We start from the raw sequence: 60,948 nt of genomic DNA on the forward strand, positions 1-60,948 counted from the left end.
GACATTTTTGCTATTTGGTTTAGTTATTCAATACTTTCAGGAAGTTATTTAAATCATGCTCATTCCCTCTCCTTTTTTTAATGATATCATATATATATATACAGTTTATACAGTAAAACCTTGGATTGAGAGCATAATTAGTTCTGGAAATATGTTTTAAATCCAAAGCACTCGTATATCAAAGCAAATTCCCGCATAAGAAATAATGGAAACTCAGGTGATTCCTTCCACAACCATTTATACATTTAAAAAATGATTACAGTTAGAGATGAGCGAATCGAAGTATCCGAAGTGGAATTCGAGTCGAATATCGGAAAAATTTCGATTCGTGCCGAATCCGAAAAACAGCCTAATTCGGACGCGCGAATCGAAATTTTTCCGAAAATGGCGGCTGACATGTGCGGCGACGGAGCGGGGATGTCGGGGAAGGCGCGCAGACAAGGCGCGCTGCCCCATAATGCATTCCTCAACGACATGTGATCGCATCAGCCAATCAGCAGCCAGCCAGCCAGCACTGTGTAATGGTCGAGGTATATATAGCGGCCATTTTGGAAATCTTCATTTGCCTGCAGTCATTGAACAGAGGCAGACCGCTCTGTACTAGGGACAGGGACAGAGTTAGGGCCACAGAAACGAGAATTGGGGACAGAGAGAAGTTACTTAGGGACAGAGAACCATTACTCAGGGACACAGACTTGTTAATGAGGGCCACAGAATCGTTATTTAGGGACAAAGAAACGCTAGTTAGGGCCACAGAATTCATACTCAGGGACAGACAGAATTGTTACTCAGTGCCAGAGAATTGTTACTTAGGGCCACAGAAACGTTATTAGGGCCACAGAATTTTTACTCAGGGACAGACAGAATTGTTACTGAGTGCCAGAGAATTGTTACTCAGGGACAGACAGAATTGTTACTGAGTGCCAGAGAATTCTTACTCAGGGCCACAGAATTCATTCTCAGGGACAGACAGAATTGTTACTCAGGGACAGACAGAATTGTTACTGAGTGCCAGAGAATTGTTACTCAGGGACAGACAGAATTGTTACTGAGTGCCAGAGAATTGTTACTCAGGGACAGACAGAATTGTTACTGAGTGCCAGAGAATTGTTACTCAGGGACAGACAGAATTGTTACTGAGTGCCAGAGAATTGTTACTCGCACAGACACAAAATTGTTACTTGCACAGACACAGAATTGTTACTCGCACAGACACAGAATTGTTACTCAGGGCCACAGAATTCATACTCAGGGACAGACAGAATTGTTACTGAGTGCCAGAGAATTGTTACTCAGTGACAGACAGAATTGTTACTGAGTGCCAGAGAATTGTTACTCAGGGACAGACAGAATTGTTACTGAGTGCCAGAGAATTGTTACTCGCACAGACACAAAATTGTTACTTGCACAGACACAGAATTGTTACTCGCACAGACACAGAATTGTTACTCAGGGCCACAGAATTCATACTCAGGGACAGACAGAATTGTTACTGAGTGCCAGAGAATTGTTACTCAGGGACAGACAGAATTGTTACTGAGTGCCAGAGAATTGTTACTCAGGGACAGACAGAATTGTTACTGAGTGCCAGAGAATTGTTACTCGCACAGACACAAAATTGTTACTTGCACAGACACAGAATTGTTACTCGCACAGACACAGAATTGTTACTCGCACAGACACAGAATTGTTACTCAGGGCCACAGAATTCATACTCAGGGACAGACAGAATTGTTACTGAGTGCCAGAGAATTGTTACTCAGGGACAGACAGAATTGTTACTGAGTGCCAGAGAATTGTTACTCAGGGACAGACAGAATTGTTACTGAGTGCCAGAGAATTGTTACTCAGGGACAGACAGAATTGTTACTGAGTGCCAGAGAATTGTTACTCAGGGACAGACAGAATTGTTACTGAGTGCCAGAGAATTGTTACTCGCACAGACACAAAATTGTTACTTGCACAGACACAGAATTGTTACTCGCACAGACACAGAATTGTTACTCAGGGCCACAGAATTCATACTCAGGGATAGACAGAATTGTTACTGAGTGCCAGAGAATTGTTACTCAGGGACAGACAGAATTGTTACTGAGTGCCAGAGAATTGTTACTCAGGGACAGACAGAATTGTTACTGAGTGCCAGAGAATTGTTACTCGCACAGACACAAAATTGTTACTTGCACAGACACAGAATTGTTACTCGCACAGACACAGAATTGTTACTCAGGGCCACAGAATTCATACTCAGGGACAGACAGAATTGTTACTGAGTGCCAGAGAATTGTTACTCAGGGACAGACAGAATTGTTACTGAGTGCCAGAGAATTGTTACTCAGGGACAGACAGAATTGTTACTGAGTGCCAGAGAATTGTTACTCGCACAGACACAAAATTGTTACTTGCACAGACACAGAATTGTTACTCGCACAGACACAGAATTGTTACTCAGGGCCACAGAATTCATACTCAGGGACAGACAGAATTGTTACTGAGTGCCAGAGAATTGTTACTCAGGGACAGACAGAATTGTTACTGAGTGCCAGAGAATTGTTACTCAGGGACAGACAGAATTGTTACTGAGTGCCAGAGAATTGTTACTCAGGGACAGACAGAATTGTTACTGAGTGCCAGAGAATTGTTACTCGCACAGACACAAAATTGTTACTTGCACAGACACAGAATTGTTACTCGCACAGACACAGAATTGTTACTCAGGGCCACAGAATTCATACTCAGGGACAGACAGAATTGTTACTGAGTGCCAGAGAATTGTTACTCAGGGACAGACAGAATTGTTACTGAGTGCCAGAGAATTGTTACTCAGGGACAGACAGAATTGTTACTGAGTGCCAGAGAATTGTTACTCAGGGACAGACAGAATTGTTACTGAGTGCCAGAGAATTGTTACTCAGGGACAGACAGAATTGTTACTGAGTGCCAGAGAATTGTTACTCGCACAGACACAAAATTGTTACTTGCACAGACACAGAATTGTTACTCGCACAGACACAGAATTGTTACTCAGGGCCACAGAATTCATACTCAGGGATAGACAGAATTGTTACTGAGTGCCAGAGAATTGTTACTCAGGGACAGACAGAATTGTTACTGAGTGCCAGAGAATTGTTACTCAGGGACAGACAGAATTGTTACTGAGTGCCAGAGAATTGTTACTCGCACAGACACAAAATTGTTACTTGCACAGACACAGAATTGTTACTCGCACAGACACAGAATTGTTACTCAGGGCCACAGAATTCATACTCAGGGACAGACAGAATTGTTACTGAGTGCCAGAGAATTGTTACTCAGGGACAGACAGAATTGTTACTGAGTGCCAGAGAATTGTTACTCAGGGACAGACAGAATTGTTACTGAGTGCCAGAGAATTGTTACTCAGGGACAGACAGAATTGTTACTGAGTGCCAGAGAATTGTTACTCAGGGACAGACAGAATTGTTACTGAGTGCCAGAGAATTGTTACTCGCACAGACACAAAATTGTTACTTGCACAGACACAGAATTGTTACTCGCACAGACACAGAATTGTTACTCAGGGCCACAGAATTCATACTCAGGGATAGACAGAATTGTTACTGAGTGCCAGAGAATTGTTACTCAGGGACAGACAGAATTGTTACTGAGTGCCAGAGAATTGTTACTCAGGGACAGACAGAATTGTTACTGAGTGCCAGAGAATTGTTACTCGCACAGACACAAAATTGTTACTTGCACAGACACAGAATTGTTACTCGCACAGACACAGAATTGTTACTCAGGGCCACAGAATTCATACTCAGGGACAGACAGAATTGTTACTGAGTGCCAGAGAATTGTTACTCAGGGACAGACAGAATTGTTACTGAGTGCCAGAGAATTGTTACTCGCACAGACACAAAATTGTTACTTGCACAGACACAGAATTGTTACTCGCACAGACACAGAATTGTTACTCAGGGCCACAGAATTCATACTCAGGGACAGACAGAATTGTTACTGAGTGCCAGAGAATTGTTACTCAGGGACAGACAGAATTGTTACTGAGTGCCAGAGAATTGTTACTCGCACAGACACAAAATTGTTACTTGCACAGACACAGAATTGTTACTCGCACAGACACAGAATTGTTACTCGCACAGACACATAATTGTTACTCAGGGCCACAGAATTCATACTCAGGGACAGACAGAATTGTTACTGAGTGCCAGAGAATTGTTACTCAGGGACACCTAATCGTTGAATTAAATAGTATGTCAGACAACATGCAGAGGAGTGGCAGAGGAGGCAATGTTTTAGGAGCGAGCAGACGTGGCAGCAGAGGAAGGGGTCGAGGCAGCAGTATTCGCAGCCAGAGGCCAGTGCTCCCGGTGTCATCCAGCGGTCGTGTCTCCACCGACAACCCTGCCGTCATTGATTGGTTGGCTCGGTCGTCTTCCTCTTCCCAGGTCACCTCTGACACCTACAGCCAACGGTCGGTGGGTACGTCAGACACAACCGTTAGTTGGCATGGCCCGGGACCAAGCCCACTGAAATCACGTGTCCTCTACCTGCCCCTGTCCTTTGCTGTTCCCTCACCAAGCGAAGTATCGCATGCTGTGGGCTCAGCCCCACTGTACAGTGAGGAAGAGCTAACAGAGGGCGGTCAGGAACGGGGGGAGACATCGGCCTTTTCAGCAGCCAAGCGAACAAGTACTGGCGAGGAGAGTGGCTCGGTAGCCGGTCTAGAGACAGGTCTGTCTCCTGACCCAGACGCAGCCGAGGGGGCTAGTAGTGAGGCGGAGACCCTACTTGATGATGAGGAGGTTGATCGCACTTGGCAGCCTCGTCGTCATCAGGCAATTTCTTCCGCATCATCAGGAGAAGAGGGTGGCAGCTTGGCAGCGAGCAAAACAGTCGGTGGGTTGCCCAGGAGACAGCAGCAGGGTCGCATCAGTGTCAGTGGAGCCAAACGTCCACGGAGTAGAGCACCAGCTCCACTGCAGCCTACCACCACGGCCAGTAGTGGTGCCGGTGCGCACGGAGGAAGTAGCAGTCAGCCAGTGAAGAGTAGCGGGGGCAAAGTTTCCTACTCGGTGGTGTGGCAATTTTTCCTCAAGCCGCCCGAGGAAGTAAACGTAGCCGTATGTCGACTATGTGGCCAGAAATGCAAGCGTGGCCAGGGGGCCCATGTTGGGACTACAGCGTTGCGTCAGCATATGCAGCGTCACCATTCGGTGGCCTGGGAAAACCGTGATAAACATACGGCGGTTCTGCCTGCCCCAGCCCCCGCTCCATCACCCGCTCCGTTACTTGCTCCGTCACCCGACGTCGTCAATCGCCCTCTATCAGCCAGTCAAGGCTCCAACACCTCTGCTGAGGGGAGTTGTCGCTCATTGGCATCTTCCGCTCGTTCAGATGCTCCTTCTCCTGCTACTCCTCTTCTCGGATTCCGTCAACAGTCTTTCTTGGAATCCGTATCCAAGAGACAACAGTTTGCGAGCACGCACCCGACGGTGCAAAAGCTGAACGTCCTCCTGTCCAAGTTGCTGGTGCTGCAGTCCCTCCCTTTCCAACTGGTGGACTCAGCACCTTTCCGAGAAATGATGGCTTGTGCCGCGCCGCGGTGGAGAGTGCCAAGCCGTCATTTCTTTGCCCAAAAGGCAGTGCCAGCCCTGCATTCACATGTAGAAGAGATGGTGGGCCAGTCTTTGAGCATGTCGGTCTCTGCCAAAGTGCACGGCAGCGCCGACGTGTGGAGCTGTAACTACGGTCAGGGACAGTACATGTCATTTACGGCCCACTGGGTGAACGTGGTGCCGGCACAGCCGCACCAGCAACTTGGACAGGTCACGACGCTTTTGCCTCCACGTTTGCACGTCCTTGGTCCAGCAAGCATGTCCGCCTCTACCACCTCTTTTTCCGCCGTGTCCTCAGCCGCCACCCCCGTGCCAAGTCCCATTACCCGACCGGCATATCACATGTGCAGGGCGCAACGGTGTCACGCTGTGCTGCACCTGGTATGCCTTGGCGAACGTAGTCACACAGGGGAGGAACTGCTGAGTGTAATGAACAGAGAAATCGACAGATGGCTGTCTCCGCGCAAACTAAAAATCGGAACCATGTTGACTGACAACGGAAAGAACATGGTGTCTGCTCTGCGTCAAGGAAGGTTGTGCCATGCGCCATGCATGGCTCACGTGTTCAATCTGGTTGTCAAGCGGTTCCTAAAATCCACCATCCCACTGCAAGACATCCTTAAAATGTCACGTAAACTGTGCATGCATTTCAGCCATTCCTACACCGCAAAGAACACCCTCATTGAGCTGCAGCGGCAGAACGGAATTCCACAGCATCGCCTGATCTGCGACGTTGCAACAAGGTGGAATTCAACCCTACACATGTTAGACCGCCTTTACGAGCAGCGAAAGGCCATCACCGATTTCCTGATGTTACAAGCGGATAAAGGTACTCCCCTGTGTAACTTAGATGTCAGCCATTGGCAGCTCATGCGTGACACCTGCCGCTTGCTCAGGCCCTTTGAGGAGGCCACGCTATTCGTGAGTCGGCAGGACTATGGGATGAACGACGTCATTCCTCTGTTGCACGTCCTGGAACAAATGCTGTTAACAATGGCTGGTCAGGGTGCGGTAGACGTGGCGCACAGATCTCAACGCCACATGACCCCTGTGGGGGCAGGACAGGAAGAAGAGGAGGAGGTAGAGGAGGACATTTGTGCTCAGGAATTATTGAGTGAAATGGGTGGTTTTTCCACTCAGCGGACAGGAGTGGAGGAGCAGGAGCATCTGGTAGAGGAGGAGGAGGAGGAGACAGAGGACCCAGACGCACCGTGGCAGTATGCTGTGGAGATGGAGGCAGGGAGTCCCTCGCATTCCTTGGCACAAATGGCCCATAGCATGCTCGGTTGCTTGCGTAGCGACAGCCGAATAATAACCATCAGACAGAGGGATGACTTTTGGCTGTCCACCTTGTTGGACCCTCGCTACCGGTCCAAAATGGTGGCCTTTTTCACACCTGCTGAGAGGGAGGCCAAAATTACGTACTATAAAAACCACCTATGTAGTCAGTTGGTCTCTGCCTTTGTGCGCCAACGTCCATCCTCAGACACTGTGGGCCCTGTGCGCTCGCGTTCCGCTGGCATGGCAGCAGGGGAGGGGTGGGGTGGTAGGAGCAGTGGCAGCTCCACCAGCAGTGGCTGCCTCAGTCTGCAGTCGATGATGAGTAGCTTTCTTCACCAGCGCAGTGAGGAAACTACTAACCAGCCGCAGCAGCAGCAGCATCAGGTGGACCTGGAGCAGGACCTCAAACAACAGGCTTGGGCCTACTTGGACAGCACCCTGCCAACCGAGGTAGACAATCCCCTTGACTACTGGGCAACGAAACTTGACCTTTGGCCCCAACTAGCTGAATTTGCCCTTGAAAGGCTGTCATGCCCGGCCAGTAGCGTGGCATCGGAGCGCGTGTTTAGTGCGGCAGGAGGTATTGTAACTCCGCGGAGGACACGACTGTCCACCCAAAGTGTGGAGAGACTCACGTTTGTGAAAATGAATCAGGCGTGGATTAGTCTGGATTTCAAACCACCAGTTCCTGACACAACTGACTAAATCCGCCATGAATCATGCCTCAAACATGTGCCACTTTCAGGTCTCCTCACACTGCTGGTGTGTTTAATTTTTTGACATAGGGTGCTGGCAGATTACGGGCCTCCTATAGCTGCTGCCAGGCCCCTAATCTGCCATGGGCCCCTATATACCGCCTCCTCATGCTGCTGCCAAGTCTAGAGTCTCTCATGGGTCCCTGTACGGCCTCCCATTGCTGCTGTCTCCATCGCCACACTCTGCTGCCATGTGCCACTTTCAGGTCTCTTCACACTGCTGGTGTGTTAAATTTTTTGACATAGGGTGCAGGCAGATTACGGGCCTCACATAGCTGCTGCCAGGCCCCTAATCTGCCATGGGCCCCTATATACCGCCTCCTCATGCTGCTGCCAAGTCTAGAGTCTCTCATGGGTCCCTGTACGGCCTCCCATTGCTGCTGTCTCCATCGCCACACTCTGCTGCCATGTGCCACTTTCAGGTCTCTTCACACTGCTGGTGTGTTAAATTTTTTGACATAGGGTGCAGGCAGATTACGGGCCTCACATAGCTGCTGCCAGGCCCCTAATCTGCCATGGGCCCCTATATACCGCCTCCTCATGCTGCTGCCAAGTCCAGAGTCTGTCATGGGTCCCTGTACGGCCTCCCATTGCTGCTGTCTCCATCGCCACACTCTGCTGCCATGTGCCACTTTCAGGTCTCTTCACACTGCTGGTGTGTTAAATTTTTTGACATAGGGTGCAGGCAGATTACGGGCCTCACATAGCTGCTGCCAGGCCCCTAATCTGCCATGGGCCCCTATATACCGCCTCCTCATGCTGCTGCCAAGTCTAGAGTCTCTCATGGGTCCCTGTACGGCCTCCCATTGCTGCTGTCTCCATCGCCACACTCTGCTGCCATGTGCCACTTTCAGGTCTCTTCACACTGCTGGTGTGTTAAATTTTTTGACATAGGGTGCAGGCAGATTACGGGCCTCACATAGCTGCTGCCAGGCCCCTAATCTGCCATGGGCCCCTATATACCGCCTCCTCATGCTGCTGCCAAGTCTAGAGTCTCTCATGGGTCCCTGTACGGCCTCCCATTGCTGCTGTCTCCATCGCCACACTCTGCCATGTGCCACTTTCAGGTCTCTTCACACTGCTGGTGTGTTAAATTTTTTGACATAGGGTGCAGGCAGATTACGGGCCTCACATAGCTGCTGCCAGGCCCCTAATCTGCCATGGGCCCCTATATACCGCCTCCTCATGCTGCTGCCAAGTCCAGAGTCTGTCATGGGTCCCTGTACGGCCTCCCATTGCTGCTTTCTCCATCGCCACACTCTGCTGCCATGTGCCACTTTCAGGTCTCTTCACACTGCTGGTGTGTTTAATTTTTTGACATAGGGTGCAGGCAGATTACGGGCCTCACATAGCTGCTGCCAGGCCCCTAATCTGCCATGGGCCCCTATATACCGCCTCCTCATGCTGCTGCCAAGTCCAGAGTCTGTCATGGGTCCCTGTACGGCCTCCCATTGCTGCTGTCTCCATCGCCACACTCTGCTGCCATGTGCCACTTTCAGGTCTCTTCACACTGCTGGTGTGTTTAATTTTTTGACATAGGGTGCAGGCAGATTACGGGCCTCACATAGCTGCTGCCAGGCCCCTAATCTGCCATGGGCCCCTATATACCGCCTCCTCATGCTGCTGCCAAGTCTAGAGTCTCTCATGGGTCCCTGTACGGCCTCCCATTGCTGCTGTCTCCATCGCCACACTCTGCTGCCATGTGCCACTTTCAGGTCTCTTCACACTGCTGGTGTGTTAAATTTTTTGACATAGGGTGCAGGCAGATTACGGGCCTCACATAGCTGCTGCCAGGCCCCTAATCTGCCATGGGCCCCTATATACCGCCTCCTCATGCTGCTGCCAAGTCCAGAGTCTGTCATGGGTCCCTGTATGGCCTCCCATTGCTGCTGTCTCCATCGCCACACTCTGCTGCCATGTGCCACTTTCAGGTCTCTTCACACTGCTGGTGTGTTTAATTTTTTGACATAGGGTGCAGGCAGATTACGGGCCTCACATAGCTGCTGCCAGGCCCCTAATCTGCCATGGGCCCCTATATACCGCCTCCTCATGCTGCTGCCAAGTCCAGAGTCTGTCATGGGTCCCTGTACGGCCTCCCATTGCTGCTGTCTCCATCGCCACACTCTGCTGCCATGTGCCACTTTCAGGTCTCTTCACACTGCTGGTGTGTTAAATTTTTTGACATAGGGTGCAGGCAGATTACGGGCCTCACATAGCTGCTGCCAGGCCCCTAATCTGCCATGGGCCCCTATATACCGCCTCCTCATGCTGCTGCCAAGTCCAGAGTCTGTCATGGGTCCCTGTATGGCCTCCCATTGCTGCTGTCTCCATCGCCACACTCTGCTGCCATGTGCCACTTTCAGGTCTCTTCACACTACTGGTGTGTTAAATTTTTTGACATAGGGTGCAGGCAGATTACGGGCCTCACATAGCTGCTGCCAGGCCCCTAATCTGCCATGGGCCCCTATATACCGCCTCCTCATGCTGCTGCCAAGTCCAGAGTCTCTCATGGGTCCCTGTACGGCCTCCCATTGCTGCTGTCTCCATCGCCACACTCTGCTGCCATGTGCCACTTTCAGGTCTCTTCACACTGCTGGTGTGTTAAATTTTTTGACATAGGGTGCTGGCAGATTACGGGCCTCCCATTGCTGCTGCCAGACATGTAATCTGCCATGGGCCCCTATATACCGCCTCCTCATGCTGTGACGTTGCAACAAGGTGTAATTCAACCCTACATATGTTAGACCGCCTTTACGAACAGCTAAAGGCCATCACAGATTTCCTGATGTTAAAAGCGGATAAAGGTACTCCCTGTGTAACTTAGATGTCAGCCATTGTCAGCTCATGTGTGACACCTGCGCTTGCTCAGGCCCTTTGAGGAGGCCACGCTATTCGTGAGTCGGCAGGACTATGGGATGAATGAGGTCAAATCGGCCATGGGCCCCCGTACCGCCTGTTCACGCTGATGCTGGTCCCACAGTGTGACCTGGGTCCCTGTACGGCCTCCCATTGCTTCCACTCTGCCATGTGCCACTTTGAAATCTCCTCACACTCCTGCGGTTGTCCATTTTGTCATAGGTTGCTGGCAGATTACAGGCCTTCCATAGGTGCCACCAAGCCCCATATCGGCCATGGGCCCCCGTACCGCCTGGTCACGCTGCTGCTGGGCCCATAGTGTGACCTGGGTCCCTGTACCGCCTCCCATTGCTCCCACTCTGCCATGTGCCACTTTCAGGTCTCCTCACGCTCCTGCTGGTTTCCATTTTGTCATAGGGTGCTGTATGGCCTCCCATTGCTGCTGCCTCCACCGCCACACTGTGGCTCCAAACACTGGTTTTGGCCCCGTGACTGGCCAAAGGAGTGAAGTGTGCAGTGATTCTAAGATCGACGGCACTCATCTGCATGTCATACTGACAGACAGTATTATTTCTCTTCCCCAGCAGACTCCAAGGGCATTTAAATTAAAGGTACAGTGTTCTGCACTAATATTAAGTCTCTCTGAAGCCTAGAAACACCCTTTTTTAAGTTAAATTCACAGCGAATTTATTTGACTCGAATCGAATATTGTCCACGAATTCGCCGAATCAGTCGAATCGAATTTTTCATTTCTTCGCTCATCTCTAATTACAGTAATACAAAATACTGTACAGTATATAGTAAAAAAAACAAACAAATTAACACTTCACCCTTGAAAAGGTATGTGGCTGGTGTGAGGGAAACAAGAGAGGAGAGGAGGAGGGTTATTGTGTAAGACGTCTATCACTAACGGGATCACTGCTATCTGTTGGCTCACTGGAATCCTTTTCTTTTTGTTCGACTTTAACAAGGAACCTATCCAATGACACTTGCTTTTGCCTCCTTTTGTGGATTTAGTGGAAATGTGACATTGCATTGGCGATAACAGATTTATCGTTCGCACTGCTACAGCCTCATTCGGGTGGTGCTTTTCTACAAAATTTTCCATTGTTTCCCACATTTTGCACATCTCCCTAATCTCATTTGAAGCAAGGGATTACTTTACCTTTTTATCCTGCTCTTCAGACGAGATCTCCTCCATAACCTCTCGCTGTTGCTCGCGATGCAGATCCATCTCATTTATCAAGTTAAAATTTATAAAAAAAGTTTTGTTCGTCTTGCATAACATTTCCAGACCAAGTTACTTGCAATCCACGGTTTTACTGTATATATTCTAGACTTTAGAACTTTCATACTGACTAAATAATGTACACTAATTTGAGTTATTTTCACCAAAGAAATGTAGCATTTTAGCCAAAATTTATGAACAAAATATTTATTAGCAAAATGCTATAGCAGAAACTAAGAAAAATATAAAAAAAAACCCTCAGTGGTGGTTAAATACCACCAAAAGAAAGCTCTGCCTGTCTCAAATAAATGATTACAATTTTGTATGGGTACAGTGTTTCATGGCTGTGTAATTGTGTCAGTCAAAGTGTGAAAACGTGGGCTGAGCAGGAAGGGGGTAAGGTGTTGGTGGTTAAAGTCTAAGTTCACCTTTTCGGACAGAATTTCACTTTTTAGAATAAACTGAGGTGTTTTCTAATGTCATTTCTTGCCCAGCCATCCCAATGTGTTTATCTCTCACTTACCTCATCTATAGCAACTTTGAACTTTCACCTTAAAAATGCTTTTAGATTTCATCACTTCCTGTAGATTGTATCCCACCATGCACTGGCTTAATGTATGACAGAAGAGGGTGTGATAGGACATGTTCACCTGTCTGGACCACCCGTATTACTATACCACCTTCCACCCACTTTCTGGACAATCTGATTGTACAATATCCTTTAGATCTCCCATCAGCTATGTAGGGTGAGAGCCTGTATGCAAACTGAATAGATTGTTCAGATGGGCCCTCCTATACCACAGTTTTGGTAATCTAAAGGAAATTGTACAGAAATTCCAGCCATTGTTGGCAATCTCTTCTGTACACAGAAGCCACCGCTGGAGTCTCCATGTGAATGGACCAGAGGTAAATCTACAGATCTTTTCTTTAAAAGGTTAGATAAAATAGCCTTAGAACCAAGTAAATTTAGATTTAGTTTTTAGGTTTTGCCTGAACTTCCAATTTAACCACATAAACATAATATTTATTAGAATCAAGAGTACAATCATATACTGTATATATCAACAATATCCTCAGCAGCCATGTGGTCTCTATGCCAGTAAGATGGGGGGCTCTGATCAATAAAACCACTATCATATTTAATATTTGATCTGACTAGGAGCATCATCCAGATCACATCCCAATTGGCACATCAACAGCGAAAACTACGCAGCATCACTACTGCTAGGCGACCGGCAAATGGAGTAAGGTTCCATGTACACGAGCAGCTCCTAAACTCAAGTTTAGGAGCTTTTGGCATTTTTTTGCCAAAGCTCCTAAACTCAACTCCATAAAAGCCATATTTGTCCATGTACACATAGGCTTTTAAGCAGAGTTTCGGAGCTTCCGTGTTTAGGTGAGGTTAAATCTCCCTCTCCTGAATGCAGAAAAATCCTGTTCAGGATAGAAACCGCTGACTGCGGGAAAAACGCAAAACATGGCAAAACCATAATATTCATTTTACAGCAGCCGGCGGTCATTGTAGGCTCATGTACATGGAGCCTAAACCTGTCTACAACCAATAGGAGGAGGTTGGGAATCCCCACGGTGGCAGAATACCAAGGCCAAGACAAAAATATGACCTTTGCGACCCTGGTAGTTCTGCCACTGCAATGGACCCTTATATGGAGTTCCCTGGTGTGCTGGTGGCATATCTCTTGCTTTCCACCACCATGGGGGGCTCCAAGACAGCAAGAAGTATACAGTTTCTGGAAAAATGTTGTCTGATAAGCATAAGCATAGGCAACATGGTGAACTGACTGAAAGAGGCAAAAGAACATTGTGACCCGGAATAAGAAAACAACTGCTGCAAAAGTGAGTGCAGAGCTCAATCTCAGTCCTCCAAAGCCTGTGTCCACAAAGACTGTGTAGAGCTTATGACCAGGTCTGTTTTGTGCCAACGGTAAAGCATGATGGCGCAATCATTGTTTGGGCAGCCGTATCTTGATATTCTGCAGGCCCCATCATCACTTTGAAAGGTAGAATCACTGCCAGCAACTATATACAAATTTTGGCTGACCCTGTGCACCCCATGGTGCAAGGCAATTTACATAGACAGTAATACTCCAATTCACACAGCTTGTGTTGTCAAATCGTGGTTTGACAAGCATACAGACAAAGTCTTGCATGTTCCCTGGGTGCTGCAGTCACCAGACCTCATTGTCATGGAGCCACTATGGTCAATTTTGGAGAACACAATTTGGGCTTGATTTCTGCCTCTGGCATCTCTGCGAGAACTGGAACGGTTTTTGCATGAAGAGTGGTATCAGATTCCACTATCCACCATCCATGACTTATATTTGTCAGTTTCTAGAAGAATTCAGGCTATCTTGGATGCCAAAGGTGGTTCAAGAGCATATTAGGTAACAATTTTATTATTTTATTTGGTGTTTCCATATCTTCTGTATTTCACTTGGTCATGGTGTGGTCCCCTAGAACTGCATTAGTCATGTTTTGGGCCAACACTTCCCACCAAAAACGACATGCTGTTTTGGCACGCCTATGGCTTATGAACAGCCGTGTATGCTAGTGTGCGGGCAGATGGTCAGAGGAGGTAAGACCATTGGCTCAACAACCTTGATTTAGTGTCGCTCAGCCACATGTGTGAAGGAAGCCTAAAGTGGAAGGTAATAAGTCTCTGTCTACATACTACTACATACAACTAGATACATGAGCTGATGCTACAGAAAAAAGCATGAATATGATTAAGATTTAGAGCACATTACCTGAACTGTTTCTGCAGGTGACAATGTACAGATTGTTTATCATGCGCACCTTGGACTTTGAACATCTTGTAAAAAACACAGATTTCCACAGAAATAATATAACCTGATTAGATCTGATAATCCCTCTATATAAATAATCCATACATGCTACAGTTGAGACTTAGGTGAGAGAAGACTCAGAAATCAGTAGAGTGGGATCTTTAGATGACATTGGAAGCACCATGAATCGGCTCTTCGTGGTTTCTCTGCTCCTGTCCTGCTCATCAATACCTGGCTTTGCAACATATGAAAGCCCGGGCTTTGTTGGTAAGTACAACATTTAGAGGAATCAGTACGGCATCTAAAAGAGATTTGACATTCTCCAATATATGTTGGTCAGTTAAAGCTAAACTCAAGCGAGATAGCCGGACATACAAATGAGATACATATGAGGGTTGTACTGAAAGATATGCAAAAGTGGGTACAATTTTTTTTAATGAACTTACTAAGGTAGTTCAAACTTCCCATGCTGGTAGAGTAACTCATCCTCTATAGTATTACTCTCCAAACTGTGGCCCTGGGGCCAGATTCAGCCCTTTGTTTCCTTGAGGCATTATTCCTGCCACTAACACCAACAAGGGGGCATAATTCCTGCACTGACACCAATAATAGAGCCCTATTCCTTCCTCTGACCTCAACTGTGGGACATAATTCCTTCCATTAACAGCAAGAATGGGGCACTCTTCTCCCAATGACATCAACTATTCCACCCCCTAATGCCAAAGATCAGCATTGTTTACCGATCTTTGGCATTGTTTAGGTGTCTTACATTCTATGCGCAGTGCCCCCACCCAATACTTACCTGAACCCCCTCCAATCCATTAATGTTCTCAATAGGCTTGGCTGTATGGGTTCTCTCCCTCCTCATTGGCTCCCACTGCTGTCAATCACAGCCAGTGAGCCAATGAGGAGAGAGTTGGGAGCAGGGTCAAGCCATGGCTTTATGTGTCATATGGAAGCATAGAGCAGTAGCTCAGGAGTGGGCACACAGCGGCGCCCCCAGGGCAAGCAGCTTCCTATGAGGGCACTGCTCAAGGGGGAGGGGCCAGAGCTCTAGTGGGTGACCCGAAAAGAAGAGGATCGGGGCAGCTGTGTGCAAAACTACTGCACAGAGCAGGTAAGTATGACATGTTTGTTTTTTTATTAAAAAAACAAAAAAAAACAAAGCTTTACCTGCAATGAAAAAGAACAAGAAGGAGAGTTGAGGCCCTTTCACATGTGTGAACTCTGCCAAGGAGATCCGCTTGCTCAGTGGGGGATCTGTCCACTGATCCCCCCTGAAGAGGCAGATGACAGATCTGTGTCTGTTGTGCTTGTGCAGAGCAGACACAGACAGACATCTCCTTTTGGTTGTCCATTTATATCCAACTGTCATCCGGTAGGATCCACTAGATGAATGGAGAAAGGATCCCCATCCATCTGTTTTTAGCTGATTGGATCAGATGTTGGTGGGTGTAAATGGACACATGGCAGTTTACATCCGACCACCCATAAAGAACAATGGGTGGTCCTTTCTGGTCCACCTGAAAAATGGAAGGACGGATCTGATTGGTCCGCTGTTTAAAATAGGACTTGCTGTAGAACAGGAGTCTCCACACTTTCTAAAGAAAGGGCCAGTTTACTGTCTTCAGACTTTAGGGGGGCCGAACTGTGCAGAGTGGGAGTAAAGAATGCCGATTGTTTACAACATTTGTATCTCTGGCCATTCAGTTCTACCATATACACAGCTCTGCCACACAGCACAGCCTTGTCCAGCAGGACAGGAGACCTGATTTTTCTCTGCTGCAGTTCACTAACACTTACAAGTCCTGTCCCTCCCCCAGCCCGTGGATAGTGAAAGGAGAAGCAGCACACTGATGAGCTCATCTATCTGACACTCTGCTCTCTCCTCCTATCAGCATGTCCATTGTTAGCACATACATTTTGAACCCCAACTGACTGGCTCCTTATGCTGCCCCTCCTTTATCTAGTCCAGTGGACAACAAAGGCTGACACAAAGTCAAATTCAGGCTCTTACACTTTTGGCATTTACAAATACATGCATGGATGTACCAATGATTACAGAGATGTATTAATTTCTGTCATGGTGTAACATGTTACTAATGCAGCAGCCCTGCACCTTCCCTCCTCCAACCTCCACTGTGATAACGGGCGAAGATCCTCTCCACTGGGGAGGGGATCTGGGGGCGGGGCGTCTGATTTTTGTGTTGCCTAGGGCAGCACAAAACCTAAATACACTACTAAGCACGGGGGGGGGGGGGGGCACTTTAATTTTTAAAAATGTATTTTATTTACATTTTTTTTAATTACTCTTATTTTTGTATCTACTTTATTGCTATCACAAGAAATGAACAACATATCTTGTGATAGCATGGGCCTTTGACAAGTCCTCTTTACTGGAGACATCTGGGGTCTATTAGACCCATATCTCTCCTCTGGCCTCCAAAGCAGCCGATCAGGCATAGTTCGGTTTGATTGGCTGCTTCACTGGTTGGTATCCAGCTAGTAAACACAAAACCGAAACCCGAAGTGACAAAATACTGGTTGCTTCTGGTTTCTTAGAACATAGAGATGATTGGGGATGTTCTGGTCCTCAATCATCTCTATGGTAAGCCACCAGAAATGCTGCCTTTAGTCCTGGGCTCTTCCATCCCACCAGGAAGATGGTGGAAGCAGAGGCGTATTCACAACAAGACAAACAAGACGTTTGCCTGGGACAGCAATTTTCATGGGAACAGCGCCATGCCCCGGGAGATGTGCCACAAGTAGCAGGGATGAGGACCTAGTGATGCACTGCCTGAGCCCCACCATGTTCCACCAGGAGGCTGCGTGCTGCTGGAGGGTGCCCAGCTGTTTCTTTAATTCTGGTTAAGGTTAGTTCTTGAATCGGGTGGTGGTGGTGGAAGCTGGTTGTGGCAGCGAGGGTGGGGAGGGGGCACCCGATTTTAATGTTGCCTAAGGCATCACAAGGAATACATGCACTACTGGGCAGAAGGGGGAGGGGGGACCACTACTCCTGCATGAAAAGCAATCCAGCCACTCGGATTGCTTTTACAATTTTCAGCATCTTTGGCAGAAAACATTGACACAGAGTTCAAGGCTGCAGCTGCCATTGTCCTGGTATTTCCACTTCAACCAGAGGACTTATGGGTATGTCCTATGTGTTGAAGTGGTTAAAAATAGTGATCTTCGAATGAATACTACAAGTCAAGTCCCTTCGGCTTTTAGTGCTTGATGAAATACCAGGGAACTCATCAGTAGTTGATCTCTACCTGCAGCTGAGTATTTCTCTGCCTGTATGGGAAGTATAGGCAGACAGCTGTCAGGAGTCTATGCAGGAGCCTGACATTGTACCTACAGATCTACTGATTGTGGGTGAAATGCTTTGCAAGCTCCATTGTGAAAAAAATAATAATAATAAAAGCACTTTTTAACAAGTGTGATAATGTGCATTTATTATCTTTTTTTACAAAAGGTGAACTTAGCCTTTAAGATATTGGCTCTTTAATGGTCATTGCAAGCTCAGGTCTCATGTTTATTAACTGTTGATGGGGAATTGCATTGCTTGCATCTTCTTTGGTGGCTCCAGTTTGATAGTTTTGTAGAAGCCGACTGATCCTCAGATGTTAGCCCCCTTTCACACAGGCAATCTGGTAATGTCCACCTGTCATTTTTTCAGGTGGACTGGATTGAACAGTCCATGTATTCCTATGGACCAGCGGGTGTAAATAGACTTTACACCCGCCTACCTCCAATACGAAAAAACAGAAGGGGATCTGTTCCCCTCCGTCTAGGTGGATCAGTTTGGAAGGAAGTTGCATCCAGAGATGCACAGTGGCTTAGTGGTTAGCATGTTTGCCTTGCAGTAAATGGGTCATGGGTTTGATTCCTGACCATGGTGCCTCCTGCATGGAGTTTGCATGTTCTCCCTGTGCTTGCGTGGGTTTCCTCTGGGTACTCTGGTTTCCTCCCACCCTCCAAAGACATGCTGGGAGGTTAATTGGCTCCTGTCTACATTGGCCCTAATATGTGTATGTATGAATGTAAATTAGGGACTTTAGATTGTATGCCCCTTGAGGGTTAGGGACTGATGTGAATGTACAAGATATACAGTATGTAAATTGATGGTGCTATATAAGTACCTGAAATAAATAAATGGACAACTGGTTTGCTTACATCCAACTATCCATAGAGCTGAGCAGGTTGTACCCATGTCTGCTCTGCATTAGTGAAGCAGACACAGACCTGTCATCTGCCTGCTCTGCTCAGTGGGGGGATCAGTGGAAAGTTCTCCTGCTAAGCAAAGTGGATCTGCCCTGTGTGAAAGGGGCCTTACAAGGTGAAAATCACATCACTTGCTATCCTTTATTTTGTTAAAGAATAAGTTTACCTAAAGCAAAAAAAGTCAAAAATCAGCACAAGGGACATTCTTTGCCTTCAGTAGGATGTGTCCCTTGTGCTGCTGTGTTGTTTCACAGAAATCATCCTCTGGCAATGCCTCCCTCTCCTCTGCCCCCATAATCTTGCAGTATGACAGGAGTTAATAGAATTAAGGGGTTCTAATCAAGAGAGCCCAACTATACCCATCCTTTCCACCTACCTCCTCCATTCATAGAAGCTACAGCTTCTATGATGGGAGGATGGGCGTGTGCTTGATAGGTCTATCCCCTCCATTCATAGATCATGCTGTTCATTCTGCAGTAAGATCACACAGCATCATTGTACCATAGGATTGTGGTGGGCTATCTAACAAGGCCAGAAACACCACAACCTGATTATATGAAGATGTCAAAACAGTACTACTTGAAGATGGACTTTTAAGGTCCCCAAAAACTCTACATACATTAACATAGAATAAATACAATTGTATTCACAATTTTAAAGATCAATATCCAAAGTATTTAAAAAAGCTCTTAGAGGTGCATAACTCCCTCCTGCACGGGGAATCCCTAGACATAACTTTTCACAAATGATCTTGCAACATGCATGTATTGTCAGGTCTAAGCATCCCTCGCCCACATGTACTGTATATCAATGTTGATCTTGTTGAAGATGTCATAGGGATTATACTTTCTCTACGTGTGTCACAGGATGTGGCCTGCTTCCTCAGGAGGATGGGGAGAACAATAATTCGGTAAGATTGATGATAGATATTGCATAATATTCCATCGTCTTCAAAAATCACAATTTTACTTAGCAATTGATAGTACAGCACTCATTTTTGGAATCCGGCATAGATCAAAGCTATGGGGAGAGTGTAGGGGCACTTTCAAAGGATTGCTGAAGAAGGGGAGAGGATTATTACATTTTTAAAGGGGTAAGATAACCTACACTAAAATAAAGTGTATTCTAGCTATGAACACATATACTTGCAGGAATATGGGGATAACAGGTAAGTACTCCCACCCACCTGGTTGCAAGAGGAAGCCTCATACTTATGATGTCAATTCAAAGGTGCAAAGTCAGGCACTGATAATATTTTGTGGAAAATGATGTTTAGGAATTCCCTGTGCAGGAGGAAGTTAATACTCCTCCAAAGGAACTTTTTAATTTTTTTTAGTATGAGAATGCATATAACCAGAACAATGGCTGCAACATTTGGCCAAAAAAATTAAATCCAAAAAGACAATATACAGCATGTTAGCATAGGCTGGGAGAGATGTAACAGTGCTGGGTCAGGTCTAATGGTGTATATTAGGACATTTGAATGGATGGTGGTCGGACTAGTAGGAAGCAAGCTATAGGAAGAGGGTAAGGCCCCAGTTTTTTGATTACGAAGTCCAAATAAATTTAAGAGGGAAGTGGAATGTCAATTGGAGGATCATTGGTTTGGAGTCTTAAGTGGATACCATTGAGTATCTAAGGACACACTTTAACCATTTCAATACCGTGCAATTTTACACCTTCCTGCCCAGGCCATTTTTCAGGTTTCAGCGCTCTCACACTTTGAATGACAATTGCGCGGTCATACAACATTGTACCCAAACTAAAATTTTATCATTTTCTTCACACAACTAGAGCTTTCTTTTGGTGGTATTTAATCACGGCTGGGGTTTTTATTTTTTGCTAAATTAACAAAAAAAGACCAAAAATTTTGAAAAAAACCCACATTTTTCTTTGTTTCTGTTATAAAAGTTTACAAATAAATAATTGTTCTTCATAAATTTAGGCCGAGATGTATTCTGCTACATATCTTTGGTGAAAATAACCCAAATTAGGATGTATTTTTTAGTTTGTAGGAAAGTTATAGAGTTCACAAACTATGGTATAGATCTGAATATTGATCAATCCTGAAGTACTGACGGCCAATCTAATTTCTTGAGGTCCAAGAATGTCAGAATAGTACAGATATCCCCCAAATGACCCCTTTTTGCAGAGTAGACAGTCCGACGTACTTCATAAGAGGCATGGCGAGTTTTTTGAAGTTGTATTTTTTTGTCATAATTTTTCGGAAAATTAAAAAATTAAAAAAATTATTTTCACTATTTTTTTTTTTACATACTGTCACCAGTGCAGTACAGCGTCATCATATAACTGGCATGGCGGTGAACAGGGACACTGACTGGTGACAGTATGAAAAAAAAAAAATATATATATATTTTTTTTTTTATTATATTTAATTTTTTATTACATTTTTTTTTTATTTTTTTTAAGATTTTCTTTTCATATTTTACTATGACCAAAGTAGTACAATGTTACCATAGTAACATTGTACTACTTTGGGGAAGTGATCAGTATTTTTTTTTTTTTTTTTTACACAATTTGCTTATAGCAAAGAATTACTTTGCTATAAGCAAGCATTTACCTGAATGAAATCGATTCATTCAGCTTTTTTTTTTTGTGCTTAGCTGTGATTTGGTCACAGCTAATCACATGACATGTGCATGTGATTAGCTGTGACCATTCACAGCTAGGCACTAGTTTACAATGGATGGCATCATGAATGAAGCCATCCATTGTATACAACTGTCATGTGACCTGCTGTGATTGGTCACAGCAGGTCACATGGTACCAGCAACGGGAGCCGGTACTCGGATCTGTCATCGGCCGTGTCCGAGGTGCACGGCCGGTGACAGATCGCACTGCTGCGCCGCTCTGCATTAGCACAAACTGCGCATGTGCGGGAGCATGCCAAATGGCGTGCACCCGGAGTGCAGAGACACATCTGAAGCCGCCAAATGGCCATTGGCCGGGCGGCTAATGGTTAAAATACTGTGGATATTTATTTTTTTATTGTGAATAAAATTGTATTTATTTTATGTTAAAGTGGTTGTAAACCCTCACATATACCCAGTAAAGTGACTGGCCTTAGGTGATACACCGAGATTTGACAAATCCTCCTCCATAAGCTGTACCTGTTTATCTGCAACACTCTCTCCTCTAGAGCCTACTAAAGTACACACTTTCTGAGCTCTAGAAGGAAGGGAGCAGGGATCTGATGTCATACACTGCACTGCATAGGAGTGTAATCTGAGACCTGAGCGAAGGGAAATGTCAGCTACTTCCACACAATCTCATAGCAAAACGTGCACAGCTGAGACTGTCAATCACCCTCTGTGTACTAATGGGTGGGCAGAGATGTCCACTAGGATTGTCTGGGGTCAGCATTAGAGATGAGCGAATCGAAGTATCCGAAGTGGAATTCGAGTCGAATATCGGAAAAATTTTGATTCGTGCCGAATCCGAAAAATAGCCTAATTCGGACGCGCGAATCGAAATTTTTCAGAAAATGGCGGCTGACATGTGCGGCGACGGAGCGGGGATGTCTGGGAAGGCGCGCAGACAAGGCGCGCTGACCCATAATGCATTCCTCAACTACATGTGATCGCATCAGCCTATCAGCAGCCAGCCAGCCAGCACTGTGTAATGGTCGAGCTATAAATAGCGGCCATTTTGGAATTCTTCATTTGCCTGCAGTTATTGAACAGAGGCAGACCGCTCTGTACTAGGGACAGGGACAGAGTTAGGGCCACAGAAACGATAATTGGGGACAGAGAAAAGTTACTTAGGGACAGAGAACCATTACTCAGGGACACAGACTTGTTAATGAGGGCCACAGAATCGTTATTTAGGGACAAAGAAACGCTAGTTAGGGCCACAGAATTCATAATCAGGGACAGACAGAATTGTTACTCAGTGCCAGAGAATTGTTACTTAGGGCCACAGAAACGTTATTAGGGCCACAGAATTGTTACTCAGGGACAGACAGAATTGTTACTGAGTGCCAGAGAATTGTTACTCAGGGACAGACAGAATTGTTACTGAGTGCCAGAGAATTGTTACTTAGGGCCACAGAAACTTTAATTAGGGCCACAGAATTTTTACTCAGGGACAGACAGAATTGTTACTGAGTGCCAGAGAATTGTTACTCAGGGACAGACAGAATTGTTACTGAGTGCCAGAGAATTGTTACTCAGGGCCACAGAAACTTTACTTAGGGCCACAGAATTTTTACTCAGGGACAGACAGAATTGTTACTGAGTGCCAGAGAATTGTTACTCAGGGACAGACAGAATTGTTACTGAGTGCCAGAGAATTGTTACTTAGGGCCACAGAAACTTTACTTAGGGCCACAGAATTGTTACTCGCACAGACACAGAATTGTTACTCGCACAGACACAGAATTGTTACTGAAGGCCACAGAACTGTTACTTAGGGCCACAGAATTGTTACTCGCACAGACACAGAATTGTTACTCGCACAGACACAGAACTGTTACTGAGGGCCACAGAACTGTTACTTAGGGACAAAGAAACGCTAGTTAGGGCCACAGAATTCATACTCAGGGACAGACAGAATTGTTACGGAGTGCCAGAGAATTGTTACTCAGGGACAGACAGAATTGTTACTGAGTGCCAGAGAATTGTTACTTAGGGCCACAGAAACTTTAATTAGGGCCACAGAATTTTTACTCAGGGACAGACAGAATTGTTACTGAGTGCCAGAGAATTGTTACTCAGGGACAGACAGAATTGTTACTGAGTGCCAGATAATTGTTACTTAGGGCCACAGAAACGTTATTAGGGCCACAGAATTGTTACTCAGGGACAGACAGAATTGTTACTGAGTGCCAGAGAATTGTTACTCAGGGACAGACAGAATTGTTACTGAGTGCCAGAGAATTGTTACTTAGGGCCACAGAAACTTTAATTAGGGCCACAGAATTTTTACTCAGGGACAGACAGAATTGTTACTGAGTGCCAGAGAATTGTTACTCAGGGACAGACAGAATTGTTACCGAGTGCCAGAGAATTGTTACTCAGGGACAGACAGATTTGTTACTGAGTGCCAGAGAATTGTTACTTAGGGCCACAGAAACTTTAATTAGGGCCACAGAATTTTTACTCAGGGACAGACAGAATTGTTACTGAGTGCCAGAGAATTGTTACTCAGGGACAGACAGAATTGTTACGGAGTGCCAGAGAATTGTTACTCAGGGCCACAGAAACTTTACTTAGGGCCACAGAATTTTTACTCAGGGACAGACAGAATTGTTACTGAGTGCCAGAGAATTGTTACTCAGGGACAGACAGAATTGTTACGGAGTGCCAGAGAATTGTTACTCAGGGACAGACAGAATTGTTACCGAGTGCCAGAGAATTGTTACTCAGGGACAGACAGAATTGTTACTGAGTGCCAGAGAATTGTTACTTAGGGCCACAGAAACTTTAATTAGGGCCACAGAATTTTTACTCAGGGACAGACAGAATTGTTACTGAGTGCCAGAGAATTGTTACTCAGGGACAGACAGAATTGTTACGGAGTGCCAGAGAATTGTTACTCAGGGCCACAGAAACTTTACTTAGGGCCAGAGAATTTTTACTCAGGGACAGACAGAATTGTTACTGAGTGCCAGAGAATTGTTACTCAGGGACAGACAGAATTGTTACGGAGTGCCAGATAATTGTTACTCAGGGCCCCAGAAACTTTACTTAGGGCCACAGAATTTTTACTCAGGGACAGACAGAATTGTTACTGAGTGCCAGAGAATTGTTACTCAGGGACAGACAGAATTGTTACTGAGTGCCAGAGAATTGTTACTTAGGGCCACAGAAACTTTACTTAGGGCCACAGAATTGTTACTCGCACAGACACAGAATTGTTACTCGCACAGACACAGAATTGTTACTGAGGGCCACAGAACTGTTACTTGGGGCCACAGAAACGTTAATCAGGGACACAGAATTGTTACTGAGGGCCACAGAACTGTTACTTAGGGCCACAGAATTGTTACTCGCACAGACACAGAATTGTTACTCAGGGACACAGAATTGTTACTCAGGGACACATAATCGTTTAATTAAAGAGTATGTCAGACAACATGCAGAGGAGTGGCAGAGGAGGCAATGTTTTAGGAGCGAGCAGACGTGGCAGCAGAGGAAGGGGTCGAGGCAGCACTATTCGCAGCCAGAGGCCAGTGCTCCCGGTGTCATCCAGCGGTCGTGTCTCCACCGACAACCCTGCCGTCGTCGATTGGTTGGCTCGGTCGTCTTCCTCTTCCCAGGTCACCTCTGACACCTACAGCCAACGGTCGGTGGGTACGTCAGACACAACCGTTAGTTGGCATGGCCCGGGACCAAGCCCACTGAAATCACGTGTCCTCTACCTGCCCCTGTCCTTTGGTGTTCCCTCACCAAGCGAAGTATCGCATGCTGTGGGCTCAGCCCCACTGTACAGTGAGGAAGAGCTAACAGAGGGCGGTCAGGAACGGGGGGAGACATCCGCCTTTTCAGCAGCCAGGCGAAGAAGTAGTGGCGAGGAGAGTGGCTCGGTAGCCGGTCTAGAGACAGGTCTGTCTCCTGACCCAGACGCAGCCGAGGGGGCTAGTAGTGAGGCGGAGACCCTACTTGATGATGAGGAGGTTGATCGCACTTGGCAGCCTCGTCGTCATCAGGCAATTTCTTCCGCATCATCAGGAGAAGAGGGTGGCAGCTTGGCAGCGAGCAAAACAGTCGGTGGGTTGCCCAGGAGACAGCAGCAGGGTCGCAGCAGTGTCAGTGGAGCCAAACGTCCACGGAGTAGAGCACCAGCTCCACTGCAGCCTACCACCACGGCCAGTAGTGGTGCCGGTGTGCACGGAGGAAGCAGCAGTCAGCCAGTGAGGAGTATCGGGGGCAAAGTTTCCTACTCGGCGGTGTGGCAATTTTTCGTCAAGCCGCCCGAGGAAGTAAACGTAGCCGTATGTCGACTATGTGGCCAGAAAGTCAAGCGTGGCCAGGGGGCCCATGTTGGGACTACAGCGTTGCGGCAGCATATGCAGCGTCGCCATTTGGTGGCCTGGGAAAACGTGATAAAGATACGGCGGTTCTGCCCGCCCCAGCCCCCGCTCCATCACCCGCTCCGTTACTTGCTCCGTCACCCGACGTCAATCGCCCTCCATCAGCCAGTCAAGGCTCCAACACCTCTGCTGAGGGGAGTTGTCGCTCGTTGGCATCTTCCGCTCGTTCAGATGCTCCTTCTCCTGCTACTCCTCTTCACGGATTCCGTCAGCAGTCTTTCTTGGAATCCGTTTCCAAGAGACAACAGTTTGCGAGCACGCACCCGACGGTGCAAAAGCTGAACGTCCTCCTGTCCAAGTTGCTGGTGCTGCAGTCCCTCCCTTTCCAAGTGGTGGACTCAGCACCTTTCCGAGAAATGATGGCTTGTGCCGCGCCGCGGTGGAGAGTGCCAAGCCGTCATTTCTTCGCCAAAAAGGCAGTGCCAGCCCTGCATTCACATGTAGAAGACATGGTGGGCCAGTCTTTGAGCATGTCGGTCTCTGCCAAAGTGCACGGCAGCGCCGACGTGTGGAGCTGTAACTACGGTCAGGGACAGTACATGTCATTTACGGCCCACTGGGTGAACGTGGTGCCGTCACAGCCGCACCAGCAACTTGGACAGGTCACGCCGCTTTTGCCTCCACGTTTGCACGTCCTTGGTCCGGCAAAGATGTCCGCCTCTACCACCTCTTCTTCCGCCGTGTCCTCAGCCGCCACCCCCGTGCCAAGTCCCATTACCCGACCGGCATATCACATGTGCAGGGCGCAACGGTGTCACGCTGTTCTGCACCTGGTATGCCTTGGCGAACGTAGTCACACAGGGGAGGAACTTCTGAGTGTAATGAACAGAGAAATCGACAGATGGCTGTCTCCGCGCAAACTGAAAATCGGAACCATGTTGACCGACAACGGAAAGAACATGGTGTCTGCTCTGCGTCAAGGAAGGTTGTGCCATGCGCCATGCATGGCTCACGTGTTCAATCTGGTTGTCAAGCGGTTCTTAAAATCCACCATCCCACTGCAAGACATCCTTAAAATGTCACGTAAACTTTGCATGCATTTCAGCCATTCCTACACCGCAAAGCACACCCTCCTTGAGCTGCAGCGGCAGAACGGAATTCCACAGCATCGCCTGATCTGCGACGTTGCAACAAGGTGGAATTCAACCCTACACATGTTAGACCGCCTTTACGAACAGCGAAAGGCCATCACCGATTTCCTGATGTTACAAGCGGATAAAGGTACTCCCCTGTGTAACTTCGATGTCAGCCATTGGCAGCTCATGCGTGACACCTGCCGCTTGCTCAGGCCCTTTGAGGAGGCCACGCTATTCGTGAGTCGGCAGGACTATGGGATGAACGACGTCATTCCTCTGTTGCACGTCCTTGAACAAATGCTGTTAACAATGGCTGGTCAGGGTGCGGTAGACGTGGCGCACAGATCTCAATGCCACATGACCCCTGTGGGGGCAGGACAGGAAGAAGAGGAGGAGGTAGAGGAGGACATTTGTGCTCAGGAATTATTGAGTGAAATGGGTGGTTTTTCCACTCAGCGGACAGGAGTGGAGGAGCAGGAGCATCTGGTAGAGGAGGAGGAGGAGGAGACAGAGGACCCAGACGCACCGTGGCAGTATGCTGTGGAGATGGAGGCAGGGAGTCCCTCGCATTCCTTGGCACAAATGGCCCATAGCATGCTCGGTTGCTTGCGTAGCGACAGCCGAATAATAACCATCAGACAGAGGGATGACTTTTGGCTGTCCACCTTGTTGGACCCTCGCTACCGTTCCAAAATGGTGGCCTTTTTCACACCTGCTGAGAGGGAGGCCAAAATAACGTACTATAAAAACCACCTATGTAGTCAGTTGGTCTCTGCCTTTGTGCGCCAACGTCCATCCTCAGACACTGTGGGCCCTGTGCGCTCGCGTTCCGCTGCCATGGCAGCAGGGGAGGGGTGGGGTGGTAGGAGCAGTGGCAGCTCCACCAGCAGCAGCTGCCTCAGTCTGCAGTCGATGATGAGTAGCTTTCTTCACCAGCGCAGTGAGGAAACTACTAACCAGCCGCAGCAGCAGCAGCAGCATCAGGTGGACCTGGAGCAGGACCTCAAACAACAGGCTTGGGCCTACTTGGACAGCACCCTGCCAACCGAGGTAGACAATCCCCTTGACTACTGGGCAACGAAACTTGACCTTTGGCCCCAACTAGCTGAATTTGCCCTTGAAAGGCTGTCATGCCCAGCCAGTAGCGTGGCATCGGAGCGCGTGTTTAGTGCGGCAGGAGGTATTGTAACTCCGCGGAGGACACGACTGTCCACCCAAAGTGTGGAGAGACTCACGTTTGTGAAAATGAATCAGGCGTGGATTAGTCTGGATTTCAAACCACCAGTTCCTGACACAACTGACTAAATCCGCCATGAATCATGCCTCAAACATGTGCCACTTTGAGGTCTCCTCACACACTGCTGGTGTGTAGAATTTTTTGACATAGGGTGCTGGCAGATTATGGGCCTCCTATAGCTGATGCCAGGCCCCTAATCTGCCATAGGCCCCTATATACCGCTTCCTCATGCTGCTGCCAGGTCCAGAGTCTCTCATGCCATGTGCCACTTTCAGGTCTCCTCACACTGCTGGTGTGTAGAATTTTTTGACATAGGGTGCTGGCAGATTAAGGGCCTCCCATAGCTGCTGCCAGGCCCCTAATCTGCCATGGGCCCCTATATACCGCCTCCTCATGCTGCTGCCAGGTCCAGAGTCTCTCATGCCATGTGCCACTTTCAGGTCTCCTCACACACTGCTGGTGTGTAGAATTTTTTGACATAGGGTGCTGGCAGATTATGGGCCTCCCATTGCTGCTGCCAGGCCCCTAATCTGCCATAGGCCCCTATATACCGCTTCCTCATGCTGCTGCCAGGTCCAGAGTCTCTCATGCCATGTGCCACTTTCAGGTCTCCTCACACTGCTGGTGTGTAGAATTTTTTGACATAGGGTGCTGGCAGATTAAGGGCCTCCCATAGCTGCTGCCAGGCCCCTAATCTGCCATAGGCCCCTATATACCGCCTCCTCATGCTGCTGCCAGGTCCAGAGTCTGTCATGGGTCCCTGTACGGCCTCCCATTGCTGCTGTCTCCATCGCCACACTCTGCCATGTGCCACTTTCAGGTCTCCTCACACACTGCTGGTGTGTAGAATTTTTTGACATAGGGTGCTGGCAGATTAAGGGCCTCCCATAGCTGCTGCCAGGCCCCTAATCTGCCATGGGCCCCTATATACCGCCTCCTCATGCTGCTGCCAGGTCCAGAGTCTGTCATGGGTCCCTGTACGGCCTCCCATTGCTGCTGTCTCCATCGCCACACTCTGCCATGTGCCACTTTCAGGTCTCCTCACACTGCTGGTGTGTAGAATTTTTTGACATAGGGTGCTGGCAGATTATGGGCCTCCCATTGCTGCTGCCAGGCCCCTAATCTGCCATAGGCCCCTATATACCGCTTCCTCATGCTGCTGCCAGGTCCAGAGTCTCTCATGCCATGTGCCACTTTCAGGTCTCCTCACACTGCTGGTGTGTAGAATTTTTTGACATAGGGTGCTGGCAGATTAAGGGCCTCCCATAGCTGCTGCCAGGCCCCTAATCTGCCATAGGCCCCTATATACCGCCTCCTCATGCTGCTGCCAGGTCCAGAGTCTGTCATGGGTCCCTGTACGGCCTCCCATTGCTGCTGTCTCCATCGCCACACTCTGCCATGTGCCACTTTCAGGTCTCCTCACACACTGCTGGTGTGTAGAATTTTTTGACATAGGGTGCTGGCAGATTAAGGGCCTCCCATAGCTGCTGCCAGGCCCCTAATCTGCCATGGGCCCCTATATACCGCCTCCTCATGCTGCTGCCAGGTCCAGAGTCTGTCATGGGTCCCTGTACGGCCTCCCATTGCTGCTGTCTCCATCGCCACACTCTGCCATGTGCCACTTTCAGGTCTCCTCACACACTGCTGGTGTGTAGAATTTTTTGACATAGGGTGCTGGCAGATTATGGGCCTCCCATTGCTGCTGCCAGGCCCCTAATCTGCCATAGGCCCCTATATACCGCTTCCTCATGCTGCTGCCAGGTCCAGAGTCTCTCATGCCATGTGCCACTTTCAGGTCTCCTCACACTGCTGGTGTGTAGAATTTTTTGACATAGGGTGCTGGCAGATTAAGGGCCTCCCATAGCTGCTGCCAGGCCCCTAATCTGCCATAGGCCCCTATATACCGCCTCCTTATGCTGCTGCCAGGTCCAGAGTCTGTCATGGGTCCCTGTACGGCCTCCCATTGCTGCTGTCTCCATCGCCACACTCTGCCATGTGCCACTTTCAGGTCTCCTCACACACTGCTGGTGTGTAGAATTTTTTGACATAGGGTGCTGGCAGATTATGGGCCTCCCATTGCTGCTGCCAGGCCCCTAATCTGCCATAGGCCCCTATATACCGCTTCCTCATGCTGCTGCCAGGTCCAGAGTCTCTCATGCCATGTGCCACTTTCAGGTCTCCTCACACTGCTGGTGTGTAGAATTTTTTGACATAGGGTGCTGGCAGATTAAGGGCCTCCCATAGCTGCTGCCAGGCCCCTAATCTGCCATAGGCCCCTATATACCGCCTCCTCATGCTGCTGCCAGGTCCAGAGTCTGTCATGGGTCCCTGTACGGCCTCCCATTGCTGCTGTCTCCATCGCCACACTCTGCCATGTGCCACTTTCAGGTCTCCTCACACACTGCTGGTGTGTAGAATTTTTTGACATAGGGTGCTGGCAGATTAAGGGCCTCCCATAGCTGCTGCCAGGCCCCTAATCTGCCATGGGCCCCTATATACCGCCTCCTCATGCTGCTGCCAGGTCCAGAGTCTGTCATGGGTCCCTGTACGGCCTCCCATTGCTGCTGTCTCCATCGCCACACTCTGCCATGTGCCACTTTCAGGTCTCCTCACACTGCTGGTGTGTTGAATTTTTTGACATAGGGTGCTGGCAGATTATGGGCCTCCTATAGCTGCTGCCAGGCCCCTAATCTGCCATAGGCCCCTATATACCGCTTCCTCATGCTGCTGCCAGGTCCAGAGTCTCTCATGCCATGTGCCACTTTCAGGTCTCCTCACACTGCTGGTGTGTAGAATTTTTTTGACATAGGGTGCTGGCAGATTAAGGGCCTCCCATAGCTGCTGCCAGGCCCCTAATCTGCCATGGGCCCCTATATACCGCCTCCTCATGCTGCTGCCAGGTCCAGAGTCTGTCATGGGTCCCTGTACGGCCTCCCATTGCTGCTGTCTCCATCGCCACACTCTGCCATGTGCCACTTTCAGGTCTCCTCACACTGCTGGTGTGTTGAATTTTTTGACATAGGGTGCTGGCAGATTATGGGCCTCCTATAGCTGCTGCCAGGCCCCTAATCTGCCATAGGCCCCTATATACCGCTTCCTCATGCTGCTGCCAGGTCCAGAGTCTCTCATGCCATGTGCCACTTTCAGGTCTCCTCACACTGCTGGTGTGTAGAATTTTTTTGACATAGGGTGCTGGCAGATTATGGGCCTCCTATAGCTGCTGCCAGGCCCCTAATCTGCCATAGGCCCCTATATACCGCCTCCTCATGCTGCTGCCAGGTCCAGAGTCTGTCATGGGTCCCTGTACGGCCTCCCATTGCTGCTGTCTCCATCGCCACACTCTGCCATGTGCCACTTTCAGGTCTCCTCACACACTGCTGGTGTGTAGAATTTTTTGACATAGAGTGCTGGCAGATTACGGGCCTCCCATAGCTGCTGCCAGGCCCCTAATCTGCCATGGGCCCCTATACCGACTCCTCATGCTGTGACGTTGCAACAAGGTGGAATTCAACCCTACATATGTTAGACCGCCTTTACGAACAGCAAAAGGCCATCACAGATTTCCTGATGTTAAAAGCGGATAAAGGTATTCCCTGTGTAACTTAGATGTCAGCCATTGGCAGCTCATGCGTGACACCTGCGCTTGCTCAGGCCCTTTGAGGAGGCCACGCTATTCGTGAGTCGGCAGGACTATGGGATGAACGACGTCATTCCTCTGTTGCACGTCCTGGAACAAATGCTGTTAACAATGGCTGGTCAGGGTGCGGTAGACGTGGCGCACAGATCTCAACGCCACATGACCCCTGTGGGGGCAGGACAGGAAGAAGAGGAGGAGGTAGAGGAGGACATTGGTGCTCAGGAATTATTGAGTGAAATGGGTGGTTTTTCCACTCAGCGGACAGGAGTGGAGGAGCAGGAGCATCTGGTAGAGGAGGAGGAGGAGGAGGAGACAGAGGACCCAGACGCACCGTGGCAGTATGCTGTGGAGATGGAGGCAGGGAGTCCCTCGCATTCCTTGGCACAAATGGCCCATAGCATGCTCGGTTGCTTGCGTAGCGACAGCCGAATAATAACCATCAGACAGAGGGATGACTTTTGGCTGTCCACCTTGTTGGACCCTCGCTACCGTTCCAAAATGGTGGCCTTTTTCACACCTGCTGAGAGGGAGGCCAAAATAACGTACTATAAAAACCACCTATGTAGTCAGCTGGTCTCTGCCTGTCTGCGCCAACGTCCATCCTCAGACACTGTGGGCCCTGTGCGCTCGCGTTCCGCTGCCATGGCAGCAGGGGAGGGGTGGGGTGGTAGGAGCAGTGGCAGCTCCACCAGCAGTGGCTGCCTCAGTCTGCAGTCGATGATGAGTAGCTTTCTTCACCAGCGCAGTGAGGAAACTACTAACCAGCCGCAGCAGCAGCAGCATCAGGTGGACCTGGAGCAGGAGCTCAAACAACAGGCTTGGGCCTACTTGGACAGCACCCTGCCAACCGAGGTAGACAATCCCCTTGACTACTGGGCAACGAAACTTGACCTTTGGCCCCAACTAGCTGAATTTGCCCTTGAAAGGCTGTCATGCCCGGCCAGTAGCGTGGCATCGGAGCGCGTGTTTAGTGCGGCAGGAGGTATTGCAACTCCGCGGAGGACACGACTGTCCACCCAAAGTGTGGAGAGACTCACGTTTGTGAAAATGAATCAGGCGTGGATTAGTCTGGATTTCAAACCACCAGTTCCTGACACAACTGACTAAATCCGCCATGAATCATGCCCCAAACATGTGCCACTTTCAGGTCTCCTCACACTGCTGGTGTGTTCCATTTTTTGTCATAGGGTGCTGGCAGATTACGGGCCTCCCATAGCTGCTGCCAGGCCCCTAATCTGTCATGGGCCCCTATACCGCCTCCTCATGCTGCTGCCAAGTCCAGAGTCTCTCATGGGTCCCTGTACGGCCTCCCATTGCTGCTGTCTCCATCGCCACACTCTGCCATGTGCCACTTTCAGGTCTCCTCACACTGCTGGTGTATTCCATTTTTTGTCATAGGGTGCTGGCAGATTACGGGCCTCCCATAGCTGCTGCCAGGCCCCTAATCTGCCATGGGCCCCTATACCGCCTCCTCATGCTGCTGCCAGGTCCAGAGTGTGTCATGGGTCCCTGTACGGCCTCCCATTGCTGCTGTCTCCATCGCCACACTCTGCCATGTGCCACTTTCAGGTCTCCTCACACTGCTGGTGGGTTCCATTTTTTGTCATAGGGTGCTGCAGATTACGGGCCTCCCATAGCTGCTGCCAGGCCCCTAATCTGCCATGGGCCCCCGTACCGACTCCTCATGCTGCTGCCAGGCCCGTAATCTGTCATGGGCCCCTGTTGTTCGCTTGTTGGCATATTCCGCTCGTTCAGATGCTCCTTCTCCTGCTACTCCTCTTCACGGATTCCGTCAGCAGTCTTTCTTGGAATCCGTTTCCAAGAGACAACAGTTTGCGAGCACGCACCAGACGGTGCAGAAACTGAACGTCCTCCTGTCCAAGTTGCTGCTGCCAGGCTCGTAATCTGTCATGCGCCCCTGTACCGCCTCCTCATGCTGCTGCCAGGTCCAGAGTGTGTCATGGGCCCCCGTACCGACTCCAAATGCTGCTGCCAGGCCCGTAATCTGTCATGGGCCCCTGTACCGCCTCCCCATGCTGCTGCCAGGTCCAGATTGTGTCATGGGTCCCTGTACGGCCTCCCATTGCTGCTGCCAGGCCTGTAATCTGCCATGGGCCCCCCTACCGACTCCTCATGCTGCTGCCAGGCCCGTAATCTGCCATGGGCCCCTGTACCGCCTCCTCATGCTGCTGCCAGGTCCAGAGTGTGTCATGGGTCCCTGTACGGCCTCCCATTGCTGCTGTCTCTATCGCCACACTCTGCCATGTGCCACTTTCAGGTCTCCTCACACTGCTGGTGGTTTCCATTTTTGTCATAGGGTGCTGTATGGCCTCCCATTGCTGCTGCCTCCACCGCCACATTGTGGCTCCACACTCTGGTTTTGGCCCCGTGACTGGCCAAATGAGTGAAGTGTGCGGTGATTCTAAGATCGACGGCACTCATCTGCATGTCATACTGCCTGACAGTATTATTTCTCTTCCCCAGCAGACTCCAAGGGCATTTAAATTAAAGGTACAGTGTTCAGCACTAATATTAAGTCTCTCTGAAGCCTAGAAACACCCTTTTTTAAGTTAAATTCACAGCGAATATATTCGACTCGAATCGAAATTTTTCTACGAATTCGCCGAATCAGTCGAATCGAATTTTTGAATACTTCGCTCATCTCTAGTCAGCATTACCTATCAGAATGACTCATGTAGAAAGCAGAGGGAAGAGAGAGCAAATAGGAACCACCCTTGATGACTTGGATTGAGTACACGCTATAAAGCTTTATGATTTGTTCATTTTATATATATTAAACCCAACTTGAGCTAACACTTTGTAAGTAGTTACAGCAACATTTTTTTTTTGGGAAAAAAAAGGTTTAATCCGTAAGAATAAAAGCTGACTATTATAAGCACCCCAGGCGGTGTTTATGATTTGCACAACCCCTGGAATTTTCACCTGTGCTGGACAGCTTGACTTGTTATAGAAAGCAGAAACACTATTGATTTCCTGGCATTTGCATTGAGGGGAGACCCAGACAAATAAAAACTGTTCATTTCATTGACAAACTACGTCATGTAATATATTAGACATGTGCAGGGCCAAAATATTTGTTTCATTTTGTTTCTGTTTTATTCATTGATTAAAGTATTTTGTTTCATCATATTTGTTATGTTGAACAGATTCATTTTCTAGATTCTTTTCTTATATCCAGCATATGTTTCATTTACTCATTTCTTTTGGAAGCATTAAATATTTTTTAATCTGATCCAAATTAATTGGGAAGAATAGCTGGTTGTTAAGGAGCAGGCGGCTGGCCACGTCCTTAACAACCATGGCTCATCTGCTGTCAGCAGGCTTCCCCGCTGACATCAGAACGTACACAAACAAGTGCTGGCATTACTAAAAAAAAAAAACACAGTGGGCATGTGGTCTGGTATGGTTAAGGGGGGGGGGGGGGTGCTTGATCGTCCCCTCTCTTTCCTGGTCTTCTGGGCTGCATGCTCAGTATATCTGGTTGTTAGGGAGCGGGCGATAGCTGTGTTCTTAACTGCTTACCCGCCGCCGTATAGCAGACATACTGCTACAGGGCGGCACGGGTGCACAAAAATCACATACATACACGTGATTTCGTGATTTTTGCATTTCCAGGTAGGGGGTGCGTGCAAGCGCCCTACCCATGATGCCATTCACGGCTGCGGATGTCAATCTCCGGGTCCCGGCTGCTGATTACCTGCTGGCGCCCGGTGATTACCGACAATCACTGATGAGGAGGAAGACTGTGTTTACAGTCTTCCTCCCTGTCAGCTCGGGCATACTGCACAGCACAGCCACCCCGATCAGTTTGCTTACAGTGAAGAACACCCCCCCACCCCCTAGTGAAACACTCCCTACACACAGTTAACCCTTTGATCGCCCCTCACATTAACCCCTTCCTGCTCAGTGCCATTAGTACAGTGTCAGTGTTTTTTGTTTAACACTCATCACTGTATTGGTGTCACTGGGGCCTGTAATTTTTAGGAATAACTCACTGAAATCTGTCTGAACAAGAGTCTAGTAAACATTCCGGGGATGATAAAACTTGAAACACAAAATCATAAATTATAATATAATAAATAATCATAAAAATAATAATATAATAATAATAAATTTCATTCAATAATATAATCAAACCAAAAACACTGAAATGTGAAATATAGCGCCAAGTTCGCACATCGCTGAGCTCAGTCACAGAATCGTTTTCAGTGTCTGATGAGGAATTTCCCCCACGAATCATTATCACTCAATTCTGCAAGTGGTTCTGATTTACTATCGCTGTTCTCTAGCCGGTCTAAAACCGCTTTTGACCTAAAGGGACGCTTTTTGGACGCCATGGACGTTTCTCAGTTTCCAGGCAGAAAGAACAGTAAAAATGCAGGCAGGGCGCCTGACAAAGCACTCGGGACACAATGTATGTGAAATGGGTTGATACAGGAATGGAATACTATCAGATTTTAGTGTATTGAGTGAATGTCACATTTTTAAATTTTTTAATTTCCCGCCGATTCCATCCCCCGTACGTCCCGTACGTTCCGGCGATCGCACGGAACGGAACCTAGAAGACAGATGCTGGCATCGGCTGAAGGAGATGGCCGGGGACACTGCAGAGGGAACATCGCGGGAGCGAAGGACAAGGTAAGTGCTGGAGTAACCCTGGAGCAACGCTGCAGGGTATTCCCGAGTGTAGCTCGGGGGGGTTACCGCTTCTGGTACTGAAAATTAAACCTGAGCTACGCTCGGGAATACCGCCAGGGGGTTAATTTATATTGCTCCTTCTCTTCCTGTATATGGATGATGGCACTGTAATTATTTTATTTAAAAAAAGGGAGGGACTGGGCTGTCATTTACCACTGTCTGTACATACGCCCACATGTGTGACTCTATAGTCACATGGGATGCTCAGATGTGATTGGAAGAAAATGCTCAGCATAGAAACTCACTGAAAACTGAGCATGTGCGGTATCTGCCAACACTGATCTGCAACTGCATTGGGGACATGGACAGAAGGGGAAGGGAGGGATAGAGAACAGCAGGCTCAACAAGGTTTTTGTTTGCAGAATACAGAAAACAAATTCCATAGTGACAGAGTGAGTATGAACATTATTATTATTATTATACATATTTATGGCACCAGCAGTTTGTTCAGCACTTTACAATATTAAGGGAGACAATACAGCAAGCAGGGGTGGACTGACCATTTGGAAACTCGGGCACTGTCCGAGGGCCCGGGGTCAGTAGGGGGACCCATGAGATGCCCCTGGTACCTTTTTCATAGGCTTTTTTGAGTTTGGGCGAGGACATAGGGGCCCCATGATCCCCTATTGCCCGGGGCCCCATGAGTTGTCAGTGCACCCCTGACAGCAACGATACAGTTCAATGCAAGAGGGTTAGGAGGGCCTGATCCTTGGAGCTTACAATCTAAGAGCATCATGTATTACAGCATTTATTGATAGTTTTTTTATGATGTGGGTTTAGTGACAGTTTAAATATGGACATATTGTTAAAAATGTTTAATTCGTTTAATTTATTTCCGTTTCCAGAAGCAGCGGCTTGCTCAGCTTGTCATGTTGATGCGACCTGTACAGAGTACATTGGAGGTTCTGTACGATGTTCCTGTAAAGCCGGGTTCACCGGAGACGGTCTGAGCTGTTCTGATATTGATGAGTGCGCTAACACCAGGACACATGGCTGCCACACTGGGACATGCCGCAATACCATCGGCTCTTACTATTGTACCGGTTCATCTAATGCCTATTCCTCCTCTGATCCGTGTACAGGCCACGTCGTTCTCAATGAGCCCTGGCGAAGCACAGACCACGTACTAACAGGGACTCCATATTGTGATACAGACAAGAATGGATGGTATCGATTTGTTGGCAGTGGAGGCACTAGAATTCCAGAAGTCTGCGTTGCTAAGGAAAGGTGCCAGACAGACGCCCCATTGTGGTTGAACGGAAGACATCCAGCCATTGCTGATGGTATTGTAGAACGCACCGTTTGTGCACATTGGCTTTCAAGCTGCTGCGAATTTTCTGGAAAAATCCAGGTTAAAGCCTGCCCTGGTGGATACTATGTGTACGGAATAAATGGGACCCCCGTTTGCTCTTTAACCTACTGCACTGGTAAGCAAAGGATGACACAATGGAATGTGCGCCATTCTTTGGCAACTATCAAGAATCACTAGAACATAATATTAGCTAAAGACACAAAATCATAAGATGTCAATAAAGAGATAGGATATAACAAGGGGAAGCAAAATTGAAAAATATTGACAAATAGAAAATTTGATCGCAGATGTTGAGGATAACCTTAATAATCAATATGGAAAAGCTATGAAATAAACAAAACCAAAATCACAACTGTAGGTAAACATATTGAGGGGTCCCCAACATCTCCGCCCTAAATTCCTGGTTCTGCACACCTGAGATTCCTGGTTTCACACCTGATGTGCCCATTATGAGGAGTTTCCACCATCCCTCTACTGAGTTCCCAGGTCTGTACACCTACTGCGCCTATTATGAGGGGTTCCCACCATCCCTGTGCTGAGTTCCCAGATCTGTACACCTACTGCGCCCATTATGAGGGGTTCCCACCATCCCTGTGCTGAGTTCCCAGGTCTGTACACCTGCTGTGCCCAATATGAGGAGTTCCCACCATCCCTGTGCTGAGTTCCCAGGTCGGTACACCCGCTGTGCCCATTATGAGGGGTTCCCACCATCCCCGTGCTAAGTTCCCGGGTCTGTACACCTGCTGTACCCATTATGAGTGGTTCCCACCATCCCTGGGCTGAGTTCTCAGCTCTGCACACCTGCTTTGCCTACTATGAGGGGTTCCCACCATTTTTGGGCTGAGTTCTCAGCTCTGACAACCTGCTGTGTCCATTATGAAGAGTTCCAACCATCCTTGTTAACTTTCTTTTAATGTTTACTACTCTTTTCTTTCAACACCATTCATCATTTTTGAGAAACAATACTGTATGCTTGGAGAATTTTAAGTAATTGTATAGGTTGAGGACCCCAGCAAGCCCAGGAAAAGACCAGAGACATAGGGAGTATCTAAAAATGCAAATTCTTTGGGTCTGACATGGCAATGCCCACCCTTACATGGATATGAACATCTGAGATCTTTTGTCACAACCTTTTTTTAGAGGAGAAGAAAGAACAAGAAAATTGTCCCTTCAGAGCCTAAACAACATGTACATAAACATGCAATAATTGTCATCATGAAACCAGACCGAAAGACAAGCCTTGAAATATACCCTACCCAGACGGCTGAGTCAGGCATTCTAATCAGGGTGCCCCATTGTGAGGCTAGGTTCTAGAGATAAACTAGGAGCCTAAGAAAATAAATACAATGAAGGAAGGGAAGAAGCAGAGAGGGAGAATGACAAAAGGTGAGGGATGACCAGAGGGGTGAGGGAGGAGGACAACGGGGTTATAGTTTGCCTTCTGGGGATGACATCCAAACATTCTATAGGTGCCTATAGATAGAGAAGGGTAGCCTGGCCCAGCATAGGTAGAGTACAGTGGATCCAGGCTTTGGGGAAACTTTAGGGAATTTTGCTTAGGGTTTAGAGACCATCAAATATTAAAATAACATCGCAAACCATTCTAACTTTCTTCTAATTGCAGTTGTTCCCTTCTGGTGTTCTGGATGCCCAGTCTAATTTGCAATAAAGTGCCTTTCATAACTAGGAGAAGATTGTCAGGTTTTATAAATGATCATGTGACATCTGCTCCATATTGTATATGGGGAGTGAGCAATCAAAATCCAATCTGCAAGAGATGAATCAAATTAAAAGTCTGTTTAATAGAACAAAGATGGCGACAATGTCTGGCACTGTTATGAAGGTGAAAAGAGGGAGCTTGACATTCCATATGTTCTCCTTTTTGTTTTTGAAGCACTGGTCTCTCAAGTAGGGAGTGGAGACTGAAAATGGATTTTTCCTTTGGGCAAAATTTTGTCTCTCTTTGACTCCAGTGCATTTTGCTGAAGTTTCACCAATGAAAACAGAAATATCAGTTTAACTCCTCCTTCTAGGGATAAGGATTTTCCCTTAGGACATCTTTATGAAAATGCATTGGAGTCCTTTTGGAGGTGCAAAATTGCCAAATGTAAATGCTTATTGCTTCTCTTAACCCTTTGAGGACCAAGGGACGTATTTGTCCCATGTTTTTAATTGCCTGTATCATCTGATTAAGAACATAAAATACTTTTTTTTTTTTTGGTTTGAGTCAAAATAATAGTTCTTATCAACAAATGGATCTAGCTTTTTGCCAATTATTTCATGAAATGGCTTAGTTACAGCAAATGAAGTGTACAAACTTTAAAAACAAAAAATTGATTCTTTTGGCGTTCCGTAATCTTATGGTTCTCAAAGGGTTAAGGTTCAGAATAGGAACTGTACAGAGATTGGTTTATGTGTACAGGTACACCAGGTGGTAGTGTCCTTGCAAAATCAGTATTTCAGCAGTGGGCAGATGGTGATGTCTCCTCACTTGAGTTCCTAGCTACTCTCACTTGTCACTTTTCTTTCTTTTTTTGGAGGGGGGGGGGGGTAGTTAAATTCTCTATACTGTAATTTTCCTTTTACAGAACTGAGAATGGAGGCCACTCCTATGTCATCAGGAAATGGGTGGGATGCATGGGTGGAGCTGAGAACTCTGATTTAAGGATAGAGAAGGAAATTCCTTTCACCAGAAGTCAACATTGACTTAAATGTCAATTACAGTGAAGATATGTAACTCATTTTTTTCTTTTATACTTTGTCCTCTGCTTAATATTTCTTATAGCTTTTATCTTTTTTTTTTTTTTGTTAATTTAAATATTTATTAAATTTTTCATGTTAATACAAATACCCAAAAAGGGGAATAATTCTCATACAAATAGACATTTATAACATTTCTACCTTTCCCCTACTAAAAACTCTTTTCTTTCCCATCCCACTACCCCCCCTTCCCACCCCTCATCCCCCCTCCTCCCCCTCTGCAGACTCTAGCCCATTCTAATCTCTCGAGGCTTATTAATTTTTTTGCTAACATCCTAGTTCATATTTTCCTATATTTCTCTTTCATTCCTGCTCTTTCCCACTTTTCCCATCTCCTATAATAAACTCTCATCCTATCTTCCTGCATATGGTATGATCTTTCCATTCTACCTATCTGGTTCACTCTATTAATCCAGTCTTCCTCCTTCGGTACCTCAGATTTCTGCCAAAACTTGGGTATCAACCCTTTCGCCGCATTCAAGAAGTACCATATACCTGAGTCTTTATATTTATTTACAGATGTCTCCACATTGTGTAGGAGGCACTTCGTTGGGTCTAACCCTATGTCAATTTCAGTTATTTCTTCAATCAATTTGACTATTATCTTCCAAAAAACTTGGATTTTCGGACATTCCCACCATATGTGAAACACCTTGCCTATATCTCCACATCCTCTCCAACACATTTTTGAATTTTCCCCATTCATCTTGTGCTCAACACTCGGTGTAATGTGCCATCGTGTCACACACTTATAATTAATCTCAACCTCTCTCATACTAACATTATCGTGTATCAATCTAAACATCTTTCTCTGTTTATCCTCATCAAACCCTTTTTCATATAGCTTTTATCTTATGTGAATGTTTCCTAGATTGGTTTTATTAATCACCTTTTTTTGGTCCTGATCTTGCACAATCCACTTACAGAGCAAGATCATGTTTCCTGTGCAGCAGATGAAGAATGGAAGGATGGGGACAAAGGACAAGGTTGTTACTGCAAAGATGAATATAGTGTTTCCAGTAAGTAGATGTGACTTTACAGTGGACATCACACATGTTCCTGCAGTTCTAAACATGGCTACCTTTGAAATAAACAATACGTTGTATTTGTTTAGTGTAGGAACCCTGCCCAATGCTGTGGTGTCTCTAATTAAATGAGACCTGGACTTTATAAAGAGTGTTATAAAAGTGGAAGAAGGATCCAGTAATTAAAGCAGGAGGATAATCACTGAGTTATTATTATTTGTCTGAATGAACCAATCCCTAGGGACTTTTTTTTAAATGTTATATTTGGATCACCTTGGTTTCTGTCTGGAAAAGATGTGTGTCTAGATAAATCTCTATATGGGTCATACCTGACCCATGGACTTCAGCTGCTTGTGGGAATACATATCTGGAGGTAACTGGGCTAAAGAAATCTCTCCTTGCTGGAAAGTGTCTCGTAGCAGCTGGGTATAAGCTATTGGTGGACATTGTAACAAGTAATAAAGTGGTTCTGAAGGTTTTTCGCCTTAATGCGTTCTACTGTATGGATTAAGGTATAAAACCTTCTGGGTGCAACTCCCCCCAACCTCCCCTTATACTTACCTGAGCCCCCAACCTCCCCTTATACTTACCTGAGCCCCCAACCTCCCCTTATACTTACCTGAGCCCCCTCTCAATCCATGGATGTGCATGAGAGCAATGACTCTCATGGGTCTCTCTCTCCTCATTGGCTCACACAGCAGCTGGAGCCGTTGGTTCCTGCTGCTGTCAATCACAGCTAGTGATGAGGAGGAGAGAGTGGGGGGCTGGGGGGGGGGGGTGGTGGTGAGCAACACTCTCTCTGTGAATAGACAATGTCTGTTCACAGAAACGCAGCTTGGGAGCAAGCCTGCTCAAGTGCCCCATAGCAAGGGACTTGCTATTGGGAGCACTCGGCAGAGGAAAGGAGCCAGGACTGGCGGTTGGGAACCCAAAAGGTAGAGGATCAGGGTTGGTCTGTGCAAAAAACTAAGTATAACATGTTTGTTATTTTAAAAAACATACAACCTTCTTTAGAATCACTTTAATTGCACCAATATTTTTACCACTGTCAGGAAGCAAAGTACACGTTGATTAGAGATAGATCTGCTGCACTTGAGAAAGACTGCGACTGCTCTTACTGGGTCAAAGACCTTCCTAACTACTTTCACAGGGTCATTAATTACCAAGAGGCTGCTCTTGAAGGTCCTGTTACTGCAAGCAGAATATGTCCCTATTTTTTTAACTTTTTTGGGGTATCCTGTTCCTTTTCCAGTTTAGCAATAAGAAAATAAAATGATAAAAGTAACCAATTTACAACTTTTGTTTTACCTGATCACACACCATGAACCAGATCCTGAGATGGAAATGTTCATTCCATATTACCTAAGTTCACCTTTTGGAACACGTTACATTTTCCACTCACATGAAACTCACGGGTGGAAGTGACGTCACTAGAAAGAAATGCCCGTAGCGAATAGGGAAGAATGGAAATAGCGCAGGGCATACATGACTAGGCCCAGAGTGGTAGGGAATGGAAAGGGTTAAAATTTAGCTCCAAGGGGTGGGGAATGGATTGGGAATTACGGGATTGGCAGATGTGGAGTGTAGGAGGGGTCTGTGGCACCGTAGGGTGGGGGTTGCTGCGGAAGGGGCGTCAGTGGAGCTGGATGGGTGCAAGGACCAGAGCTTCCCTCCCGCCCTCCCTGTTAGGTTGGGTATAGGGTCTTGTCCGGGGGCAGGTGAGCAGAAAACTCAAAAAAAAAAAAAAAAGGTGACTCTGGTTGGAGAGGTGGGTTTTTCTGTTGGTTCGTGGGCGGTTGTTGGTCTTTGGAGGCGGTTCTCATCTTGGAAGGAAAACAATGGTGTGGGACCCCATCCGTGGTATGGGGGGCCCGGTGGATATTCCCAGTTAACCAAGGTTTAACTGGAAGGTGGTGGTGCTGCACTGCGGACGGTATGGTTGTCTCCAAGCTGGTTGGTTGCGGCTGGAGGCCTAGTGTATAGGGTTGTCCGCAGGTGCATTTTGGATCGTTTGTGGGTGCCTTTAAAGACCAACAACAATTCTTTGGTTTCCGTTAAGGAACGGTTGATGTATGTAAAATGTGAAGTTGTTAATAAAAGGCCATGTTGGCCATTTACTCCAAAATGGTGTCATGTTTTTGTAAAGTTTATTTGGTTAAAGGGGGGTTTGGAGTGGTATGGATAGGCAATGGTGGAAGTAGGAGTGGACAAGCCTATCTATGGTGCAGTAGTCAAGAGAAAGGCCAGAATGATGACAGACTACACGCTTTGCCCACTGCTACTCCTACAGGCCACTAGAAGGAGTAGTGGGCTCTGAATGTGTAGCCTGTCATAGTGCAGAAGGAGCCTGTAGAAAGATCAGTGAGCTCCGAGTGTGTAGCCTGTCATCTTTCCAGATTTTCTCTCTCTGGTGATGCCACTTCCACCCGTGCATTCCAAGCTGGTTGAGGAGGACTTCTTGGTGTCCATAGGGCTTCCATGCCCCAACACTACCGTCCACAGCTTTGGATTGTGGCAGCAGCTATCCAGGACAGGGATGAGGGTCCAATCACTTGAAATGAGCAATATCTTACTTCACTTCTTGTGAGTGTTTTTAACCTCTTGCCAATAAATGGTTCATTATAATATTGCACTTAGGTGGCACTTCCTTTCATTCTCTTTTAAGCCATTTATTGTAACCTCTTTATTATTTATGAACAAGTTAAACAGAATCGGTCCTATGAGAGAGCCCTGAAGCACAACATTCCAAACTCTAGACCATTCAGAAGAAGAACTATTTATTAATGCTCTCTGAGCACTCTCCTTTAAATCCCGTGGCTCATTTTCTGAATGGCATAGAGTTGCAAGTGGAATGACCTGAGGCTTTGTGTACCATTCATGTTGTCTGGATTTTGAAATGTGAAATGGGATCTCTGAATGGTAATGTGACATCTGAACATGTTGTGTGTAAAGGTTTGTCAGATGTTCGTCCTAAGCTGACCTGTGGACTGAGCCAGATGAAAGCCTCCTTCCAGAAGTGTCAGATGAAGGATCTGGGCTTCTATTTCGGCCAGGAGAATATAAAGGACAATGCCTGCTTTACCTTTGAGGATGACAGCGCCACAAACACATTTTCAGTTCTGGCCCCTCTACAAGCCGGCAAATGTGGAGTCCAGTCCTCTGTAAGTGCTATTATCATTATTTCTTCTCTAGACTCTATTCTTATTGTAAAGCGTAACACTCCACAATTGGGAATCTTCACTTCTATGTTCTCCATCCACTGACCATCCCACCTTGATAGACTTTTATGTTATATATAGGTACAGGTTGATAAAAGTATAACATATTATAGTAAAAAATAGAAAAATCCATTTATTTAATTATTTTTGTAGAATAATGGAAGTCACGTCACATATGTAAGCACACTTGTCATTGAGTTGGAACGTGGCAGAACAATCCTGAGGAACGACACCTTGTTTGCAACCCTGTCCTGTGTCTATGAGCTAAATATGATTACAAGTCTGAATCTTGCCCTGCGTCCTCTTATCAGGTAATACAAGCTTTATTCTTTCCAATCGAACTGTTACCAAGTGGGTTTGAAGTAGACATGCACTGTAATAAATAAACACTGTTATTCAGGCAGCAGATTAGAAGAGAAATAAAAAAAAAACATGGCAGTAGCTCTAATATGGGAAATTTGAGCTCTTTACTCTCAACCAGTAACATTACTAGTGCCAAGGCAAAGGTCACATGGCCTCTTTGGTTGATATTACAGGATTGATGTGTAGTCATCTGCTTTGAATGGTCAGCAGTTCATTAACCTAAGTCCCTCAAAAATATGAAAGAAAATGTCAGGCACACTCCACTCTTAGCTCCTCTTACCATATTAATTAATAGTCAATAAGTTGATTGCATACAACGTCTCCACCCAAGAGCCAACTTTCCTTGACTCATTTCACTGCTCCTGGCTTGCTCACAAGGATAGGGGTAGAGTTCCCTATCCAGAAGTGATGAAACACGTCAAGGAAGGTTGGTTCTCAGGTGGAGACTTTGTATGCAGTCAACGCATTGACTATTAATAAATGTGGTTAGAGGAGCTAATAGCAGTGTGCCTGATATGTTCAATAATATTTTTGATATTGTATGCTTAGATTGTACGCTCCTTGAGGGTTAGGGACTGCTGTGAATGTACAATATATATATATATATATATATATATATATATACAGTATATATATGTAAAGCATTGCATAAATTGACGGCGCTATTTAAGTACTTGTAATAAATTAAATAATAAATGTAAATAATGAATGTCCTAGGCCAGTGGTGGGCAACCTTTTTTTTCAACTGAGCCAAATCTCGCCAAAACCACGATTGAAATTTATTTTGAGAGCCACATTTTTAAAACTGAAAATACATCCCCCATATAGTAATTCATCCCCCATAGTAATTCATCCCCCATAGAGTAATTCACCCCCCATATAGTAATTCATCCCCCATATAGTAATTCATCCCCCATAGTAATTCATCCCCCATATAGTAATTCATCCCCCATAGTAATTCATCCCCCATAGTAATTCATCCCCCATATAGTAATTCATCCCCCATAGTAATTTAACCCGCCATATAGTAATTCATCCCCCATAGTAATTCATCCCCCATAGTAATTCATCCCCCATAGTAATTCATCCCCCATATAGTAATTCATCCCCCATAGTAATTCATCCCCCATATAGTAATTCATCCCCCATAGTAATTTAACCCGCCATATAGTAATTCATCCCCCATAGTAATTCATCCCCCATAGTAATTCATCCCCCATATAGTAATTCATCCCCCATAGTAATTCATCCCCCATATAGTAATTCATCCCCCATAGTAATTCATCCCCCATATAGTAATTCATCCCCCATAGTAATTCATCCCCCATATAGTAATTCATCCCCCATAGTAATTTAACCCGCCATATAGTAATTCATCCCCCATAGTAATTCATCCCCCATAGTAATTCATCCCCCATATAGTAATTCATCCCCCATAGTAATTCATCCCCCATATAGTAATTCATCCCCCATAGTAATTCATCCCCCATAGTAATTTATCCCCCATATAGTAATTCATCCCCCATAGTAATTCATCCCCCATATAGTAATTCATCCCCCATAGTAATTCATCCCCATATAGTAATTCATCCCCCATATAGTAATTCATCCCCATAGTAATTCATCCCCCATAGTAATTCATCCCCCATATAGTAATTCATCCCCCATAGTAATTCATCCCCCATATAGTAATTCATCCCCCATATAGTAATTCATCTCCCATAGTAATTCATCCCCCATATAGTAATTCATCCCCCATATAGTAATTCATCCCCCCTATAGTAATTCATCCCCCATATAGTAATTCATCCCCCATAGTAATTCATCCCCCATATAGTAATTCATCCCCCATAGTAATTCATCCCCCATATAGTAATTCACCCCCCCTATAGTAATTCATTCCCCATATTGTGTCAATTCACTTACCTTTGCTCCGCACGTTCCTCTCGCCGTGTTCCCGCGCCGTTCCGGTCTTCAGGGCGGACTGTGAGAGGAGAGGAGTTCGTCACGCTGCCCCGCCTACATCCTGACAGCCAATGTTTGCCACGCTCCGCGGGCCGGATTAAAAGGTCCGCCGGGCCGTAGTTTGCCCATTGCTGGGCTAGCTGCAGAGTCCTGACTTTTGGGGTGGCCGCCCGAGAGGAGGGAGGGGAGCGGGTGCCCGGCACACAGAAGAGCCGCATTAAATTGTGTAAAGAGCCGCATGTGGCTCGCGAGCCGCGGCTTGCCGACCACTGTCCTAGGCTACTTGTATATCATTGACCCTATGGACATTTATAATTCAGCTTTTATTCGAGCTGTTGTCATATTTTTCTGGAGAACAATAAAAATCAATGGAAAAGAAAATAAATGTTTTCTTAAACTCTCACAGCTCTGCAAATATCACAGTTGGAGGGACGGGACAGTTCACAGCTACCATGGCTCTGTATAAAGACAGCAGCTACACAGTTCCATATGAAGGGTCCGAGGTCTCTTTGTCTTCTAAGACCATCTTGTATATTGGCGTCTTCATTCAGGGTGGAGACACATCGCAGTATGTTCTGGTGATGAGGAACTGCTATGCCACCCCAACACAATCTGCCAACGATGCTCTGAAATACCACATCATTAAAGACAGGTAAACTTAGATGTAACAAGAGCTAGATACTAATTCCGGACATTTCCTTCTCCATAATCACAGTCTCTATTATCATGAACGCAACAAATGAGAACTCTGTGAACCAATGCGATTTTTCTCCAGTAAGACATGAACCTTTAAAGTGCTGGTAAACCCATAACTTGACCATTTGTCTCAAGCATTCAAAGTATATCATCTGACTCTGTGTGCAGTTCTTTCATTTATAAAGTCTATTATTGGGTTACCTGGTGATCCTACCAGCAAAACAGTGTCCCCTATGTGTCCCAGGACACAGTGTCCCCTATGTGTCCCAGGAGGCTGGTAGATTTCTTCCAGTCTTCGCAGCTATACACCCCACAGGACTCACTGCACATCATGTGGGATAGCTCAAAGGTTCTTGATTGACAGAGGAGCTCCTGCACAATGCACCTTTTCTCATTCTGCCACGAGAATATATATATATATTTTCTTTAAATATGAAAGATGATGTTACGCCGAGTAAATAGATACCTAACATGTCATGCTTTAAAACTGCGCTCGTTCGTGGAACTTCAGGTATTACAGTACATACTACAGTACTTAAAAACCTTCATGGGTGACACTTTAATAATTTCTACAAGTTATCAGTTTAAAGTTACAGAGGAGATCTAGTATTAGAGTTATTGCTCTCGCTCTGACGTTCGCAGCAATACCTCACATGTGTGGTTTGAACACCGTTTATTTATGTGGGTGTGGCCTATACATGAGTTCACCACTGCGCGTGAGCACGGGGGACAGGGGCGCTTTCAATTTTTTTTTTCATTTATTTTATTACTATTTCTATTTTTACACTGTCCCTTAAAATTTTTTTGTTATCACTTTATGTTTATCACAATAAATGTAAACATCCCTTGTGGGAAAAAAATAAGCAGTGACAGGTCCTCTTTATGGAGAGCTCTGAGGTCAATAAGACCCCACATCTCTCCTCTACAATGTAAAGCATTAGACAAAAGAGAAAAAAAATCATTGCCCTAGTGCAGTGGTGGGCAACCTTTTTTTTCAACTGAGCCAAATCTCGCCAAAACCACGATTGAAATTTATTTTGAGAGCCACATTTTTAAAACTGAAAATACATCCCCCATATAGTAATTCATCCCCCATAGTAATTCATCCCCCATATAGTAATTCATCCCCCATAGTAATTCATCCCCCATATAGTAATTCATCCCCCATATAGTAATTCATCCCCCATAGTAATTCATCCCCCATATAGTAATTCATCCCTCATAGTAATTCATCCCCCATATAGTAATTCATCCCCCATAGTAATTCATCCCCCCTATAGTAATTCATCCCCCATAGTAATTCATCCCCCATAGTAATTCATCCCCCATATAGTAATTCATCCCCCCTATAGTAATTCATCCCCCATATAGTAATTCATCCCCCATAGTAATTCATCCCCCATATAGTAATTCATTCCCCATATAGTAATTCATCCCCCATAGTAATTCATCCCCCATATAGTAATACATCCCCCATAGTAATTCATCCCCCATATAGTAATTCATCCCCCATATAGTAATTCATCCCCATATAGTAATTCATCCCCCATAGTAATTCATCCCCCATATAGTAATTCATCCCCCATATAGTAATTCATCCCCCATATAGTAATTCATCCCCCATAGTAATACATCCCCCATAGTAATTAATCCCCCATATAGTAATTCATCCCCCATATAGTAATTCATCCCCCCTATAGTAATTCATTCCCCATATTAAGTCAATTCACTTACCTTTGCTCCGCGCGTTCTTCTCGCCGTGTTCCCGCGCCGTTCTGGTCTTCAGGGCGGACTGTGAGAGGAGAGGAGTTCGTCACGCTGCCCCGCCTACATCCTGTCTGCCCCGCCTACATCCTGACAGCTGCAGAGTCCTGACTTTTGGGGCGGCCGCCCGAGAGGAGGGAGGGGAGCGGGCGCCCGGCACACAGAAGAGCCGCATTTAAGTTTGTAAAGAGCCCCATGTGGCTCGCGAGCCGCGGCTTGCCGACCACTGCCCTAGTGCTTTAAGAAAAAATTGTTTACTTTCAGCGGGAAGTGATGTAATGATGTTGCTCTGGTCCTCCAAGAGCATAGAGATGAGTGGAGGCCATCTTTCCTTCAATCATCTCTATGCTCAGCCACCGCGATCGTTAGATGGGTTCTCAGGCTCACTGATCACCCAGATAAATCTGAAAATCATCGGAAAGCGGTAGGGGGAACATCCGCTCTCGCTGCTTTTAAAAACAGTCTATTGGCAAATCTGCTGTTTGGACCGCTTTTAGAAGAAAGGGAATCGCCGGCTGAAAAAAACACTTCCCAACTGAGGACGTATATATACTTTTGCCGGTTGGGATAGAACACTCATTTTGCAAGTTTTTTAACAAAATGGTGGACCAGGATTTTTATTTATGCGTAGTCACGTGACCAACAAAGTGCAAATCAGTGTGCACCAGAGCAAAGGTAATACCATACTCTGTTGACATACGTTTCTACAGCCAAGCTGTACTTCCCACTGTGTCCCAAGAAATGGCTGCCAGGAAGAAAGGAAGCCGTCTATGCTCCAAGCATACCTCTGAAGAGACAGACAGCTGCACACAGTTGATATCACCACTTGATGCCTTTATTGGACAAAGCTGCAGCAACAAGTCCCCACCTAGGGACCACCCGCTCCAACGTGTTTCACCAGCACGGTTTAAAGTGGTTCAAGGATTTTTACCTTCATGCATTCTATGCATGAATATAAGGGAAAATGAAAATAAAAACAATCAAAGATCCATACAGAGTCCATATTTTGAGAAGTGCAAAAAAGTCCCAAAGTTGACAATACAGAACTGTGAATCAATCCAAATGGTAATTGCTCTCCAAGTGACTGACTCCAGGGCTCTCCAAGTGAATGGCACACACACTTTACCAGATGGAGAGATCTCAATAAACAGAGATCAATAGCATTTTGCTGTGGTACAGCCACAATATCTCCAACAGCAACTCAGGTTTGCTCCCAAACATTCCCCTTCCCTGACAATGACCATGTGGTGGAAACGCATTGGATGGAGTCTAGGCTTGTCATGTCTTCATTTCTGCATACTGCAAATTTTCCTGCAATACTTTTTTATTATTTTAAGATTTGCTGCACTTTTTTATGTTTTTACCTCATATGTCATATGAAAGGAGCCATAGCAGACCTGAGTAGCTGTTGGGGATTTCATTGCTGGGTCACCACAAGGCACACTTGATCTCTATATTTTGCAGTTTTTCCATGTGTCTGAAGCCATATCAAACCTGATTTGCTGTCAGGGATATTGTAATCATGAAAAAAATGATTGCAGGAAAATTTGCAGTGCGCAGAAACCAAAACATGACAAGTCTAGACTCCACCCAACGCGTTTCCACCACATGTCATTGTCAGGGAAGGAGAATGTCCTGGACCCATATCAAACCTGAATTGCTGTTGGGGGTATTGTGGCTGTATCACAGCAAAGTCTAATTGATCTCTGTTTATTCAGATCTCTCCATCTGGTAAGGAGTGTGTGAGCACTGGTGTCATTCACTTGGAGAGCCCTGGTGTCTGTCACTTAGAGAGCACTTATCATCTTATCATTCAGATTCTATATTGTCAACTTTTTGTACTTTATTTCACATACAGTATATGTACTCATTGATGGATTTTTAAAAATGTTTATTTTCTTCATATTTTTGCACAAATTGTAATAATAATAATACATTGTTGTTGTTTCCTTATTAGTAGGAATGGCACCTCAAAGTGACAGCACTCTTATTTCATGAGAACTCCAAAATCAAAACCTGTAAAACCGTTTATAGTGTCACCTTTGGACAATTTTAGGCATTGTCTTTTGATGCTCAATTATACATCTTGACATGTTAGGTATCTCAGGGACGTATTTACCGCAAGGCAAACAAGGCGTTTGCCTTAGGTGGCATTTTTCAGGGGAGGGCAGCACAACATCTAAAGTCTCATGCCTGCTATCCACTGTCCTTTCATCCTTAACTTTTGCCTGTCCGACACTGCGTTCCTGCTCCTACCACCTCTCCATAGTAGCCTGAAGCTCTGAACTTGCCCGGAGCTCAGCAAAGGGTGCCCTGTGATTGGCCAAATAGGGTCACGTGTGGTGCGGGGCTAGTCTGTAGGTGATCACGGTCAGTGCAGGGCAAAAGCTTGCTCCCACCTCACTATCTGTGCAGGAAAGTGTAGCCGTCCTGGAGGAGTGGGTCCGGGGAGGGGAATGGTTGGTGGTGTGGTAAAGCAGCAGCTGGCTGATGTAGGCCCCGCCGCGTGTTCCAGCAAAATCTTCACCATGTAGTAACTACACATGCACCGGCCGGCTTCAGACAGAACAAGCCGAGTGCTGCAGCCAAAGAGGTCATTTAACCCCTTACATGCCGAATGATTGGCAGGGACACAGGCAGGATCATCACTCCCTGCCCCCTCTCTGTCTTTTGTTCTCTCTCTCTCCCTCCCTTCCCTTCCTCTCCCCCTGCCCCCTCTCTCTTTCTCTCTCTCTCTCCCTCCCCTCCCCCCTCTCTCTTGCTCTCTCCCCCCCTGCCCCTCTCTCTCTCTCTCTCTCTCTCTGTCCGCCCTCTCTCTTGCTCTCTCTCCCCCTGCCCCCCCTCTCTCTCTCTCTCTGTCCGCCCTCTCTCTCTGTCCGCTCTCTCTCTCTCTCCCTCCCCTCTCTCCCCCTGCCTCCTCTCTCTCTGTCCGCCCTCTTTCTCTCTCTTGCTCTCTCTCCCCCTGCCCCCTCTCTCTCTTTGTCCGCCCTCTCTCTCTCTCTCTTACTCACTCTCCCCCTGCCCCCCCTCTCTCTGTCCGCCCCCTCTCCCTCTCTCTTGCTCTCTCTCTCTCCCTGCCCCCCTCTCTCTCTCTGCCCCCCCCCCCTCTCTCTCTCTCTCTCTCGCTCGCTCTCTCTCCCCCTGCCCCATCTCTCTCTCTTTCTCTCTCTCACTCTCTCTTGGGTCACCCGATTTTTGTGTTGCCTAGGGCAGCACAAATCCTAACTACCCCACTGAGGGATCTTTTTACTCAAGACAAAATCTGATGTTATATGTTATCCAAAAAGTGGGTGTTATTTTATGTTTACTGTGTGCACTAAAATTAATGTTAGTGTATTTGTTTTCCTAAAGTTTCCATTTGATAGCCACCATTTTATTTCCCAGGGCCTCTGCTTTAAAAAAATAATTAATGCTTGGGGCTATAAGTAATTGAAATGCTGATTAAACATGTGTGTGAAAAATTTAAAAATTGCCCCGGTAGTTAAGCAGTTAAATAAAAGTAAAAATGGATTTTCTATTGGTGAATAAACTTCTCTTATCGGCATTGGGCATACAGAGTTTTCGTTTCTTATCTCCCTTAGCTGTCCTAACAAGCAGGATGAAACTATAAAGGTTCTAGAGAATGGTGTCTCCAGACAAGGACGGGTATCTCTGCAGATGTTTAAATTTGTGGGAGATTTTGACCTTGTGTACCTGCATTGTGCTGTGAGCCTGTGCGAAGTCAAGTCTGGAGCATGCCAACCGGTAAGAAAGTTTCCATCTATAAAAAGAGGTCAGAGAGGTTGGAGATGGGTCTGTTCTAGTCCCATGAGAAAGGGAAATATTGCCTCAGGGGACACCATTTACTGGAAGAATATAAAGGAAAAATATTAAAATGGTGCCTTGCAGGAGCATCTTCACCTAAAGTGAGATTTATAAAGATTTTCTTTTCTTATGAAAATGATAATGTAACATTGTATCTTCTCTAATCGTCTAATCATATCAGCTTCTCAGTTTGTTTGAACCTCTGTGAATAGCTTCTGGAAGTGAAGCATGATAGCGTCATCTAGATGATATTTACTACCAGTGTTATATTTTTCTATATGAATCTCTGTGTTTGGTTTCAGTCCTGCAATTCTTTAAAGAGTCAAAGAACCGAGTCGGACTCTGACTCCCATAACTTGAGAATTGGACCAATCATCCGCTCAGGTAAACTTGTGAATGGGTAATGAATCTTTCCTCTTCTTACAGATATATATCTAGAGCAGCCTTTCTTAACTAGGGTTCCATGGAACGCTAAAGTTCCTTCAGAGTTTGCTAGGGTTTCTTTGAGCAATGAGCAACTTCTGCCTCTCAGATGAGTAACCATGGACAACAATGACCATTTAGCTACAGTATCTGTAAGGGGGGATTCTTCCCAATGACCACAAATGTAAGCAGAATTCTCACCACTGATCATCACAATAATATAATGTGAGTTATGGATATAATAACCCTTATCAGGGTTCCCTGGGACTGTTTCAAGAGCTCCACCATGTTGAAAGCCTTTCCTTAGGACAGAGATTTGTTCTGGTGATTACACATTTTCAGCCGCACAAACCTGTTATTTTAGGGATCTGGTAAGTGCTGGGGAGTTAAATCTCAGAGACTCTGGTGGATCACTTTTGGTTCTGTACAACAACTTTGGACATAACTATAAGAATTAGTTTGTCCCTGTTGGGCATGATCTTTATTTTAGTATAATAAAGGCATGCAACATATAAACCTACATCTAGGTAGGTGGCCAGGTGACATGATACCAGTATACGTCTCCTCTTGTCACCACCACTATGGTTTACAGAGACACGTCTTCACTCTCCGTTGGACCTCTTTGGCTAGTGTTTATATAAGGGGTTGTCAATAGCACAATCCCTATTGATTGGCCTGAGATGGCACAGGAAAATCACAGAACAGGCTTCATGTACTACCAGACAACATGGAGGAGCCAACTCAGAGGTCAGCTAAACATATTAACTCTTTAGGAGCAAATTTACATGCGGACAGGATAAAATCTAAACCAGTATCTCTCTCATTAATCTATAATTTTGCAGTTATCTAGATGTCAGACTCATCTACTTTACCAACCACTCAGTGTCCATTACTCCTCACTGCCAAACCCCCCCCCCCCAACACTGGCTTCTGATCACCCAATGAATACAATTCAAAATAACAATGGCTTACAAAGCCATGCTCCTGACCTACAGTATATCACTAGCATAATCTCAAAATATCACCCAAACTGTCCTCCTCACTCCTCTCAAGACTGCCTGCTCTGAGTTGCCTTATTACCTCCTCCCATCATCACCTCCAGGACTTCTTCAGAGCCACTCCCATCCTTTAGAGCTCCCTACTCCAATCTGTCTGGCTATATTCTTGTCTGTCTGCCTTTAGGTGATCCCTGAAAACTCATCTCTTCAGGAAAGCCTATCTCACCTCCATCCAAGAACTGAACTTTTACCTTCTCCATCAACTTATTACTCCACAACTATTACCTTTTGTATGACTTGCCCTCCCTTTAGATTGTAAACTGTTATAAGAAGGGCCCTCCTAACCGACTTGTTTTGAATTGTATTGTAACTGTACTGTCTTTCCTTGTTTTGTAAAGTGAAGAGCAAATTGTTGGTGCTCAAATTTTTTATCATTTACCAAAATTAGAAATCTCATTGTTATATACAGTTAATTATACAATCAACACAGCAGTGACATTTTATGTTTGTTTATTCTCCGCAGATCCCAACTCCGCCATCATCAGCAGTAAGTTTTGTTTTATAACTCTTTTTAACTTTTTATATTTATAAACCTCTGATATGAATATAACAACATAATGATTGTAGTAGCTAGTATCAACAGCTGGCAGGTCCTAGAAACATCTCTCATTATGGGTTAAACCATTCAATATCACAACAGATTTGTTCACTTCACATACGAAGTCCATATTTTAATGAGTCAGCTAAACTATGAAGCTGATTATTGATGTTTGGAATCAGGAAACAATCTGTCCAATCAGTACACACATTTTTTTTTTACATAGTGAGGTTGGGAAAAGACAAGTCCACTGAGTTCAACCAATAGAAAATAAATAATTCGAAAACCTGCATCCACATAACCTTACCTACTTAATCCTACTGTTGATCCAGAGGAAGGCAAATGAACCTCCTTATTAAGTATGACCCAATTTGATTTGAGGAAAATATTAATTCAATCTACAGATGGGCAGCCCAGGGCATAGAGGAGACAGGGAGCTATTCTAACATTACATCCCAAGAAAAGAGAGTCAATTATTAAAATCACCAGATGTTTTGGACATTTTATAAATTGGCAACTTCCATCCTCATATTGATCAATGGTTCCAAATTACTGTAATAATAAATACTGCAATAGGGAACAAACAAAAAGATACATTCAGCATATTTCTAAATAACGTTTTTGCTGTTTGCCACATTGTGACGGGAGTGACTTTTGGGGGTGGGGGGACCGCTTGGTCAGCTCATGTCCCCCTCATTATGTTTAACCCACCCTGTGCCTGTTAAGGGGTACAGGGTGTGAATGTGAATGTCCCAGTATTGTGTATAGTGTGTGTTCCTTTGTCCCTGCCATGTGGTTGCCCATTGTCTACTGCCATGTGTCCATTCCTTTGTTCTGGGCCACATGGCTGCCCATTGTTTGTTTGCCATGTGCTCCCCCCCCCCCCATGGTGCTGTGTCTTCCTGTCCAGCCAACTATTATGGGATGTACTGTTTGTGTATTGGTGTGGGGGTTGGTCAATGTCCTTTGCCACATGGTGGCATCCCATTGTTCTGTGTCTGGTTGGATGGGGAGGGGTGATGAGGTGTTTCCTGTCTATACTGTAGCCCTTCCCACTGATAGGGTGGGCTGATGATGTGTTTCCTGTCCCTGGATGTGTTTCCCCGCCCTCTGTATAAAACATGTTGTTTGTGTAGAATAAAGAGTTGTTGGCTTCCTGTTTTAGTAAGAGCTGGGTGCTGTCTTTTTTCCTGAGGGATTCCAGGGTGTGGTCCGTGGATGGTGTTCGGACAGGGGAAGTTGTGCTATAACGGAAAAACTCAGTGCGGTCTGGGTTTCCGGTTCCGTTACACACATTTAAACATTTTTTTCTAACCATGATTACATAGGTATCACATTATTATCACAATTGTATTTTTAACCTCAAATTTTAAAACTTTTTTTGCACACATGATAAAATCTGCATCTTTTTCTAGAAATTACCATAACCCCCCCACCAAGAAAAAGTATTCTCTGAAAGCAAAGACCCTGGAGAATAAAATAATAATAGTTGCAGCTTTTTGATGATATTTATGCAGCTATTTATCAAAAGCATAAGCTTGCATGCAGCCCCCCTAATACTCACCTAAGCCCCCTCTCGATCCAACGATGTGCACTGGAGTCTCGGCTATTCCAGGACTCCCTCTTCTCATTGTCTGAGAGGGCAGCAGGAGCCATTGGCTCCCACTGCTGTCAATCACAGCCAGTAAGCCAATGAGAAGAGAGAGGGGACAGGGCCGAGCAGCGTCTCCATGTGTGAATGGGCACACAGAGCAGCGGCTGGGGAATGCACTTGGTTGGGTGACCCCATAGCAAGCTGCTTGCTGGGGGGGTCACCAGACAGGAGGGAGGGGCCAGGAGTGCCGGCAGGGGATCTGAAAAGAGGAGGATGCTCTGTGCAAAAACACTGCACACAGCTGGGAAGTATAAACATGTTTTTTTGTTTGTTTTTTTATTTAAGCCTTTAGAGTCACTTTAACCAGATAAAACTATTAAAAAGAGGGATGATGGAAATGTTTTCCATTTCATTAAATGATGGTACAGTTTTACGCCTGGAGCATTACAAACCTTTTCCCCGGAGTGGGAACATTTCCAGCAGCCCATTGCCACAAATAAAACAATATATATTACATGATTTCGCTAATATTGTTTGAGGGTTTAGTGGTTTTGTATCTTATTAACCGCTTCCTGTCCGCCCTATAGTGGAAATACTGCTACAGGGCTACACGGGGGAGCAAAATTACGTATATATATATATGTGATTTTGCATTTCTGGGTAGGGGGCAAGCGCCATTTGGCTGTGGCTGTCAATCACCGGGTCCCAGGTAATTACTCGCCGGCGCCCGGTGATTGTTGAGCATCTCTGATGGGGCGGGAGAACTGTTTGTAAACAAAACAGTTATCTCCCTTGGCAGCTCCGGCACACTGCTTTGTATGGCTCTGCATAGCAGTAAAGCACAAACATAGCCACACAGCATAAAACAGCACACAGTTAACCCTTTGATGGCCCCAGATGTTAACCCCTTCCTTCCCAGTGCCATTAGTACAGTGTCAGTGCTTTTTATTACCACTGATCACTGTATTGGTGTCACTGGGGATGTCAGTTCCCCCCCAGTGCCAGAATGCCCACTGCAGCCCGGCTATAAGTCACTGATCGCCGCCATTACTTGTCAAAATAAAAAACATAATAAAAAAATCCCAGTACATATACAGAACATTTGTAAACGCTATAACTTTCACGTAAACCAATTAATTTACACGTATTGGGATTCCTTTTAGCAAAGACACAGAGCAGAATACATTTTGACCAACATTTGTGATGAAATTTGATTTTTTTAAATTTTTTTACTGGACATGTTTAACCTCCTTGGCGGTATGATTCTTTCCGTTTTTTTGTTCTGAAAGCGGTACCATTTTTTTGCATGGAAATATGTAGTTTTTTATTGTAGGCTGTAATTTTTAGGAACAACTCACTGAAATCTATCCGAAAAAGAGTCTATTAAACATCCCGGGGAGGATAAAACTTGAAACACGAAATCATAAATTATAATTTAATAAATAATCATAAAAAATAATAATATAATAATAATAAATTTAATTCAATAATATAATCAAACCAAAAACACTGAAATGTGAAATACAGAGGCAAATTCGCACATCGCTGAGCAAAGTCGCAAAATTGTTTTCAGTGTCTGATGAGGAATTTCCCCCACCAATCATTATCACTCAATTCTGCAAGTGGTTCTGATTTACTATCGCTGTTCTCTAGCCGGTCTAAAACCGCTTTTGACGTAAAGGGACGCTTTTTGGCCGCCATGGACTTTTCTAAGTTTCCAGGCAGAAAGAACAGTCAAAATGCAGGCAGGGCGCCGGACAAAGCACTCGGGACAAAATGTATGTGAAATGCAGTGAAAAAGCAATGACAGCAAAAATGTCATTTTTTAAAAATTTAAAATTTCCCGCCGGTTCCGCCGCCCGTACGTCCCGACGTCGCAGGGACCGGAACTCGGAAGCCGGATGCCGGCATCCGCCGGAGGAGATGGACGGGGACGCTGCAGGGGACCCATCGTGGGAGCGCAGGACAAGGTAAGTGCTACAGGGACCCTCAGAAAATGCCGCATGGTAAGCCCGAGTGTAGCTCGGGGTTACCGCTTTTGGTATAGAAATTTTACCCCGATCTACACTCGGGAACACCGCTAAGGAGGTTAATAGCAAAAAGTGAAAAATATTGTTTTTTTTTCTCAAAATTGTTCTTTTTTTTGTATTGCGAAAAAAATTAAAAACTCACAGGCGATCAAATACCACTGAAAGAAAGCTCTATTTGATGGGAAAAAAGGACGTAAATTTAATTTGGGTGCGCAATTGTCAGTTAAAGTAACGCAGCCCCATAACGCAAAAAATGGTCTGGTGGGGGGGGGGGGGGGGGAATCCTCTGGAGGTCAAGTGGTTAATGTGTCCATTGATTGGTATAAACCAGAGGTAGGAGATAATAAAAACCTGAAACATTGTCAGTCAGATGTGGTTGTTATATGAAAGAAAAGCAAATTAATATTTAATTTCTATTTCAGGTTCTCCTGGTTCCTGGGCTCTGCTTCTACCCGCTCTGGTGCTTCTGATATCATCCATGTGACTGGGGCATGTTCATATATTACTCTCGGTGGAAAAACTATTGTGAAAGGAACCACGTTGGTGCAAGTTGTATATCAGCATCTCACTAATGAAGAGAGGAGACATTTACAGAAGCATTTTTGATGTGTCTTCTCCGCCTTAATTTGCTTGGAGGTTTGGTATTGAAGACAATAAAGAGGCTTTGCTTGGGTTGAATTTCTAAAGACAAATAGACTCTTCACTTTCTGGGGGGAAGTTTAGTTAGTGAGGTGAAGCTTTGCTGATGTCCATCATCCAATGATGTGCAAGCAAAAAGGCAGTTTACCCTTGCACATGATTGGGTATTCTTTGTAAAGTGGAATTTCACCACTTTCACCACTTTTTCCCTTACAAAATGCCACTTCCCTTCCAAAGCGAACAACCAATTTGCCTTTAGTAAATCACCCCCCGGGAGCCGTGACATTGTAGACTGTAAATGTGTTGTCTGGGAATCTTTTCTGGTGAATTAACAAGATTATTACTAATTATAGCTGGAAATCAAGGTGCTCAAACCTATAATAATTATTACTATTATTGTAACTTTCATTTTCCATATGACTTGACTGATTTGTGGTGATTTGTGGTGAATAACTAAAATGTATTTTCCAGAGATCATCTTACATTGTTAAATAGTTGGTAAAGTTGAATAAAGACTGCGGTCCATCCAGTTCAACCTGAGTGTGTGTGTCACTACCATTTTCAGTTTTTTTGAGCTCCAATTTATGTTTTTTGAGCTCCCCTTTATGTTTTTTGAGCTCTCCTTTATGTTTTTTGAGCTCTCCTTTATGTTTTTTGAGCTCTCCTTTATGTTTTTTGAGCTCTCCTTTATGTTTTTTGAGCTCTCCTTTATGTTTTTTGAGCTCTCCTTTATGTCTTTTGAGCTCTCCTTTATGTTTTTTGAGCTCCCCTTTATGTTTTTTGAGCTCTCCTTTATGTTTTCGTATGTACTCTCCAGTGGCTCAGGTTATGCACAGCCAAAAGGGGAGCCAAGGGTACCAGGACAGCAACAACCAAAGGAAATGCTTCAGGGGTGCAGCCCTCCTCAGACGGGGAAATCAGCCACTGGATAAAGAGAAAACAGGTGGTGCACAGACCTAGTGCATTATCCAAGGTTTATTGTAGGAGTAAAAGAATAATAAAAACATTCTCACAGATGAAGCATGTATCTAAAAAGCATAGAAAAATGACAATGGTCACAACGGCAGGCAAGGTGTTCTCACTGTCAGTGCGGTCAAATGGCTGACGCGTTTCTGGGACGAATCCCTTTCCTCAGAGCTGATGACCAGCCTCTGATGCTGATGTATGATGAATGGGGAGCAAGAGCCTTGCTGTTGATGCCTCATCATACAATGGCCATTGTCATTTTTCTATGCTTTTTAGATACATGCTTCGTCTGTGAGAATGTTTT

The 60,948-nt window shown here is 46.0% G+C and overlaps 1 protein-coding gene across 1 annotated transcript; it reads left to right on the forward strand.

Annotated features, from left to right (window-relative positions):
• The first annotated feature begins 14,678 nt into the window (after positions 1 to 14,678).
• Positions 14,679 to 60,213, forward strand: LOC149459562 (uromodulin-like). Its single transcript, XM_089680928.1, has 10 exons — positions 14,679 to 14,809; positions 37,335 to 37,916; positions 41,488 to 41,580; positions 44,539 to 44,747; positions 44,958 to 45,115; positions 47,539 to 47,784; positions 53,174 to 53,336; positions 53,699 to 53,780; positions 55,341 to 55,364; positions 59,462 to 60,213. Exons 1-10 carry the CDS (start codon positions 14,725 to 14,727, stop codon positions 59,521 to 59,523), a joined length of 1,704 nt encoding a protein of 567 aa, XP_089537054.1. The 5' UTR covers positions 14,679 to 14,724; the 3' UTR covers positions 59,524 to 60,213.
• The last annotated feature ends 735 nt before the right edge of the window (positions 60,214 to 60,948 follow it).

The sequence above is a fragment of the Staurois parvus genome, unplaced genomic scaffold (assembly GCF_062004578.1).
Source record: "Staurois parvus isolate SC_StPar_1 unplaced genomic scaffold, SC_StPar_1.0 ptg000254l, whole genome shotgun sequence".
Taxonomy (NCBI): Eukaryota; Metazoa; Chordata; class Amphibia; order Anura; family Ranidae; genus Staurois; species Staurois parvus.

Excerpts from the sequence above, each read along its gene's own strand:
- LOC149459562 (XM_089680928.1), top strand. The coding sequence starts at position 14,725 with ATGAATCGGCTCTTCGTGGTTTCTCTGCTCCTGTCCTGCTCATCAATA. Across the intron at positions 53,337-53,698 it reads AGTCTGGAGCATGCCAACCG|TCCTGCAATTCTTTAAAGAG; the intron begins GTAAGAAAGTTT and ends GTTTGGTTTCAG. Across the intron at positions 53,781-55,340 it reads TGGACCAATCATCCGCTCAG|ATCCCAACTCCGCCATCATC; the intron begins GTAAACTTGTGA and ends TATTCTCCGCAG.